At 49.4% G+C, this 70,723-nt stretch overlaps 3 protein-coding genes across 11 annotated transcripts; 2 read left to right on the forward strand and 1 right to left on the reverse strand.

The window, feature by feature from the left end:
* Nucleotides 1–5,536: 5,536 nt before the first annotated feature.
* LOC136473174 (phosphoglycerate mutase-like protein 4) lies at nt 5,537–8,916 on the forward strand. Its single transcript, XM_066470855.1, has 6 exons — nt 5,537–5,882; nt 7,091–7,141; nt 7,215–7,325; nt 7,477–7,608; nt 8,207–8,282; nt 8,461–8,916. The coding sequence occupies exons 1-6, from the start codon at nt 5,577–5,579 to the stop codon at nt 8,685–8,687; spliced, it is 903 nt and encodes a 300-aa protein (XP_066326952.1). The 5' UTR covers nt 5,537–5,576; the 3' UTR covers nt 8,688–8,916.
* Nucleotides 8,917–9,415: 499 nt separating this feature from the next.
* LOC136477125 (uncharacterized) lies at nt 9,416–43,408 on the reverse strand. 9 transcript variants are annotated; one of them, XR_010763865.1, is made up of 11 exons: nt 42,908–43,408; nt 42,167–42,298; nt 41,953–42,069; nt 41,389–41,838; nt 40,965–41,299; nt 40,715–40,814; nt 40,146–40,205; nt 39,939–40,022; nt 39,710–39,843; nt 31,513–31,581; nt 30,093–30,174 (listed from the first exon to the last, which is right to left on the reverse strand). XR_010763865.1 is itself a non-coding variant. In XM_066475161.1 (10 exons), the coding sequence occupies exons 1-9, from the start codon at nt 43,001–43,003 to the stop codon at nt 39,748–39,750; spliced, it is 1,470 nt and encodes a 489-aa protein (XP_066331258.1). In that variant the 5' UTR covers nt 43,004–43,408; the 3' UTR covers nt 9,416–9,782; nt 39,710–39,747. The 9 variants fall into 9 exon arrangements, 7 of the variants coding, with proteins under 7 accessions (XP_066331258.1, XP_066331261.1, XP_066331262.1 ...); XR_010763866.1 differs by having other exon boundaries at nt 30,096–30,174; nt 39,710–39,819; nt 42,908–43,407; XM_066475161.1 differs by lacking the exons at nt 30,093–30,174; nt 31,513–31,581 and adding an exon at nt 9,416–9,782.
* LOC136469688 (uncharacterized) lies at nt 11,184–13,000 on the forward strand. The gene is made up of 3 exons (XM_066467782.1): nt 11,184–11,343; nt 11,620–12,693; nt 12,777–13,000. The coding sequence occupies exons 1-3, from the start codon at nt 11,184–11,186 to the stop codon at nt 12,998–13,000; spliced, it is 1,458 nt and encodes a 485-aa protein (XP_066323879.1).
* Nucleotides 43,409–70,723: the final 27,315 nt, after the last annotated feature.

The following is a 70,723-nucleotide window of genomic DNA, read 5'->3' on the forward strand; positions in this document are numbered from 1 at the left end:
TCTTGAGGATGCCGAGCTGCTGCTCTCCCTCTCTGGCTGTTGGTCGCCGTGGCCGCGTCCACCATGGGAGCGGAGCAGAGCTTCGCCCGAAGGTGCTTCTCCCTATTCTCTACCTGAGCCACCTCCTCTATCCATCTCTCACGCGCTCGTGTCGCCTCAGCCTGCTCCCCGTGCCCCAACCACACCATGCACCCAAGGCTCACGCTTGCCACACGCCGAGCTCCACACCGTCGCTCTCTGCTGCTCCTCCGCATGTAGCACCGGCGCGGTTGCGCTCTCGCTGCCTCCGCACGCCGCAGCTCAACGACACCCGCGTGTGACTTCACCCCTGCTCCTCCGCCACTGCGCAGCCACCCGAGCCCTAGGAGCGCCGTCCCTGGGCCGCCGTCGCTGCGCCTTCCGCTCCCATTGTCGCTCAACCTCCATTGCCTAGTGCCCGAACCCCACTACACCCCCAGCGCCACAGCCGCAGTTGCCGCCTTGCCTTCATGCTACGAATGCCTTGGACACCATAGCCTCACCATCACATCGTCACCATTGCCAAGAGCCACCGCGGCCCCTTCTCGGGCCTTCGCCATGCTTTGCATGAGGCTAGGCCGCTGCGCCCTGCCCCAGCACATGTGGGGCCTAGCAGGGGGCACGCCATGTCCGCCCGGTGCTAAGGAGCCTACCCATGCCAGCCACCGCGCCCCACAGCAACACCACCACCTCTGCCGCCAATCGTCGGCCATCGCACCCGCCGCTATGCATGGCCGCATCTCTACGGGCCACAGTAGGGAGTGTTGTGGCCACACCCGAGTGCGTGCAGGTCCGCCGCTGCCCCATGGCCGGTCCTCCACCACCGCCGTGCCTTCCTCGACAGAAATCGGTCGCCGGGTGGATCCCCCTGTCCATGCTCTGCTTGTGTGGAGGACGAGAGGGACCGTGTGGTAAGAACGAAATTTTTCTAGGGTCCCCAATGTAATTTCCGTGACTCGGATAAATAGTGTTTATGTCCTGTGGGTTATTTTTAAGAAAACTCAGGGGTGTCTTTGCAATGTACCATCGTCGCTGGGTTTTCCACCGTGGGCCGGCTTGCTGGGCCGCTCATGCCCGCACGCTGGGCTGGCCTGTCGCCACCGCGCCTGGGCCGCTCACGCCCGCCCATGCCTGGACCGCGTGCGCACGCTGTGCGCCTGGGCCGCACGTCCACGTGGGCTGTTCGCGCCATTACCATCGTCGCTGGACCACGTCTGGCCAGCAGGCCGCGCGCGCTTATGGGTCAAGCCTGCTCGCCTGTTGTGGGCACGGTCTTCTCTTTTTTCCAATGAATTAGTGAAGATTTTCTAAAATAAATTTTGAGTTGATTTTGTTTTTAAATATAAAATCATTTAGGAGTCCAAAAATTATGGAACAAATTTCGTTGAGTTCTTAAAATCATGATCTATCTATTAGCGTAATTGGTTCATCTAGTTGATGATGTTTTTAGGGTTGCTATAATTAATTTAAATTGCTTAGTTTTAATAAGACCTAAGCTTGTAGAAATTTTCTTGATAAATCGGTGATAGTGTTGACTCTAAAAATTTTATCATAAATTATTAATATTATTAGCTGCTCACTGTAATTTTGTAACTCCAGAATAATTAGTTGCTAGATAGATAATGATGCCCTATTTCGAATGAAGATTAAATCGATAGAATAGAATAGAGAAACACCTTGGAACTTTATAACTAAAGCACTTGTTGCGAAATGACACCTTTCTTGACGATGATGATACGTAGATTAGTACGTTAGTCATTAGAGCTAGCTTGATAGTTCATAGTATATACTCTATTTTAAGAGTTGTGGTTGCCTTGTTAATTATCTGTTGCATCATTTGCATCAATGCATATCATATAGGTACGATGATGGAACAACGGATCAATTGAATGATGATTAGGAATCTGAAGATGGGGTAATGGTATTCTCTCCAGGAGATGATGCGAAAAGCTTTCTATTCAGATGATGGTGGATGATCTGAAGATGCAGATACTAACTTTTAGTATATATTTTACCCAGGCAAGCCCCGGTGCATAACCTCTACTTTTCTGCACTTTAAATTATATTTGTGCATTAAGTTTTAAGGAGTTGAATAAAACCCACTTGCATATATAAATCTTTATCCTATGAGTCTTACTAGTATGATAGGATCGTATAGATTGTTATGCTACAGGACTCCGATAGAAGTCGAGTGATTGTCTGTCACTCGCGAAAGATAGGAAATTTATTATTGTTGTTACTATATCATTATCACCCATGATAAAATGGTAAAAGGAAAATGGAGACCAGGCAGGGATATGGTTTGGGTATTGGTGGATGTAAGAGGTTATGTCCTACGGCCAATGGGGTATAGCTTGGTTACACTGTTTCCCTGTCTGTGTCGGTTAAGGACCGGCCATTGCATTGGGTTCTAGACAGGTCACAGACTTATTATCTTGAGCACATACTTGGGTATAGGCACATGAAAGACTTGTTACTCTCTTGTCATGGGTTTCGGCTCTTTTCGGACCAACTGTCAGGGTGGTTTTTGGGTGGAGGTCCTTGCACCGCACTGAGTCCGGGACTCAGGGGTGGGGGCTTGGAGTCCTAGTTTGGACGGGGACCTAGACCCCATGACAGGAGGGTAGTGGGTTGGTTCTGCTTATGCTTGGGTTACAAGCGGAGCGTGTGTTTCGGGGTACCCAGCTGGGCACATTGATTCGTGAATCGCTAGGCGATCCAGTATGGCTTGTCTACAGTCTAGCAACGTAGTAAGAACTGGAAGATGAAAGATGAAAAAATGAATCTGATTGCTTACCACCTGCTTCAAAGTAGCATAGGTGCTTACATAGAATGGTTAGTTAATGAACTAATTATGACTGCTAATAAAATCGAATATAAGGATGCACGTTTAGTGATGCTCCTATAGATGCAATAAACCCACATGCCAGATAGCCTTGCATATTCTTAGAGTCTTTTCTTTTCTCCTGTCGGGTAAGTCTTGCTGAGTACAATTGAGTACTCAGAGTTTTATTTTCCCCTGTTACAGATGACAGACGGATGCTAGAGCTGACCCTTGTATGTGGTTTTCTCATGGTGGGCTCAGAGAGAATTCCTTTACGCTGCGATCATAGTTTTTATTTCTAACTCCCCTAAATGTTTTTATAAATAGAAGTTTTATAATCTATTGTCATAGTTTATATATCATTGTTTTATCATGTCATGAATAGATGTTTATTTCCGCTGTAACTCTGATCACATGTTTATATTCCGCTGTTAAATTAAATTGTTCATAACTCTGATAACATGATCATATTATGCTATTATCAACAGTAAATAGTATACTCTGATGTTGCATAAAAAGTGATGTAAGAAATGGTTAAGAATGATGCAAGCTTTATTCTCTCATTTGTGATCCTGATGGAAAACTGTGAATTTTCGGGTTCTCCCCTAGGGTGTGCTCGATGGAACTGTGTAATTTAGTGTTATCCCTTGAGTGCTTAGTGTGTAATGGAAGACAAGCACTCCTAGGAGGCATTAGATTATGCAGTTCGGCCACATGGATAATGCAGGGTCCATGGTTTTTTCTCGAAGAAAGACATCGAGCCCTCGGACCGGTCGAACGGATCCAGGAACTATATGGATAGGCCACCAAGAATCTAGAGCCAGTCACCAGCCGATCTTGAACCAGGCCCCCGCGAAGGGGATGTCGGGGCTCCACTCGAACAAGCCCATTAACTCACCGAGCGTCGTGCTTCGTCCAGCGAGGAAAGCACGGCACGGCTCAGCCCCTCCGTCCTAGCGAATGGACGCATGAGGGATGGTGATCACAAGATGAATCGACCCCCCGACCGGACCCTTGCTACGCGCGGGGGGCTCGGGGGCTCGGCATCGTAAAGAGACCGAACACGCAATCACAGACAAACGACGAGTGTCATACACAGTTCGCCATCCTACAAAGCGATAATAACTAACAGTACTCCCGTGCGCCCTCAAGCAACGGATTGCAAAAAGCATTTGTAGGAGTGTCTCACTCCTCCAAAGGCTCGGGGGCTACTGTCGGATATCTATACCCGGGTATCCGAGCCAAAGGATTAATGAGCATCACGTCGCCTCATCCGATGGTTAAGGACGCAACTACGGCCTTGTCCGACCCCCAGGGGCCGGGCCACGTCTCGTCGAACTCCGAGGACGAGGTTTCCATCTCATCCGACCCCCAGGGGTTGGGCCACACCTTGTAAACTCCGAGGACGAGGTTTTCGCCTCGTCTGACCCCTAGGGCCAGGCCACGCCTCGTCCAAATCCAAGGACGAGGTTTCCGCCTCATCCGACCCCAAGGCGTGGGCTCCGACTCGTCCGGTCTCACGAGGAGGGCTCTGCCTCGTTCGACCCCTCGAGGGTCGGATTCCGTCTCGCCCGGCCCCCAGGGCGGGATTTCCGCCTTGCTCGTTCATCGGGGGTCGGATTTGCTACCGGACAAAAGCATTGGCCCTAGGGTAGGACCCGAACCGCTTCAACCACTACAGCGTGGAGGCGCACGCCCGGAAGCACGTTTCAGGCGCATCCTGATGCGACTGGCAGTCACATCAGGCCATGCTGGGAGACTCACGTCGCCCACCGCGTCAATAGGGCGGCACTGTGCTCCCAACTCCTTGTCTGACCACCGTCCAACGTCAGTCGACCGGCGTCAGTTGACTGGCACTGTACCACCAACCCCATGTATGGCCTTTGTCAGAGATCCTTTGACCATTCCGTCCGCTCAAATAGGATGGAAAACAAAAACGACGCATGACGCCCACACGTATGCTATAGTGGCCAACAAGACCCCGGTGCGACGCCGCTACCACCACGATCTATAGGGTCAGTGGGACCCACGTGAAGAGGAGGATGGCACACCTCTGGGAGCCTTATTTCTCCTTCTTTTTCCCTATTTTCTTTGGCTGTAACTCCTGCTTTCTCTTGGGCTATAAAAGAGAAAGCAGAGCGTCCCACTAAGAGGTATCGGTACATCGCACCGTATTAGATCAAAAACCTCTAGCATCGAGCAATCGAACCACAGGGACTTGGGAGCTCCTCCCTCTCTCATCAGTTTGTAACCCATACTACAAACTCAGTGCTAGTAACATGAGGCGTCCAAAACTGGACGTAGGGACATTCGGTTTGAACCAGTATAATCTTTGTATCCTCTTAGTACACCATCCAAGCCAGACACGTAATATACAAATTTATTTATTGATGTTTGTTCGAAACACCAACAATTATGGAACATAATACATGATCAGTGTGTCCGATCTGATTTTGTACTTTCATCCCTACGCGAAAGGAGGTGAGTGACCGCGTGGCCACTGGCCAGAGGCCTGGTGCCCAGGTAATATAAGGAGACTGAAACAAAACTGACGGCCGTCCAGTCCAAACCGAAGTCCTAATCTTGGGCCTTCCTTCCGTAAAACTTCCACATTATGGCCCATGCGCTAATTTTGGTCCGGCCTAACAATCCTGCCAGAAACCGGCCCATATGAACCTTATGATTACGCGACTCCCTGACTGCCACTCGTGGTCGGCGGTGCCGTGCGCCGGATATGCTCTGGCATCGCCTTCCTATAATCACGCTTCTGCCGCCGCCGTCCGCGCCGCCCGGCCCCTCCAACGCGTTCCTCGCCGCTTTCCTCCCCTCTCCACCCTCCGCCGTCAAAGCCGCGGCGTCCCTCCATACCGGACCCGCCGCAGCCCCCACGCCGCAGATCCGCTGGGTTGACGCTCCGGGAGCCGGTCGGGGGATGTCGTCGTCCGCTTCCAGCGCCGGGGGCGAGGCCGCCGGCGAGTTCACGGAGGTCGTCATCGTGCGGCACGGCGAGACTTCATGGAACGCCTCGCGCATCATACAGGTGCCGCTTGCTTCTCCTCCCCTGTCCTGCCGTCCATGGGATTGCTAACTTACGACTGGCCTTACACTGCTTGCTTAAACTGGGAAAATGCTGTGATGGAGGAAACCTGAGGGACCTAAGATGTGACGCACTAGTTTAATAGTTTTGAATGTTTGGATTAGTGCTTCGTCCTTGTAGGGACTACTCTACAGCTACTTTCTCAAGTGAAGGGACAAAATAAAACCTAGGAGTTTGTGTTGGCCACAATCAGCCTGATCGCTTGTTGGTTTCAGTCAGGGCTTATCAGCCATGGTATAGTATTTTCCTCTCACAACAAACCAGCACCAGCCGGGTTTATCGGCCCAGAAATCAACCAGCGAACAGGCTGAATGATTACACTGCAGTATATGTTGGACTGTTGTTAGTGTTGCGTTGAATAGTGGAATTTGATCTACTCATGCAGCCAACTAAGATGTTTTGTCATCTTGCTAAAAGGATGTTGGTTCATTCCCTGCTTGCACTGCATATAGAACAGTACAAGAATCTGCTTCTAGGGCTGTTAAGATTTGGTCATTTGGACCATTGTTTAATTTTCGTTTTCACTTTTCAGTCTGAAATCTAACACTATTGTTATTAAAGTGGTAGTCTTCTAAGTCTCGACTCTATCCATTGAAGAAAGTCTCATCTCTAGTGTAATCAAGTAATGCATTTGCTCATTGTGACATACTCCACTCATTCCAAATTATAAGACGTTTTGGCTTTTCAAGATACATTGCTTTTACTATTTATCTAGACATAGTGTATATCTAAGTGCATAGCAAAAACTATGTATCTAGAAAAGCCAAAACATCCTATAATTTGGAATGGAGGGAATATTAACATTCTTACTCATATAATGCACATGTACTTATCTCAGATAGTTCATGCCTCTTGTAATATGTATCTATGGAAATCGATAGCATTCACCCTTGTGTCCTTTACAAACACCTTTTTGCAAACAAAGGAAAGATAATATGCCTAGTCATTTTTCATAGCTCAAGTGTTTGCTTGATGGAAATTGGAAATACATTGTTTTACACCCTGGACTTAGCCAGCTGGTTATCACCATGAACTAATACCTGCCTTGACCGGGAAATTATTATTCACTGAGAAATCATGTATTGTTAAGCTCTTTGATTGTCAGCATAAGAGTGTTTTTTTAACTCCACACTGGTATCATACTGCACCAGGGACACTTGGATGCAGAGCTTAATGATATTGGGAGGCAGCAAGCTGTTGCGGTATGGTATGATTTATACTGGTTTTCACTAGGTATTTTTAGTAGCATTTCTTATGGGGAATTTTTTCTCAAAGGTTGCTCATCGCCTTTCTAAAGAAGCGAAACCAGTTGCCATATACTCTTCTGATCTGAAGCGAGCAGCAGAGACTGCGCAAACAATCGCAAGAATTTGCAATGTGCCAAATGTATGTCCATTATACTCATCCCCTCTTATGTTGTGTGGATATTTCTGCATGACGTGTTACTTCTGTGATTGGAAATATACTGATTGTACATGGTTCAGTTGCTTGTAAAATTCGTAATGGAGCTTAATGAATGCAATGCTTTATCGTTCAGGTCGTGTTTGATCCAGCACTGAGAGAAAGACACATTGGAGATCTGCAGGGCATGAAGCTTCAAGATGCTGCTACAGAGAAACCAAAGGCATACAAAGCTTTTATGTCCCACAAGAGATATCAACAAATTCCTGTAAGTGTTCTTATAACCTATTGACAAGTACTATGCTTAGCATTGCTGCACATGCTAAGATGTGTTGAAGCATCACATCAATAATGTTATGTTATGGATGATGAAGAAACTATGTGCATTAAATGGCTCATGGTCAACTATTACGTAGGTATCAGCAATTCAAACTGGAATATACAGTGATTTTGCACTTCCAAATTATGTGTGCCAAGTATAATATGCTACCAGTGAAATAAGATCAAGCTTATTGGGAGGAAGCTTTTTGCTACATCTATAGATAACTAACTCTTACGGGCTTATTTATATCTGTAGACAACTTGAACGGATAAAAGCTCAGTATTCCAATCAAGTCAGTACTCATTTAGTTATACAGTTCCTCAAGACAGTCGAACCATTACACAAGCAATAAAATTCTTATTGGCGGAACCTCTTACCCCTGACTCCCTGAGTTATGCTGTATCTGGAAAGAACAGCTTGGTTTTCGTGATTTTCCTATCTCCATAAAGCTTTCCTTTCACTAGATTTATTCTTAGCTGCACGCAGTAGATTCTCTTGTAGTCTTGTGCATTGTTTTCTAACTCTCTTTGACTTTATTTCTCAGGGTGGTGGAGAGAGTCTTGATCAACTGTTAGAGCGATGTGTGTCATGTCTGTACAACATCGTTGAGAAACACAAAGGTAAGCCATGAGCTTTATTCCTGGACTCCTTGTGATCTGATCCTTATTATAAGTAAATACGAGTTACTTATATTTCCATAGGCATGTGATTGCTTGGGTTGTATTATTTAGATATGTCAAAGAAATGTTACTTTGATGTTTACCTGCGATCTCATGAGCCGCTGTCTACTGATGACAGGGGAGCGAGTTATCCTGGTTTCACACGGCGGAACCATCAGGGAACTCTACAGGTACGCCAGCCCTACGAAGCCGCTCCACTGTAAAATACACAACACGTCAGTGAGTGTCATCCTCGTGTCGGATGCCACCGGTCGTTGCATCGTCAAGATGTGCGGGGACATCAGTCACCTTCAGGAGACGGGCGTCCTGGAGAATGCCTTTGGTGGCGATAAGACCTCCGCCTAAAAAATTCCAGATTTGGGAGCATCGTAGTACATGCAACATTTATCACGTGCATAGTATAGTACGCAAGCATTTATCACGTGCAGACATCGCTCGTTTCGGTCGGAATAATTAACTTTTTATCAGACTTATAGAGTTAAGATACCACGTCAGTGGTACATGTATCAGTGACACATGTTACGGTGTCATTCATAATAATGGTAAAAAATTAAATACCCCGTTTCGGTCAGAATTTACTGTACCAATCAATCCTGTTGCTATGAGTAGTGGTCTAGTGGAGAATGGTATACTTTCTCCCGTTGGGAACGCGCGAATTTTGCCGAAACAGTTGAAGGCCGAGCCGGGGCGAATCCTTATGGCCCCCCGGTCGTGGATTGCTCTGAAAACATCTGCCGCATGTGGAAGCTAAAACCATCTGCGTTTGCGCATGTTCGTGCACATCCGTGGATCATGGCCCCTATTCTATCTATCTTGCGCGCAGTGATGACGGTGCCGGATGCATGGCGTGCGATCGGGCACGGAGGCCTGCCTGCCCCCGGGTAGGGAGGGGGCGTAAAAGGGCCGAGGAAGTAGCGCGTCCCTTTCGGATGGCGCGCTCCGAAAACCATTTCCAGCTAACTGAGTGCCGACGACAGATCACCCCCGTCCCTTTCGTCCAAAAGGACACCATGATTGCAGTCCTGTACTGGCTAACCACTTGTTGTTGGCACAAATGCTCTGTGCTGCTTCTTTCACCTAAAAGGGCGGTTCGAATACTCTGCGCTGCCTAACAGCCGGTGCAGAGAGAAGCGACGTCAGCCAAGCATACGTATGCACGTACGTACCATGTCGACAGGGCACGACGTACACAACAACAAGACCGACTGGTTCTCACCTGCTATGCACCGTATACAGCGGCGGCTGCTGCTCGATTCCATCCATCCGGTCCGCCGGGCCGGGCGGGCTCGCCGCCGCTGGTGCTACATAAAGGACGGCGACCGGATGTCCATCTCGTGCGTCCACGCGCTCTTGTCCTGGGCGTGGACGTGCCAGTAGCTCTGCGCCACCGCGTCCGGGTCCGCGCCCGCCGTGTCGCCGGCCCTGCTGCTCCTCGGTGACCTGACCAAATGACAAGACGAGGAGTGAAGTGACTGTCAGTTGCACTGGTCACCTATCTAGCTAGGTGGCTGCTTCTACTACGTGGATCGTGGAGTACTTTCTACCCAAGAGTATGTACTACGAGTGACGACATCATCGATACTATTTTTTCTGCTCTATATGACCGGCCGGCTCCGTATACTGTACCTGTACGTGGACCGCCAGTGTCAACGGGTGGCAAAGCAGAAAGCCCGAAACTCACGCTTACGTCGTTGTTATGCACGGGGGACTGAATTTTTTACTATTTAACCCTTTTTTTTTAATAAAATTTACATTTAGCCCCTGAGAGACTTAAACTCATCTTTAGACCCTGGGTTCGACGCCATGAGTCCTGACGCCGAGGTAACACGTCTCGGCGCCACAGATCTTGACGTCGAGGTACCTAGCCGTGCACAGAAGGAAATCCTACGTGGCCGGTACCTCGGTGCACACTTTAGCGCGGCCAGTGCTACAGTGTTGCGCTGCTTTTTCCCCGCACAGTGTTTCGATGAGCAGTCGCAGGCTTGGGAATGGCAGGCTTGCTCGCCCACGCCCCTGAGCAGTAGCAGGCACAATGACGACGACCGCGGCGCACGTAATCTGCTGCGCTTGCTTGCTGCAGTGGCAAAGGTGAACGGCTCGAGATAGATGGAGTATACGCTGCGCTGCGCTACCTGCTCTTCTCTGCTCCCCTGCATCGAGACGATGGAGCAGTGCGGAACAGGCAGATGCAATACACCATCACCTGCCAAAAAATGCTCCTACGTGAGGTTCTTCGAAATGCGCCATAATCTGGTGGAAGGATTATTACTGTGTTGTTCACCAAACAAAGAAAATGTCAAACTAAAATATTACTGATTACTGAAAAACGGGAGCAAGTTCATCATCCTTAACAGTCAACAAAGTGCAAGATATGCTCATTCCCATATGCACATTCTCTCCCCAAGCACCTGCAAATCTGCAGTCGCTAGCGCACAAGCTGCTGCCGCACAATCAGTTCAGTAAAATCATGGAGTATTTTATAAAAATGCAAGCACGAGTATTTTATAGCATGGTCGTCGTCACTGTGCCTGCTAGGGACATGTGAAGTCAACATCAAGTCCTAGCCATTCAACACACCTAGCACATGAGCGGACCCCATGCATGCAGTTCACAGCCTCTCATACAGAAGCACTGTGTGCATGCGGACGAGCTGCCTCCTCCACTATTTTACTTTGGTATTTTCACTATTTTTTAAAAAAAATAATTGAATTTATGGAAATGATCTTTCCCAGTTTGGTTTAAATTTTTGGCACGCACAAACTGTATTTTGGATAGTGATGTGTCTTAACCACTAGCTAAAAACACTCAACCCGGCTGGGGTTTGAAGGGAGAAGAGGAGAGATGAGAGAACACGTGAGGTTCTTCTCGGTGTCGCGGGGCGGCGGCAGCCTCTCAACGCCGGCGGTGAGGCTGCCTGACTCTCCAATCAGGGAGCGCGGGACTCCTCGAGTCAAGCGTGTCGAGCGGGTCGTCCCTGGCCCGGTTGACAGGCTCTCTTCTGGTAGGAGGAGACGTGGCGTGTTGAGGGGAGAGCAGGTAGCGGGTCCGCTTCAATGGTGGTCGCGGTTTCGGGCGTCGTTGCCATCCAAACCGAAACCCAGGGACCCTTTTGAGGGAGATGAGATCCAGGATTTCTAGGGTCAGCTGTGGTTCGTCCCCAACTCCAACCCCCGGGTTAGGTTTCGAGAGGAGAGAGATAAGGACCTGGTGAGGATTCGTCGAGATTTGTGGCTCGCCAAATCCTTTGAGCCCACAGATTGCTTTCCGATTGGCGAAGGTGACAAGTGGGATCAGACTCCGACCAAGTTGAGCTTTGCAGAAGACATCTGGGGGGAAGGGAAGAGGCTGAGCTTCGTCAAGATCGTCAAGGGTTCCATGGCGGGTAGAGGAAAGGGACGGGGCCCCAGACCCCGTAGTCCGAAGGAGAAGTGGGGGGACTGGGGTGGAGGAAGTTGGTTCCAGCAGCAGCCACCTCCGCCCTTCTATGGTCACCCTACGCCGCCACCTCCCTTCGGCTTCTTCCCAAATCAAGGTCCGTTTCATCCTCATCCCCCTCCTCAACAAGGCTTCAGTCGTTCTTTTGATGTTACCCGACCTAGAGGAGGTGGCAACCTTGGTAGAGGGAGGGGAAGGGCGCAGCAACCGTCCAGACAGTATGGTGGGCAAGAACAGTATCTAGATATGAAGGTGAGGGAACAGCACAGGGATGGAGCTCCAAGGGTTGAGGGTAACATTCAGACTGAGGGTGTGCCTAAGAAATCAGAAGCTACTCTGAATAGGAATCTATATGTTGTCTGCTTTAACTGTGGAGAGATGGGGCATCTGAGCTCTAGCTGTAATCGACCCAAGGTCTGTTTCAACTGTTGGCTTACAGACCATGTTGTGGAGCAGTGTCCTGAATGGCTCAAACCACCAATGGCTGCTCAGTATTATGGAAGTGCTTGTGTAGGTCTAGGTTTTTATCATATTGATGTGGGAGCTAGGGACAATAGGTTTAGTCACTGGGATGGTATGGATAACTTTGGGGTGCTCAATATTGTGGAAGGGGAAATTGATGAGGCAGGGATTTTACAAAATCTGAGAGAGTTGTTTGATAAGGACTGGAATTGGCAGCTGAAGAAGACTGATGATACAAGCTATATTGTCAGGTTTCCTCCTAGTAGGAAGGTTGAGAATGTTGTGATTGGAAAGGCCTCTCTATTTCAGCTGAATAGGCCCAAAGTTGTTGCTTCGCTAAGTGTGTGGAATGGAGATGTGGAACCAGTTGGGAAGTTGGTTGATGTATGGGTTCAGATCAAGGGAATCCCTCCCAAGTGGGTTGATTGGAACACAGTGAGGGAGGTTGCTTCAAGTCTGGGTCTGATGATAGAGTTGGACTGGCATTCAGTGTTTGACAGTTTCTTTAGTCTGATTAGAGTCAAATCCTTTGTAAAGATCCTACAAGAATCCCCAGAGGAAGACTGTATGTGTTCAAGGCTGGGGTGTACAAAATCTCCTTCTATCCTGAGGGATATATCCAAGTTGATAATTCAACTGATGGTGATTCTGGAGATGTAGAGGAGTTAGAGGAGGATGATTTGTTGGATGATAATGATCCTAAGGACTTTGCAAAAGGGAATGATGATAACCCAAAGAAGGATAAGGAGCATGAACCATAGGAGAGGGAGATACCTGAACCATCAGATAAACCACAGGGAGGTGGTAGCTCTGCTGTGAGTAGCAAATCTGCTAAGAGAGCTCTGCTGTTTGAAGATGACAGTGTCACAACTCAGAAGGATGCCTTAGCTTTTGATTGTGCAAATCTGCTGGGAGCCATGGAATTAGAAGTAGAGGATGGTGATGATGAAGTTATAGAAGATGAAAGTTCCTTGGTGCTTCATGATGATAATGAGAGAATCCAATTACCAGATGAGTGGATATATGATCTGCAAGCAAAGAACACAAGTTTGCTAGACAAAAACATAGATAACAATAGCTCTAAGTTGGTTCAGCAGGATAAGCAAGTTTTCATGGTTGAAAAATATCAGATGGCGGGAAAAAACAATGATAGTGAGGAAGATTTGGTGTGGACACAACCTAGTGATGAAGTGGCTGAAAGGATTCTAGCTGATGCTAACAGGGACAAAGCAAAGCTATTTAACCAGAATCAAAAGTGGGGGCCTATGATGCCTTTAAGGAGGAGTAGCAGAAGGGTTGATGATGGCAAGAAGGTCATGGAATGTGCCCAGGAATTTAAGAGGAAATGGTATCTCGAAGACAATGCAGGTATAAGCAAAAAACCTCCTAAACCTCATCCTGTTTCTAAAAACTTGTTGCTTTCTGTGGCCAAGGATATTGGTATAGATATTGAGGATGGAGATCCTGTTTTAGACAAGATGGTACAATTAGATTTGGATAGAATGGGCGATACGTTTTCTAAGGGTAGTCATGCTGGTTGTTCTAGTAAAGCAGCTACATCTATTTTAGGTTCTCAGGTTAATAGCAATAACTTGGATGGTGATTTTAACACATCTGAGAAAAGTGATCAGGATGGAAATCCTGATCTGTCTAAGAAGGACTAGGAATTAGGTTGGTCCAAAGTAGGGCCTAGAAGGAAGAACAAGAAAAGATATAAATGATAGGTTTGCTTTGGAATATTAGAGGTTTGGGTAAGCTTGGAAGGGTTCCTGCCCTGGTTAGTAGAATCAAGGATTCTCATGCTGGTTTTGTAGGCATTAGGAGACCAAAAAAAGTTCTCTGTCAGTAGGTTTTCTGAAGGCCTTGTCTAGTAATGTTCTTTTTGCTTGGCATCATTTAGAAGCTAAAGGCTCAACAGGAGGAATCCTGGTTGGGGCCAACATGGATATCTTTAACATGGTAGTTGGGGATGTTTTAAAGTTTTCGGTTAGTGTAATGCTTACTAACAAAGCTAATGGTTTTGTTTGGAAACTTATTGTGGTTTATGGTCTAGCTTATGATGATCTTAAGCATGAGTTCTTAGAAGAGTTAGAATCTGTGATGGGCGCTTGGGATGGCCTAGTTTTGATTGGGGGTGACTTTAACCTTGTTAGGTTTGCCTCTAATAAAAGTAATGGAGTGTATAGTCATAGGTGGGCTGATGAGTTTAACAGCTGGGTTAACAAGTGGGCTTTGATTGAGTTGAATCCTAGTAATAAATTTTTTACCTGGACAAATAATCAAGAGCACCCTATTTTAGCTAAGATTGATAGGATCTTTGTCTCTGGTTTGTGGGATGCTGCTTTTCCTTTGTCCAGTGTCAAAGCTCTAGATAGGTTTCCAAGTGATCATAACCCTCTAGTTTTAGATTCTAGGATGAATAGTTGCTTTGGCAAAAAAGAGGTTTCGTTTTGAGAAATGGTGGCTGGAAAAGGAGTCCTTTTATAGTATAGTGGAGAAAGCTTGGGGAACCCCTTGCACCCTGTCTAACTGTATGGACAGATGGCAATTTAGACTGAGGACCTTAAGAAGGATGATTAGGGGGTGGGCAGCAAATGAGGTAGCTGTCCAGAATAGAGATAAAGTGGCTTTGTCTAAAGAGTTCACTAGACTGGAAAGTCTAGCTAAAATCAGAGAGTTGTCTAGTGTTGAGAGACAAGAGTTAGCGCACATTGAAGATAAGTTAGAAAAAATTTGGTCTTTAGAAGAGATTAGAGTTAGACAACGTTCTAGGGATAGAAACATTCTTGAGGGTGATAAGAATACGGCTTATTTTCAGGCGGTTGCTAACCAACGGAGTAGAAAAAAGAAAATAGAATGCCTTGAAAGCCCTACTAGTTTGGTTTATGATCAGAAAGGGATGATGAGAGTGGCAGTAGATTTTTACAAAGGTTTGTTTGCTAAGGACTCAGAGCCTGGCTTTAAGCTGGGACAAAATTTTTGGGAAGAGGAGGATAAGGTCTCGAGGAATGAAAATGAGTTACTCATAGCACCTTTTTCTGAGTTAGAGATCAAAAACGCCATTTTTAGCTGTTATGCAGAAGGTGCTCCTGGGCCGGATGGTTTATCCTTTCTCTTTTACCAAAAGTTTTGGAATCTCATTAAAAATGATGTGATGCATCTTTTTGATGCTTTTCATAGGGGGGATTTAGAACTTAAGAGACTTAATTTTGCCTTGGTTTCTCTAATTCCAAAAGTAGGGGAGGCAACAAATATGAAGCAATTCAGACCTATTAGTTTGTTAAATTGCAGCTTCAAAATGTTTTCTAAGTTGTTAACTCTTAGGTTGAGCTCTGTGGTTCAAAGGATAGTGGCTCCAACTCAATCAGCTTTTATAAAAGGAAGATTTATTTTAGAAAGTGTAGTAGTGGCTCATGAGTTGGTTCATAGTGTGCATCAAAGTGGTGAACCTGGGGTTATTCTTAAGCTGGATTATGAAAAAGCTTATGATAGAGTATCTTGGAGTTTTCTCTTTGATATGTTAGAAGCCAGAGGTTTCGATCCAGTTTGGATAAACTAGATTAGACAAGTTGTGGTGGGAGGATCTTTGGGTATTATGGTTAATGGGGAGGAAAGTTCCTATTTCAAGCCTGGCAAGGGCCTAAGACAGGGAGATCCGTTGTCCCCGTTCCTTTTCAACTTGGTGGGAGATGGTCTGTCTAGAATGTTGAAAAAAGCAGTTCATACAGGGATTGTGACAGGGCTCCTAGAGGGTTTTAGGCAAGGGGGTATTGTGGCTCTGCAGTATGCAGATGACACTATTTTATTTTCCAAAGCTGAGGAGGCTGTGTTAGAAAATCTTAAATGTATTCTTATGTGGTATGAACAAATTTCGGGTATGAGAATTAACTTTAACAAAAGTGAAATGATTCCAATCAACTTAGGAGAGCATGAAGTACATAGTTTAGCCCATATTCTCTCCTGCCCTGTTGGTAATTTCCCTTTTAAGTACCTAGGTATTCCGCTACATTTTGATGTTCTGACCAGAGATGACATACAGCCTTTAGTGGATAAAATGATGAATAAAATTGCAGGATGGAGAGGAAAGCTGATGTCCCTAGCTGCTAGGGTAGTTTTAATCAAATCTTGTCTTTCTAGTATACCTGTTTATCTTCTGTCTTTTATCAAGATCCCTAAATGGGCCATTAAAATGTTAAATACCCATATGGCTAATTTTCTTTGGGATGATTGTGAGAATAACCATAGATATCATTTAGCCAACTGGAAGTTAGTTTCTATGCATAAAGATTTTGGTGGTCTTGGGATCCCTAATCTGAGAGATCTAAATCTGTGTCTTTTGGCTTCGTGGCTTAAGAGATATAATGTAGATAGAGATAAACTCTGGAAAGAGTTAATAGACTTCAAGTATGATACTTTGAATCCTCATGTTCTGCTCACTAGATCTTCTTTTGCTTCTAGTTTTTTTAAGGGTTTTATGTGGGCAGCGTAGGCTGCTAAGATGGGGTTTCTGTGGAAGGTTGGGAATGGGAGGAAGGTTAGGTTTTGGGAAGATACTTGGTTAGGTTCGTCTAGTCTGGCCATACAGTTTTGGCCTCTTTACCGGATCATCAATGAACATGGGAAGACTGTTGTAGAATTGTGGGATGGTTTACATTTGAAATGTACCTTTAGGAGAACTGTAAGTGATGATCTTTATTAGTTATGGTTAGAAGTAGTTGAACTAGTTTCAACAGTTAATCTCTCGGATGAGGAAGATGAGATGATCTGGAAGTTTTCTTCTAAAGGATCTTACTCTTCTCAATCGCCGTACAAAGTTATTAATTTTAGAGGGATTAAGCAAGTGCATGTATCGGCTGTTTGAGGAATTAAAGTTCCTCCTAGAGTCCATATGTTTTTATGGCTGTTGATTAATAACAGAACTTTAACTAGGGATAATTTAGCCAAACGTAGAAAAGTAGATGATGCTTCTTGTCTTTTCTGTGTGGAGAATGAAAGCTGCCAGCATTTATTTTTTGGTTGTGTGGTTGCTAGGAGATGCTGGTCAGTTGTCGCTGAGTTGTTAGGAATACAAGTAGGTGGAGACATAGTTAGTGTAGGGCAGTTGTGGTTGAGTGAAAAAAAGTATAGTGTTATTAACATGACAACTTCTGCTGTGTTGTGGTCGATTTGGAAACTCAGGAATGAACTTTGTTTTCAGAGGACTGGGTGGAAAAGTATGGATGTATTGTTCTACAAGATCTTGGGGCTGCTATAGAACTGGATAGTTCTGTGCCCGGTGAACAAAAAGAAGTGGCTGGATGGTTTCCTGGAGGATTTGAAGACTGCAGCAAAGATGATTTACTGGCTTCCCGATTTCACCAGAAACACAATGCCAAGTTCTTCAGAAGCATGGCATCGGTGGCCGATGATGAAGGTGATCATTTACCTGGGAAGTGTTCAAGGATGCTGGTGTTGCTGAGTCTTACCTGATGAAGGAGCTGAAACCTTTCAGAGATGTAATAGGGTGTAGTTCTTTAGTGTTGGTCTAAGTGCCTGCTTCTGGAATTTGCTTTGTACTCTGTCTTTTTTGGTTGTTTGCCTGGTAATGGCTGGGTGAGTGTTCACCATCTGCCAGTTGGAGTTTGAAGGCTCTTTGAGCTAACTGCGCTGTGAACTTTGGTCTTTTGTTAATGTTGAAAGGCCGGGGCATTTTTGCCCTTGAACTCTAAAAAAACACTCAACCCAACCACCTTACTGTTTTGAGGATATAAATTAGCTAAGCCATGTAGTTTTGTCCTCTTCTACTAAACTTTTTTTGTTATAAATAGTTAATTTAATATTATAGGGGCAGTGCTTACTGTATTTTTGGCATGGCAGAGGCGTGGGCAACGGAGACGAGGCGGGACAGCGTGCGTAGCTGACACGCCTACAGTGCCGCTACAGTGCACCGCACAAGCCGCACACAGGCTGCCTGCCCGGCACTAGCTATAGCATCATCATGGCCTTTTGCTACAGTGCGTAGCATGGCCTCCTGCTACAGCACAGCAGCGGCCGTGCTCGTCACGTCCTATCGTGCTGCAGACGTTCATGTTTGGCACCACATATCTTGGCGCCGACCTCACGCCATGTATGGCGCCACATAGAATCTCGGCTAGGCACCTCGGCGCCAAGATCTGTGGCGCCGAGACGTGTTACCTCGACGCCAGGACTCATGGCGCCGATCCCAGGGTCCAAAGATGAGTTTAAGTCTTCCAGGGGCCAAATGTAAATTTTCTTTGAAAAAATGGTTAAATAGTAAAAAATACGGACATGGGGCTGCATCGGGACCACCGATCTTGGGCGTTAGGCTACAGCAACATCCAAAATATAAGATCTATTTGTCCTTTGGGTAGCGGTACAAACAAAAGGCTCAATACCTATTCGACATCTTCTCCAACAACAAGACTCAAAAGAGAATCTTTTCTGCAAATGGATTTTCAGGAGAGAGGATATCCATATTTAGACTGTGTCTCTCAGATAACCCAAAATAGGTCTCGCGTATAGGTACTCTATTGAAGACTAATTTTAGATCTCTGACTATCTATTTTGGATTTGGGTGCCTATGGGTCGTTGGTTGAAGACCGTCTTAGCAACGCCGAACTGTATAGCCCAACTGCCCTAGTACGCTGGCTGTTGGTGTTTTGGGTCCGGCGGATCCTCAACCAACTAGTGAAAGTATACTGTGTGTCCATAATCCCGGATGGTGATGCAAAGAGACACAAGGTTTATACTGGTTCAGACAATAGGTGAAATGACCCCGATTTCCGCGAAGGGAAATCCACAGCGTCGAAGTGTAACAAGATCATTGTAGATCATATTACCCAAATTCCAGTCGAATATCACATCCATAAAACAATAATATCAGAGTACAATAGTGCGGAATTACATAATTTATTACATCGCCGCATTGGCGGAATCAAAAGTAGCATTCATTCAGAACAGCTTGAAGATAAGATTGCCAAACTCGAGCATAGGCACGAACCCCTCATCCGTCAAACTCCTCGGAACTATACTCCTCAGCAGAACCTGTGTGCCCAAAATTTATCAGTACGATTTGTACTGGCCACTCTCATCCCTATGAGCATTGCTTTGTGGAAATTGGATGCAAGTTGGATATAAGCAAAATGAACCTATAAGGCTGGGGTTTCCTATGCAATAACATATCAAGTAAATAGTAATAGTTCGTCAAGTTTTAACACCATTCCCACACACATTCCACTCCATTCCCTTTTCCGAGCCAGGTTTTGATCCTGGGATCGATATACCACCATCTCCTCACTATCACCATACCATAACCATACCATCGCTCAGTCGACAGGCCAACTCCCTCTTGGCACTGTCTCAAGGCCCGTAGCCCCTGGCTATGACCGACACTCTCTCATGGAGGAAGAAGAGAAGGACTCATCTCACTATCTAGTTTAAGCGAAACCCAGGAAAGGTCCATAGCCGACGAGTCAGCACATGTATCAATCGATCAACCATACACTCTGTAGAGGTTTTACATAACCACAAGATCCGCCTTCCTCGCTGATCGTCGTCAACTAGGCTGATTCCGGCTGCTTGCTAGCCTAGGATAATGCCACTCTACCATTCAGCCCTGGTTCACCCCAAGTCAAGTCTGGGGTGGCTGAAACTGTGAGTCATGAGCCAGGTCCACAAGGTCTCCATGAAGTCTCGGAAGGGTGTGGGGGGAATCCTCCGCGCCCCGTACCTCCTTACACTGTCCGCTATCAACCTAGCAGTAGTGGCAATATCCTACCAAGTAGTCCAGCCATCCCGCACCATATAGGGCGAGTGGTACGTAAGGCTTCCTGGTGAATCTGAGTACTAGTAAGTCCTTAGGGATGACCAAGCCAGAATGTCTCCATCGGGGTTTCCATTCATCGTGCCACCACAGCACCTCCATCCCAGGCTCCACCCGTCACAGGTTCACACCCAGGTCCACCTCATATACCATTTTACCCACCACAGGTATCCATTCCAGGGGTGCCTAGGTAGCACCCCATGGCAAGACTTGCCCCAGGCTTGTCGTTTACTCCAACTTGGTCGACACAACCCTCACCCTCCACACACCCAAGTCACACACGCAGCACTCTCCCCATAGTCCAGGTAACACCAGTTCCCACCACGCACATAGTATAAGCATAGTAGAAGTATAAGTAATGAAATATATAGTAGCAAGCATGTGTCTAGCCTAATAGCAGGGTATGCAGGGGTAAGGTTGCGTCAAGGTAAAGGCTTTTAAGCAAGCATACTACCATGCAAGTCCTAGCATAATATGATTGTAGCAGTAAAGTAAAGCGATAGCAGTTCTATATTAGCCATGCATAATAGGTGCTACGAGATTTGGGTGGGATGTGGCACCTTCAGTGTAGTCGTCTCCGTACTCCTCACGGTACTTACGGTCCTTGTCCGTCAGGTTCTCCTCTGAGTCTGCAACATTTGCATTATAGTCGTGTTAGCGACGTCTATAGAGTAGCACAAAGAAGCAATGAAAATTCAAAAGAGTCAAATGCACTCAAACATGAGTTCATTGCGTAGAGCTTGATTTTAAATGAATTTTGGTCCTGGTCTCGTATTTTTCCGAGGTCGTATGAATTAGTTATGAATTTCCGAAGATTAAATCTATTTCTAAAAATGGAAAGGCTGAATTAATCCTGGGCTGACTCGTGTCACGGTGTCACTGGTCAACGTGGCATGCTAATGTTAGCATGACGTCAGCATGACGTCATCGTCTCGGTTCCAAGCTGATAGGTGGGTCCAGGGGCTCTTGGGTCGTAGACATGTGGGGCCAGGTCAACGGTCAATACGTGACGGGTCTCAAACGGGCCTTGGTGGGCTCGGGTCGGGCCGGTGTGGGCTGGGCCGGGCCGAACAGGTGGCGTGCTGTGGTGTAGCCACGTCATGGCCGTGGGCTCTTATTGGGCTTCGTCCGCAGCACGGCTCACACCGTGTGGCTCACGGTGGACCAGCGCTCCTGATCCATGGTCCTAAGGCAGGGTCCATGGTGGACCGAGCCCATCGTCATTTCTCCTCGGCTTGGCTCATGTGCACCGAGTACAGGGCTGTGCTGCTCACCTTGCCCCTTCTCCTCTGTTTCTTCCACGACGCGCTTCCACCGGCAACATGCTCACCGGCGAGCTCCCGCAATGGCTCAAGCATCCAATTGAGGTGGGGAAAAGTCTCCCTATGCCATGGCGACTGCAATGGTGGAGTCAGGGTGATGGATGGTGCATCCTAAGTCACTGGTCACGGCGAACGGTGGCTCGAGCACAACTGGCGTGCGGGAATGGCGTGGGTGCAGCGGCATTGGCCGGCTCTGTGGTGCGCATGGGCATCACAATGCTCCAGCGGGCATGTTGGTAGGTCGAGGGGTCCTCCAGGGCCTCCGGTGGCTTTGGCCACGGCGGACAGCCTTCCGATCACGTCGGCGGCGTCAGTGTGGGGGCTATGGCCTCGGAGGCATCACAGTGGGGCGTGTAGGCTCCTACGGATCCGTGTGGATGTGGTGAGGGCGTCCAGAGCTCCGGGCAGGACTTCTGGTCCCTAGGTGGCCGGTAGGGTCTTCCCGGTGGCCACAGCAACATGGTGACGACAGCGAGGCGCGCGGGTCACTACGGGCTCCTGCGGAGTGGTCACGGCGTGCGCGTGAGTTACCCGTGGCTTCAGCGAACGGAACGGGCGAGTCAAGGAGGCGCCAGGCACTCCCGTCGGTACTAGCCACGGCGGTCGGTGCTCGGACTAGTGGTCTGGTGCTCGGACTAGTGGTCGGGTGCTCGGACTGGTGGTCAGGTGCTCGGACCTATGGTCTGGTGCTCGGACTGGTGGTCAAGTGCTCGGACCTGTGGTCTGGTGCTCGGACTGGTGGTTAGGTGCTCAGACCTATGGTCTGGTGCTCGGACTAGTGGTCAGGTGCTCGGACCTGTGGTCTGGTGCTCGGACTGGTGGTCAGGTGCTCGGACCTGTGGTCTGGTGCTTGGACTAGTGGTGGCTGCGTCATGGCGGCGGCGTTGCGAGCGCGGCATGCGTGCTCGACTACGGTGTTCGGGGAACCTAGAGAGGCCTACAGTGTCCAAGGGCTCGGGGATGGTCATGGTCAACGTGAGTGTGCTGTGCTGGTGTGCCTAGAGGCCGGGGATGGCCTTGGCCTACGCGCTCACGGTATGGAGCGCCATGGCCGGAGTAGCAAGGTCTAGTGGCGAGCAGGGAATGAACCGGGGCTCACCGTGGGTGCTGTGGAAGAAAGGATGATGGTGCAGTGTCGAGTTGCGGCCGTGTAGCTCTAGAAGTAGTGCCGTGCAGTGCCGACCCGCGATCGTGATGATGACGATGGCGTTGCCTTCGGCTCCAGCGACTTCGGCAGTGTGCGGGGGCTCCGATCCTCCTCTCATGATCTCCTTCTCGCCCCCCTACTCTCGGTGTGGTGCGGCTGCTGGGCCACCAAGCGGCGGCGGAGGCTGAGGGAGAAGCTAGGGCGCCGGGCGTGAGCGATGTGCGGGCTGGCTTTATAGTCGAGCGCCATGCCTCCCAGGGCGGATGGCATCGTGCGGTGGAGGCGGATGCATCGCATCAGACGGTGGTGCGGGGTTGCGTGGGTGCAGCGCAAGGGGACAGGGTCATGCCCCAGGCGTGACCCCCTGGCTTGCCCCTGCCACAGCTGTCGGGCGCCGGTCGCATAGGCGGTTGAGGCGTGGGTGAGGAAGACGACACTGTAGACGGGGGGTGCGACTGACATGCGGGGTCCAGCGGCCAGTGGCTGCGAGCGAGGCAGACGGGTGCGCGAGCGTGGGCGACGCGCTGGGCCGGCTCATGGGCTGCGTACGAGCGCACCGATGCAAGGTGGGCGCAGTTGGGCTGGCTGGGCCACGAAGCCGAGCAGCCTGGGCTGCGAGGCCTTCTTCCTCGTTTTCTTTTTCCGTTTTTCATTTCATCTCTTTTGTTTGAATTCGAATTTGGTTCTAGAATCTGAATTCCAAATTGGTGCACCTAATTTATTAGAGTTGTTAAGCATATCATAACTCAAATGGAAATCCAAATCACAATTTAATGTATGTAACACTTATTTGTTAGAATTTAAATAAACGCAATTAACTAATGACATGCCATGCTTATGTGTTAACTTGGGTTGGGGTTAGACCTAATGCATTTCTTAGGTTGGGTTACTATACATGACACTCATCATCACATGAAAGTTTTTAAGAAAAAATTTGTAGTTGGTATTTTCAGTGTGTGGATTTTTGGGTTGTTACAGTCCTACCCCCTTAACAGAATCTTGTCCCCGAGATTAAAGCGTAACGTACTCTTCAAAAAGGTAGGGATATCATAGCCGGAGGTCAGACTCTTTCTCCCATGTTCCTTCTCTCTCAGTATGATTACTCCATTGAATCTTGCACATAGGAATAGTCTTGCTACGGGTCTCTTTGGTATCTCTACCCAGAATTCTGATAGGATGTTCTCTATACTCAAGTGTATCTTGAATGTCAAGTGTACCAGTTGGGACTGCTTCATCGGGTACTCTTAAACATTTGCGTAGCTGTGAGACATGGAATACGGAGTGTACACCCGTCAATTCCTTAGGTAACTCAAGTTTGTAGGCGAGCTTTCCAATTCTCTTGCAAATCTTGTATGGGCCAACAAATCTAGGGGCAAGCTTGCCTTTCACATGGAATCTGACCATTCCACATAGCGGGGATACCTTGAGATAGACAAAGTCTCCCACATTGAACTCAAGTTCTCTTCTCCTTTTGTCGGCATAGCTCTTGTATCGACTTTGAGCAATTTTCAAATTCTCCTTCACTTGTGCAACTCCTTCTTCTGCATCTTGAATCTTAGCGGAGTCAAAGAATGATCTTTCCCCCGGTTGGGACCACATCAAAGGTGTCTTACAAGGTCTACCATATAGAGCTTCAAATGGCGACATCTTGATACTAGCTTGGTAGCTGTTGTTGTAAGAGAACTCTGCATAAGGTAGGCATTTCTCCCAATCAGAGCCATAATTCAGTACACTAGCGCGAAGCAGGTCTTCTAAGATCTGATTTACTCATTCTGTCTGTCCATCTATCTGTGGGTGGTAAGCGGTACTGAAATCAAGTTTGGTTCCAATGGACTTGTGCAGAGCTTCCCAGAATCGAGACACAAACTGAGGGCCACGATCGGATACAATACTAGAGGGAGCTCCATGCAATCTGAGAATATGTTCAATGTATAGATCCGCTAATTTCTTGGCGCTGGTCTTAGTCTTTACTGGTACAAAGTGAGCAATCTTGGTCAAGCAATCAACAATCACCCAGATGGAATCATTGCCTTTCTGTGAACGGGGCAATCCAACTATGAAATCCATGGATATGTTTTCCCATTTCCACTCGGGAACGTCAAGAGGCTTTAGCAATCCTACAGGCCTTTGATGTTCAGCCTTGACTCTGTTGTAGGTGTCACAATGTGCCACATGTCCTGCAATGTCTGTCTTCATGCCTTTCCACCAGAAGTGTTTCTTCAGGTCTTGATACATCTTTGACCCTCTAGGGTGAATACAGTATTTGGAATTGTGAGCTTCCGACAGAATTTCCCCTCGTAGTACTAGGTCAGATGGAATGTAGATTCTGTTCTTGAACCAGATGGTTCCTTGTTCATCTTCTTGGTGGTTGGTCTTGTAGCCTAGTTTCATCAGACCACGGAGATACTCAATCTCTTCACAACTTTTCTGAGCTTGACGGATGCGATCTGTGAGATCATATTGTATGTGGAGCTCATTCAGCAAGCCATGCGGTAGTATCTCTAGTTGGAAATCATCAATCTCTCCCTTGAACTCAGGTGGTACTGATTCAGTGATCAAGGTGTGACAGTAACTCTTGCGACTAAGAGCATCTGCGACTACATTAGCTTTTCCCGGATGATAGTGAATTTCCAGGTCATAGTCCTTGATCAACTCAAGCCATCGGCGTTGCCTCATATTCAAATCTTCTTGAGTGAAAAAGTACTTCAAGCTCTTGTGATCGGTGTAGATGTCACACTTGTTGCCTATCAAGTAGTGCCTCTAGATCTTCAAGGCATGCACAACTGCTGCTAACTCCAGATCATGGGTTGGGTAATGGTTCTCGTGTTCTTTCAACTGTCGAGAAGCATAAGCTATCACTCTTCCATCTTGCATCAGCACACAACCAAGTCCTTGACGGGATGCATCACAATAGACCACGAAATCTTTGCTGATATCAGGCAATGATAGCATAGGAGTTGTGGTAAGCTTCTATTTCAATTCCTGGAAGCTTTGTTCGCACTCGGGCGTCCATTCAAACTCCTTGGTCTTCTTTAGTAGATTGGTCATCGGACGGGCTATCTTGGAGAAGTTTTCGATGAATCGGCGATAATATCCAGCCAATCCCAAGAAACTTCGGATTTCTGTCACATTACGGGGTTGATCCCATTCTTTCATGGCTTCAATCTTGGCTGGGTCAACTGCGACACCTTCAGCTGATAGTACATGGCCTAAGAAGGCAACTTCCTGTAGCCAAAACTCACATTTACTGAACTTTGCGTATAGCTGATGTTGGGCTAGTTTCTCAAGCACCGTTCTCAAATGATGTTCGTGTTCTTCAGCGGTGGATGAATAGACAAGGATGTCATCAATGAATACCACCACGAACTTATCCAGTTCATCCATGAAAACCTTATTCATCATATTCATGAAGTATGCGAGAGCATTCGTGAGTCCAAAGGACACCAAGGTGAATTCAAACTGACCATACCTAGTCACAAATGCTGTCTTCGAGATGTCACTCTCTCGAATCTTCATCTGATGATAGCCGGATCTGAGGTCAATCTTGGAGAAATACTTGGCACCTCGAAGCTGGTCAAGTAGATCATCAATTCTTGGCAGGGGGTACTTGTTCTTGATGGTGACTGCGTTCAAGTTCCGGTAATCAATGCACATTCTCATCGAGCCATCCTTCTTCTTAACAAACAGAATCAGGGATCCCCAGGGTGAAGCACTGGGCCTGATATATCCCTTCGAGATGAGCTCATCAAGCTGTTCCTTGAGCTCAGTCAGTTCATCAACTGAGATGCGATAGGGTCTCTTGGCAATGGGTCCCATTCCCGGTAACAGATCAATGATGAACTCGACATCACGGTCTAGTGGCATACCCGGTAATTCTTCAGGGAATACATCGGGATAGTCTCTGACTACTGGCACATCATGAATTGTCTTCTCCTCTTTTCGTGATTCTGAACTTGCTTTAAGGGCACATAGGATAGAGGTGGACTTTCCAGACTGAGGTTCACATCTAACGACTTGGCCTGATGGGTGGGTCGCTTGGACATATCTAGGTGAACATGAGATGATACCTCGGTGAATGGTTAACCAATCCATACCTAAGATGACATCTAGGTTAGTGGAAGGTAGTAGGGTTAGGTCAGCTCTAAAGATAAGACCCTCAATGGTAAGACTCACTCCCTTACAGGTGTGGGTGCACTTTAGGTCTCCTAAAGGTGAGCTGGTGATGATAGGATCTTCATGTGGGGTTACAGATAGGTCATGTTCTCATGCAAACTTGGATGATATGTAAGAACAAGTTGCTCCAGAGTCAAATAGAACTGATGCAGTATTGCCATTAACTAAAAACATACCGTACACAATGTCAGGGGCAGCTTGTGCTTCCTCGGCGTCCAGATGGTTGAGACGTCCACGAGTAGCTGATCCCTTGAACTGAGACTTCTGTGCAGCTGAGTTCTGAGGGCATTCAGCGGCTTTGTGACCTGGTTGGCCACAAGCAAAGCAGGTGAAAGGCACACTGCCTGTAGGGGTTTGCGCGGGTGCCTTCCAGTTTCCAGTGCTTGGTGCGGAGCGGTTCTGTGCTGGGCGTTCATTCGCTGTGTGGGGACGGTTGAAACGGTCCAAACTATTGCGGTCCTGAGCATAACGGTCCCTGGTGTAACGATCCTGAGCAGGGCGAGAGTATTTGGCGGTGTAGCCTCCACTCCCCTTACTCGATCCAGTGTTGTCATCCCTGTTGTGGCGTGAGTGTTCCCTGGATGGTGCATCTCTACGGAACCTCTTGCGATCACGGCCACAGAAGGACTCCTCAGGCTTACGCTTTCTCTCCCTGTACTCTTCTCCAGCTTCAGCATGGTCTTTCTCAATCTGGATGCAGCGATCCACCAGAGCACGCAGTGTGTTACTCTCAATACCGCCAAACTTTAGCTTGATGTGTGGGTTAAGTCCCTTACGGTAATAGTATAGCTTCTCCTTCTCAGAGTTCACAACATAAGAAGGTGCATAGCACAGAAGGTTGGTGAAACGAGTAGTGTACTTAGTCACCCTATCTTTTCCCATCTTGATGTTGCGAAACTCCTCGGCTTTGGCCTCCATGATACCCTTGGGAATGTGATACTCAGTGAATGCTTTAGCGAACTCATTCCATGAGATGTGGGCAGGGTCCTCATGGGAGTCACTGAAACTATCCCACCAGGCGCGTGCTGCACCTGTGAGCTGGTGTGTGGCTGCTCCAACACACTCATCATCCATGAAAGTAGTGAGGTCAAGCTTCTTCTCCATTTCCTTGAGCCAGTCATCGGCTACAAGCGGGTCAGGGTTGGTGCCATCATAGGTAGGTGGCCTTAGCTTCAGGAATCCTTCTAGCTTCCTTTGGAAGTTATACTGCTGACCTCCCTGGCGACGGTTTGCTCCTTCAACAAGAGCTGAAAGAAGCTGGGTCTGTTGTGCCATCACTTCTGTCAGGTGCAGTGGTGGTGGTGGAGGGATGTTCTCCTCAGGCGGCGGAGTATTCTCTAGGAGGAAAGGTATCCCTCCATGTCCACGGCCACGGCCACGACCACGGTTGTTGCCACCACGTCCCCCATTGGGTTCAACTGATTCAGGGGTGGGCACACGTCCTCGATTCATTAGGCGATTTGAACGGCGGTTCGGCATCTGCAACGTGTATCATAGAGAGTTTAGTGCTTGTGCCATAAGTGCTTATAATTCAATATGATTACATGATTTAGATGATTTAAAGAAAACATTTACACTATCCAACACTCATTACAAAGAAGCAATAAGATCCATAAGATGCAATAAGATCCAAAACATTCATTACATGGGTTTTATTACATAGCATCATCTCCAGTAGCTACACTTGAAGACGTGCGAGAATCGTTCTACTCATAGTGTCTCATAATACATCTCATAAGGGGTACATCATGAGGTACAACTTATGGAAGCTACTGACATGACTCATGACCACGCAGGGTCATCTAATCTAACTCGTACACCGCGGCTGGGATACGACTGTTCTCGATCTCGATCTCCTCGTTGGACTTGTGAAGTCGGGACATGTACTTCAAAGCCTCGGCGAGCTCCTCAGTAGGCTTTGCTCCAGGTAGGGTAGGGCAGGCGTCTAGGTTGAGGCGAGTCGGGGCTAACTCAAACTCCTCTATCCTAGGCTTTGTCTTGCTACGAACCTCCTTGGGTAGCTGATCCCACATACCCTTCATCTCCCTGAGGTGCTTCCTGTCAGACTTCTGCCAAGCCTGCCAGGTCCTCTCACACTTGTCCTATAGGTACTCGGTCTGCCTGAGTGCCTCGATCAGGTGACCCTGGTTGCGAACGGCCTTCTTCCTGAACTCTTCCAGCTCCTGAGTCAGGGTCTTATTCCGAGATTGGATCTTCAACATATCAATCCCCTTGGATCTCTCTCTATCTCCTCTGCGGTTGAACTCAGCCTTCTTGTCGTCCAACTCACTCTACAACTCTAAGACCTTGCTGTCGAGGTAGCAGTTCTTGTTGCCTAGGTCGGCTGCTTTGTCCTGTAAGTCAGCGACCTTGGCTCTATGGTCCTCCTCACGATGGTTGAGCTCGTCCTGTAGCTTGGCAACTGTCTCCAGTAGACTAGCTCGCTCCCGTGCTCCCTACGAGTCTCGCTCCTAGTACTCCCACCGGAGGGCTTGGTCCTGACGTCTCCTCTGCTCCAGCTGGGTCATGTACCTGTCCTGCTCTAGTAGGTGAATGGCTAAGACACGAAGGCATCTATCCTCCTCGGTAAGGATAACTCTGCCTGCTGCGAAACTCTACTCACTGAGGGTAAGGCTGAGGTCGAGGGCCTAGGGAAGTAGACGGAACTCTGTCGTCTTCAGGTGCTCATAGTGGTCCCTCATCACTCTACAAAGTGCCTTATGTGAGATAGCTCGCAGTCCCTCCTCGACTGTGTCCTCTATAGTCAACTCGGTGAAAGCTGGGACAGAAGGTAAGGTAGTGCTAGCTGGGAACTCCACTGAGGTGACAATTGGTCCTTCGATTCCTCCTTCCTTAGCTGGCTTCCCGGTGCAGGTGACCTTGACAAGCTCGTCGGGGACACCTAACGTGACGAGAACTCGGCAGAGGGTCTGTGCAAAACCCCCGAGCTCACGTAGGTCAAAGGTAAGCTTGGCGTGGTCTAGAGGTAGCGATCCTAGTGGTGGCCAGTCATCGTTCGTTGCCATCTGCATGTTTCAAGGGGACAGGTGTTAGCAGGTCCATAATAGATAAGCCTTGCATAAAAGTAAATGTAGGGTCGGTATATAACCAAAAGAAGGGCTATTTATGTCCTATTCTATCGTCCATTTCTAAGAGTTTCGTCCTATGGTCAAGTATGTCTCTGATACCAACTGAAACGACCCCGATTTCCGCGAAGGGAAATCCACAGCGTCGAAGTGTAACAAGATTGTTGTAGATCATATTACCCAAATTCCAGTCGAATATCACATCCATACAACGATAATATCAGAGTACAATAGTGCGGAATTACATAATTTATTACATCGCCGCATTGGCGGAATCAAAAGTAGCATTCATTCAGAACAGCTTAAAGATAAGATCGCTAAACTCGAGCGTAGGCACGAACCCCTCATCCGTCAAACTCCTCAGAACTATACTCCTCAGCAGAACCTGTGTGCCCAAAATTTATCAGTACGATTTGTACTGGCCACTCCCATCCCTATGAGCATTGCTTTGTGGAAATTGGATGCAAATTGGATATAAGCAAAATGAACCTATAAGGCTGGGGTTTCCTATGCAATAGCATATCAAGTAAATAGTAATAGTTCGTCAAGTTTTAACACTATTCCCACACACATTCCACTCCATTCCCTTTTCCGAGCCAGGTTTTGATCCTGGGATCGATATACCACCATCTCCTCACTATCACCATACCATAACCATACCATCGCTCAGTCGACAGGCCAACTCCCTCTCGACACTGTCTCAAGGCCCATAGCCCCTGGCTACGACCGACACTCTCTCACGGGGGAAGAAGAGAAGGACTCATCTCACTATCTACTTTAAGCGAAACCTAGGAAAGGTCCATAGCCGATGAGTCGGCACATATATCGATCGATCAACCATACACTCTGCAGAGGTTTTACATAACCACAAGATCCGCCTTCCTCGCTGACCGTCGTCAACTAGGCTGATTCCGGCTGCTTGCTAGCCTAGGATAATGCCACTCTACCATTCAGCCCTGGTTCACCCCAAGTCAAGTCTAGGGTGGCTAAAACTGCGAGTCATGAGCCGGGTCCACAAGGTCTCCATGAAGTCTTGGAAGGGTGTGGGGGGAATCCTCTGCGCCCCGTACCTCCTTACACTGTCCGCTATCAACCTAGCAGTAGTGGCAATATCCTACCAAGTAGTCTAGCCGTCCCGCACCATATAGGGCGAGTGGTACGTAAGGCTTCCTGGTGAATCTGAGTACTAGTAAGTCCTTTAGGATGACCAAGCCAAAATGTCTCCATCGGGGTTTCCATTCATCGTGCCACCACAGCACCTCCATCCCGGGCTCCACCCGTCACAGGTTCACACCCAGGTCCACCTCATATACCATTTTACCCACCACAGGTATCCATTCCAGGGGTGTCCAGGTAGCACCCCATGGAAAGACTTGCCCCAGGCTTGTCGTTTACTCCAACTTGGTCGACACAACCCTCACCCTCCACACACCCAAGTCACACACGCATCACTCTCCCCATAGTCCAGGTAACACCAGTTCCCACCACGCACATAGTATAAGCGTAGTAGAAGTATAAGTAATGAAATATATAGTCGCAAACGTGTGTCTAGCCTAATAGCAGGGTATGCAGGGGTAAGGTTGCGTCAAGGTAAAGGCTTTTAAGCAAGCATACTACCATGCAAGTCCTAGCATAATATGATTGTAGCAGTAAAGTAAAGCGATAGCAGTTCTATATTAGCCATGCGTAATAGGTGCTACGAGATTTGGGTGGGATGTGGCACCTTCAGTGTAGTCATCTCCGTACTCCTCACAGTACTTACGGTCCTCGTCCGTCAGGTTCTCCTCTGAGTCTGCAATGTTTGCATTATAGTCGCGTTAGCGACGTCTATAGAGTAGCACAAAGAAGCAATGAAAATTCAAAAGAGTCAAATGCACTCAAACATGAGTTCATTGCGTAGAGCTTGATTTTAAATGAATTTTGGTCCTGGTCTCGTATTTTTCCGAGGTCGTATGAATTAGTTATGAATTTCCAAAGATTAAATCTATTTCTGAAAATGGAAAAGGCTGAATTAATCCTGGGCTGACTCGTGTCACGGTGTCACTAGTCAACGTGGCATGCTAATGTTAGCATGATGTCAGCATGACGTTAGCATGACATCATCGTCTCAGTTCCGAGCTGACAGGTGGGTCCAGGGGCTCTTGGGTCACAGACATGTGGGGCCAGGTCAACGGTCAATACATGCCGGGTCTCAAACGGGCCTTGGTGGGCTCAGGTCGGGCCGGGCCGAACAGGTGGCGTGCTGTGGCGCAGCCACATCATGGCCGTGGGCTCTTATTGGGCTTCGTCCGCAGCACGGCTCACACCGTGTGGCTCACGGTGGACCAGCGCTCCTGATCCATGGTCCTAAGGCAGGGTCCATGGTGGACCGAGCCCATCGTCATTTCTCCTCGGCTTGGCTCATGTGCACCGGGTGCAGGGCTGCGCTGCTCACCTTGCCCCTTCTCCTCTGTTTCTTCCACAGCACGCTTCCGCCGGCGACATGCTCACTGGCGAGCTCCCGCAACGGCTCAGGCATCCAATTGAGTTGGGGGAAAAGCCTCCCTATGCCATGGCGACTGCAATGGTGGAGTTAGGGTGACAGATGGTGCATCCTAAGTCACTGGTCACGGTGAACGGCGGCTCGAGCACAACCAGCGTGCGGGAATGGCGCGGGTGCAGCGGCATTGGTCGTCTTTGTGGTGCGCATGGGCGTCACAATGCTCCAGCGGGCATGTTGGTAGGTCGAGGGGTCCTCCAGGGCCTCCGGTGGCTTTGGCCACAGCGGACGGCCTTCCGATCACGTCGACGGCGTTGGTGTGGGAGCTATGGCCTCGGAGGCGTCACAGTGGGGCGTGTAGGCTCCTACGGATCCGTGTGGACGCGGTGAGGGCGTCTAGAGCTCCGGGCAGGACTTCCGGTCCCTAGGTGGCCGGTAGGGTCTTCCCAGTGGCCACGGCAACATGGTGACGACGGCGAGGCGCACGGGTCACTACGGGCTCCTGTGGAGTGGTCACGGCGTGCGCGTGAGTTACCCGTGGCTTCAGTGAACGGAATGGGCGAGTCAAGGAGGCGCCAGGCGCTCCCGTCGATACTGGCCATGGCGGTCGGTGCTCGGACCGGTGGTCTGGTGCTCGGACTAGTGGTCGGGTGCTCAGACTGGTGGTCAGGTGCTCGGACCTATGGTCTGGTGCTCGGACTGGTGGTCAGGTGCTCGGACCTGTGGTCTGGTGCTCGGACTGGTGGTCAGGTGCTCGGACGTGTGGTCTGGTGCTCGGACTGGTGGTCAGGTGCTCGGACCTGTGGTCTAGTGCTTGGACTGGTGGTCAGGTGCTCGGACCTGTGGTCTGGTGCTCGGACTGGTGGTGGCTGCGTCATGGCGGCGGCGTTGCGAGCGCGGCATGCGTGCTCGGCTATGGCGTCCGGGGAACCTAGAGAGGCCTACAACGTCCAAGGGCTCGGGGATGGTCACGGTCAACATGAGTGTGCTGTGCTGGTGTGCCTAGAGGCCGGGGATGGCCTTGGCCTACGCGCTCACGGTATGGAGCGCCATGGCCGGAGTAGCAAGGTCTAGTGGCGAGTAGGTAATGAACCGGGGCTCACCGTGGGTGCTGTGGAAGAAAGGATGACGGTGCAGTGTCGAGTTGCAGCCGTGTAGCTCCGGAAGCAGTGCCGTGCAGTGCCGACCCACGATCGTGATGACGACGACGGCGTTGCCTTCGGCTCTGGCGACTTCGGCAGCGTGCGGGGGCTCCGATCCTCCTCTCACGATCTCCTTCTCGGCCCCTACTCTCGGTGTGGTGTGGCTGCTGGGCCACCAAGCGGCGGCGGAGGCTGAGGGAGAAGCTAGGGCGCCGGGTGTGAGCGGTGTGCGGGCTGGCTTTATAGCCGAGCGCCATGCCTCCCAGGGTGGATGGCATCGTGCGGTGGAGGCGGATGCATCGCATCAGACGGTGGTGCGGGGTTGCGTGGGCGCGGCACAAGGGGACAGGGTCATGCCCCGGGCGTGACCCCCTGGCCCGCCCCTGCCACAGCTATCGGGCGTCGGTCGCGTAGGCGGTTGAGGCATGGGTGAGGAAGATGACACTGTAGACGGGGGGTGCGGCTGACATGCGGGGTCCAGCGGCCAGTGGCTGTGAGCGAGGTAGACGGGTGCGCGAGCGTGGGCGACGCGCTGGGCCAGCTCGTGGGCTGCGTACGGGCGCGCCGGTGCAAGGTGGGCGCAGTTGGGCTGGCTAGGCCGCGAAGCCGAGCAGCCTGGGCTGCGAGGCCTTCTTCCTCGTTTTCTTTTTCTGTTTTTCATTTCATCTCTTTTGTTTGAATTTGAATTTGGTTCTAGAATCTGAATTCCAAATTGGTGCACCTAATTTATTGGAGTTGTTAAGCATATCATAACTCAAATGGAAATCCAAATCACAATTTAATGTATGTAACACTTATTTGTTAGAATTTAAATAAACGCAATTAACTAATGACATGCCATGCTTATGTGTTAACTTGGGTTGGGGTTAGACCTAATGCATTTCTTAGGTTGGGTTACTATACATGACACTCATCATCACATGAAAGTTTTTAAGAAAAATTTTGTAGTTGGTATTTTCAGTGTGTGGATTTTTGGGTTGTTACAATAGGTGCCCTACGTCCAGTCTGAGAGAGCGATCTTGTATTCCTTACACCGAGGTGCTTATAGTAGGGGTTTACAAGCTGGGCGAGAGAGGGAGCTAGTCCCAGGTCTCTGCATGGAGCGGCATGGATTGCTTAAGATGTTGATCTCTTACGGTGAGGAAGTGAATGTGTGTTACAGAGCGTAATGCGTTGCTTGGCGTGTGTGTGTCCGTGTCTCTGTCTGTGCGTGCCTAGAAACGGCCCCGGTCACTCCCATTTATAGTCGAAGGGGGGACAGGGGCAATACATGTGTTCGCTACGTGGCGTTTTGTGAGCGGAGGCGGTGTGTCCGAGCCCTGTAGCTTGTCACTATGGCGGCATGGTCAGTGGAGCGGCCTTGTCCTCGGTGCATTGGAGCGACGCGCCGGTCACACCTGATCCTGTGCGACGTGGGAGCTCTTGCGACTTGGCGCAGGGTATGGTGCGTACTGCGGACGACGTGTCGGTCGCTGTATATTGACAACGTAGAGAGCCAAGGCACAATCAGTGCCGAGATTGAACCATCGTGGGGGGCTCGGCGGGCGCGAGTCCCGAGGCTACAGGGACCCCGAAATGGGTAGCCGAGGCTTCGGAGGGAGCAGTTGGTCTTGTGCGCTGATTCCGAGGCTACAGGGACCCGGACATGACTCTCCATGCCGCGCTGTCCTCGGAGCAGGGGTTAGGTAGCACAGTACAGTATGAGTGTCAGTCGTGGGCACAGCGCCGAGCACAGCGGCCGGTAGCCCCTGCCCCGTCCTGTCCGGAAGGCATGGCTTTGATGTGACTCACGTCTCGTCGGCCACTCCGCTGTATCGAGCCGTCGCTCGGCTGACGTCGCGGGAGTGGTTGAACGTGTTAGTTGGACGTGACGTTCTGTTAGAGAAATTGGTCAAGGCGGAAGCGACGGGGTTGTTGCCGAGTCGGCCTCGAGCGAAGCAGAGAATCGGCACCTCGTCCGAGGCCTTACGTGCGGGGTCTCGAGCGAGGCGGAGAATCGGTACCTCGTCCGAGGCCTTGCGTGCGGGGTCTCGAGTGAGGCGGAGAATCGGTACCTCGTCCGAGGCCTTACGTGCAGGTCTCGAGCGAGGCGGAGAATCAGTACCTCGTCCGAGGCCTTACGTGTGGGGTCTCGAGCGAGGCGGAGAATCGGTACCTCGTCCGAGGCCCTACGGTTTCATTTTGGGCCGAGCCCGCTTCGGTTGAGCCCGGATATTGTTCGAGGTGGGCCAGGCAGTCCAGCCGAGCCTCGGATAAGGTGGGGTTTTGCCGGCGGTTGTCTCTTAGCTTCGATTTTTATAAAGTCTAAGCGATTTTTTCGGTTCTTGCTTAGGGGACCTCTTTTTATGGTATCCGACACTGGCCACCACCTGTGGCTGTCTGATCTGATCTCGACCGGATTGTACATATGGTATTCCGTTTCTGGCTGCCCTGGCACCGCTGGATGGACCCATCTCTAGCGCCTGTCGGTACGGGCTTTCCTTTTCTCGGACAGGTGAGCGGATACCCATGCCACATCATGTCCGAATGTGAGTTTTTCTGCCCTAGACAAGGGCCTGTTATTGATCCACAGGTTAAATTTAGCTACTACGGATCTAAACGGCCCAACTAACCACCGCGTGTTTGGTTAAACGGCCAGCTAATAGCGTGTTTGGTTTGCCGATTCATTCCATCTAGCATCAGGTGAACCCACTGACAATAGAATGGGTTCATCTGACATTCTTTGCGGAATGAGTTGGTCCTCTACGATTATTTGCAATTTAAATCTACGGGAAATCAACTGATGACGGACAGACAGTTCCATGCCGGGTACCAAACAGCATTGGCAGCTTCAGTACTAGGTTCGGATCATTCTGGATCGCCTCACACCGCAAACCAAACATGCCATAAAAAGACCGGTTAAAATTTAGCTACTTCAACCTAGGTAAAGCCAACTAAAATTTAGTTGAGTCTATTAGCCAAAGAATTTAAACACCCCAGCTAAAGTTTAGCTAGGAAAAATTTTAGCTGGTTAAAGTTTTTTTTAAAAATTTTAGCTAACTAAATTTTAGTTGGGTGATCTAAACAGGCTCTACACAGACGTATAAAAAATACAGTCCTAGGTGGCTGCGTTCATTTGGAGAACTCAACGAGACGGGGAAAGGTTTCCAAAAAAAAAAGAACGAGACGGGGAAAGGAAATAAGAAAAGCAATAGCGAGGGGAAACAAAAGATTGCCGTAGCGTGGTGGGCTAGTGGCGTACAGGCCCACTCTAGGTGCCGTGGGCTCGTAGCGGTCACTTGGATTTATCGCAGTCACTAATGGTCCTTCCCGGTGAACTTCAGTCATCACTAGCCCAGTAGGAAGTTAACGGGCCCGAGTCCAGAGCTTCCCTGCCAGGGCCCTTTAAAAACAGAGGCCTAACGCATTGGGCCTACGTGGGCCTATCCTACCTCTGTAGTCCAAAGCTGCGTGTTGGACCTTGACCATTTTTTTCGAGCAAACAACAAATCACGGTTGAAATGAAACAACAAAAAGAATCACGGCCCAACCAAACCTGTGTACGTATACAATACAAAGTTCTACGACGCCAGGGCCAGCAGGTACCGGAACCTAAACTCGTACGGCAGGACACGCACGGGCCGCCGCCGCGGCGACGCGGCGGCGGCGCTGGCGTGCCCCCGGCTGGCCGCCTCGACCGCTCGGACGGCGTCGCGCTGGAGGTCGCGGACCCAGTCCACGAGGGAGCCCACGTCCTTGGCGAAGTCAGGCCGCTACCAGTGCAGGAGCTTCGGATCGCCAGCCCTGCCCCGCCCGCCGGCGACGGCGAGACGCCCACCGCGGCCTGCAGGTACTCCCGCTTCGCCGCCTCCAGCTCCTCCTCGACTCGGGCCGCCGTGTACACCCTCACCTTCAGAGACAAGCAGCAGTGGTGACGACGCTGTCAGTAACAGGAATCATTATGCCTGCCGGTCGCCTCGCCATGTCTGGTCAGTGATCAGTGCCAGCCAACTGTGCCGCGGTTAAAATCATTTGCGTTCAGGAGACAGCTCGGAGGACAGGCTGCACGTCGGGCGTCCAGAGCACCTTGTGTCACCTGCTTTCTGCGTGATTGCCTACTGTATGTGGCTATGTCATGTCTATGGACAGGAGCTCCCAAGGGAGGGAGAATTACAGCTGACTATACTGATATACTAGATGAACACTGATGCTTATGTACTTCGAAACACTAATTTGAGAGGCTATAATAAAACAACTTTTAGCTGTTCATTTCGTCGTAAACGATTGAGGATTATTTACTGCTGGCTGGTTTGGTGTGAGAGAAAAATATTATTCCAACTTATAATCCACGATCGTATACGAGCAAGCGAACAGGCGGTTTGTTTTAGCTGGAGCTGCCAGATTGTACAACGGACTACATTCACCCTGTTCGCTTATCGTTTATGTGGTTTATAAGCTGGCTGATGTTGTTTTGCTGTGAGAGAAAAACACTGTATCATGACTAATAAGCATGGCTGATATGATCAAGTGAACAGGGTGATGTCAGATCGTAACTAACTTAACTTCACTACCGGAAACGTCAAATTTATCAAGTGTTTTTATGTTTGCCGAGTGTATTCTCTCGGGCATTCGGCAAACAAGTTCTTTGTCGAGTGCTGCGCTAAAAACACTAAAAAAACACTCGGTAAAGAGGAGGTTTGCCGAGTGTCAAAAAACACACTCGACAAAGATGGGGTTGGCCGAGTGTTTTTTTTTTACACTTGGTAAAGAAGTAAAATCTTTTTTTCTGGGAAAGAATGAGAAGAAAAAAAAATGAAAAAAAAACTTTACCGAGTGCCCAGATCTAGGACCCTCGGTAAAGAAAAAAAATATTTTTTCTAGGAAAGAAGGAGAAGAAAAAAAATAAAAAAAACTTTGCCGAGTGTCGAGATCCAGGACACTCGGCAAAGAAAAAAAAAATCTTTTTTTAACCGGCCCCAGTGGACGCGCCCTACCCTTCTCCCCGCACGGCCCCCTCCCCTTCTCCCCGCGCCGCGTCCGCACGCCCCCTCCCCTTCTCCGCGCACGCGCACGCGCCGCCCCCTCCTCCTTCTCGGCGTCGGCGCGGCCCCGCCCTCCCCTCCTCCCTCTCTGGCGCCGACGCGGCCTGCCCTCCCCTCCTCCCTCACCGGAGTGGCCCGCCCTCCCTCACTAGATCCGACACCTTCCTCTCCCGGCCCTCCTCCCTTTCCCGGATCCGGCGGCGGCGCCCCCTCCCGGCCCTCCCTCTCCAAATTCGGCGGGGACGGGCGTGGTGGTGGTGGCGGAGGGAGGAGCGGCGGATCCGGTGGCGTGCTCGTCGGCGTTCGCAGCTCCATGAGGAAGGAGCGGGCGACGCGCGACGCAGGCGAGGACGGGCTTGGGCGAGGCTCGTCGAGGTGGATGGCACGGCGGTGGAGGCTTGACACCGCGGCTTCCTGATGACGACGAGCAGAGGTGCCCGCGGCGAGGGCGTCGCAACTCAGCGGCGTGGCGGAGTAGGAGCCCACGATGGTCGCGGATGACAGCGTCGCTGTGGCGAGCGGCTCGAGGAGGCGGCTTTGCTGGTGGCGCGTGCGGCGTGGTGGGGCCCTCCCTTGTTCCCCGGCGTGGTGGCGGCGGAGTGGATGGTGGTGGTGCGGCCCTCCCTTCTTCCCCCGCGTGGTGGTGGCGGCGTGGATGGTGGTGGTGGCGCGGAGGCGGTGCTAGTGGTGCGGGCGTGGTGGCGGAGTGCCTTTTTTATTTTTTTCCCCCGCGTGGTGGTGGCGGCGTGGATGGTGGTGGTGGCGCGGAGGCGGTGCTAGTGGTGCGGGCGTGGTGGCGGAGTGCCTTTTTTATTTTTTTTGCAAAAAAAAGTTTGTCGAGTGTTTTTTGGGCACTCGACAACTTCTTTGCCGAGTGCTTGACGGAAAACAGTCGGCAAATTAGCGTTTGCCGTTAACAAGTTTGTCTTGCGAGTGTTTTTAGTCTTCAGCTCCGGTATCCGGTAGTGCTTCCAGTAGGTTCGAGTAACAGTTTCGGTTGTAACTTATTTAAACTGAGCGGTACTAAAATGCGACTTGCTCAACAATGGCACATGCTTTGACCGGTAGCCATCACGTCCCGGCCTGTCCTTTGTGAGACGATAAATAGGGTTTCCGGAAATTTTCACACTGTAGCAGTTGAAAGGGTGCAGCAAGGACAGCACCTTTTCCTTCTGTCAGTCCTGGATCGGGGCATAGCTAGAGCTCTACAGTGCGAGGCTCCGAGCGAGCAAAAGAAATTGCAGTACATAGCACGGAGCACAGAGCCAAGAAACTCACCGCCGGCGACGACCAGCTGCCGCAGGAGAGCGCGAACGTCACCAGCGGCTCCGGCCACTGTCCAGCCCGAATACGGCCGGGCCGTCGCCTTTCACCTCTTCAGTGTTCACCTGCCCAGGCATGCCAAACGTCCACTGTCAAAACGCATTCGTAGACGACGGTTCAGAGACTTTAGCCTTTTTTCAGTGGAGGACACGGCAGCGATGATGCGGCTAGCCAGCGGCCTTACATGCTTTGCGTCGTAGGGCAGCCTGAGGATGAAGTGCTCGATCGTCATGGCGCTCAGCACGCTCCCGCCCACGTTGATGGTCGCCTGCGGGGAAGAAATGAAGACCGCCAGCTCACTCTTGTCAGCGATTTATTTGTCATGCAGTATCTCCTGCAAACGCTACATTTATATGATATCTAGAGAGGTGAAGTGAACAAGGGATGGGACCTTGGGCATCATGGCCACCAACATATGGGGGTTGGTAGGTGCTCCGTGCTCAAGAAATGCCTGGAGTTGCAGAGCAAATAAACAAGCATCAGTGCCAGAACAGGGACATGCCACCGGAGCCTATTAATGTATCCAGTATTCCAGTTAGGCTGTAAGTACTGTACTGCGGAGGGCGTGCTATGGTCAAAGGCTAATGCTGCCAAGATCGCAATTATTTAGGTCTTTGCTCATGATTAAGGAGACAGGAAGCATTTCAGCACTGAAGTTTAATAACTGGTACGAACATGCTGGGCACAGACATACCCTGTCTTAGAGCAGTTTTCAAAACACAAGTGGTTCAAAAATTTGAACCTAAACATCATCGGAGCCACCTCTAGTTCCACCCTCATGTACAACATGAACATACTTATGAGTTCCAATTTCAAATCAAATGGTCCCACAAATTGTAACTAAAGTTCCTACCAACGTGAATCTCCCATCGACAAGGAAGAACATGAGGTATAAAGCTATGAATCATGGATGCTGCGGGGAGAAGCAAGAGGAGACTTCAATTATGCGGGACAGCTTACGTTCATCATGCAGGAGTTGTAGGTGTCGATCCAGAACGCCAGCCGCTGCTGGTGGGAGAGGCCCGCCAGGTCAACCAAGGAGAGCTTCCGGAGCAGTGCCCTGATTTTTTTTTTGACAGGTAGCAACGATCATTCCATCATCAGTATGCCAAGTCAAACAGGCAACCACTCACCACACCACAACGAAATCTAGCTTGCACCAACTGACCAACAGATTAGTAGTAGTAGTTACCGATCAAGGGAAACTCACTTCAATCTCCGCCCAAGTGCGGAGGCGTCGCCGGCAGAAATGTTTGTGCCGAACGTAGTGGCGTCGACTGATCGGAACTGCTTGTACCGGCCAATGTCTCGCCACCCGAATTCTAGGACACCGTAGGGGTCTGAGCTGCTCTCGCAGGAACCGGAGACTGACGGCGGCGACACCCGCTCATCGTCTTGGCTGCTGGAGGTGCTCTTCTGCGAGAAGATGGCCAGGAGGCACGTCAGTAGCTCCTCCGAGACTTTGTTCGCCGCCGTTGAGGCCTTGTCTGGATCAATGCCCTTGCCGCCGTCAATAGCTTTGTGGTCTTCCATTGTACTGGTTGTCTGAAACGGAAGATGAACATGCAAGAACGTTAGCGCCCGAATGCCGAATTCAATGCCAATTTCTGCTCAAAGTTACAGCATCGTCGTACCTGAAAACCTGCGCATGTCTCCGCTACTTGTTGTACCCTGCATCCTGGCACGTTACTCAAAGGCGCCAGGCCGGAATCTCTGCACGAGTTAGTGCCACTGCCAAACGACTGGTTCTCCTTCCCCGGACAGTCACCTTGGCTCAGGGAACGGCCGGGCCTTCTTGGTGTCTGCTTCACATTGGTGGCTCGCTTCAAAGATGTCCAATCAGCAGCATCTTGATTGGAGGAGGCTCGACGCGTCGAGGTGGACAGCTCTGAACTCTGAACTTGGGCCGGCGACGGCTTGTGCCGTGCCGGCGTGCACCGGTCACTGTCCGGGAAGTACGCGTTCTTGGCCATGGAGGTGATGATGGCCTCCCGGTACAGTCCTTGCAGGAAATTGACGACCTGCTCCTCGAGCCGGACCACCTCCTCCTCCAGGACCGCGACTTCGGCCAGAAGCTCCAATGTCTGGGCACAATTCAGAAGAAGGCGGAAATCAGAAGAGGATTGCTTCGAAACTGCAACGAATTATAGGTTGGGTTGCTCTGTGAAATTGATAGAAAAGCAATGAAGGGCACTGGCTTGAGACGGCAGGAAAGGGGGGAGGCGAGGCAGAGCGCCCAGCGGCCTCGTGAACGCCCGCTCCAGAGCTCGGTGGACGTTCTCCTCGTGCCGCAGCTTCTTCCTCAGCTTGTCCACCTGCAACTCGAAATCGAAATGGATGCATGTCCTCAGCAAAAATGCAATGGCTTGGCCTCACAGTTAAAACGCCAGGTAGAACGACAGAGATCAATACATCTTGCTGCAGTGCAATTTTCCTGTCCCTCCGAGACTGGATTCTGTTCTTCATGCCCTGCGGCGTCGCATTTGCAGAGAAAACCGGCGCCGTCTTCGAGCCAGGTGGCCTCCTCTGCTCCTTCTCCATCGCCTTGAACAGAGAAAACAACAGGAAAGGAAATTTGAGTCGAAGAGCGAGCACGACTAAGAAGACGTCGGCAGCAATCGGAGGACGGAGTACCAAATTCGAGCTGCTCTCTACGGCGACGGATCCTACCGAGCCCATTTCAAACGATTGCTAGAACAAACAAAGGCCGCCGCCACATTTGGCTTAGAAAAGCAGGAAGGAACAGAGTGCCGAGCACACAACCGTACTACTAATACTACCACTAAACAATCCGTGGTCACAGAAAACTTGATACTCTAGGGGGGAAAAAATCACTCCCCCCAAGAACAGGAGTACTAGAGTGCAAAGTTCATCTCTCATTCTCTCGAAGACACCAAAAGAGCAGGGTAAAAGACGAAGACGCAAAGAATTCAAGGACCCGTCAGCATGGGGCTCCATTCTTGAAAGCCGCCAGCTTTTCCGATCGGAGGAGCACGCAGTCGCAGGCCGACGAGAAACTGAAAATAACATCTCGGAAACCGCACCCAAACCGCAGAGAATATAATCATCACCTGGGTGCACGAAAGGCGCAAACTTTCCGACGGCGGAGCCCAAGAAAGAGAGGGACGGCAGGGCAGCGCAAGGCTTACTCACTTTCTCGTTCCTCGGTGCGGCGCCCCTGACGGCGCCGCGCGCCGCCGCCGCCGGCCTCCGCGCCCTCCCGTTCATGACCTCCAACGGCGCGTGCATCAGCTGACGACGCGCGACGGAAACGGAACCGCACCGAGCCGCGGGGAGCAGAGAGGAGAAGAGGGCTAGCTAGATGGCGGGAGGAGGAGCCTTAATGGATGGCATTTATGGCGGCGTTGTGGCGAGCGCCAGGCACCGCCTGGAGCTGCTCGGGGGGCGGTTTCTCTAGCAAGCGCGGCGCCTGGAGCAGGACGACCGGAGACAAGGCCTCGGGGCTGGCAGACGCCAGAATTCCGCAGCGCGGATAGGGTTGGGACAGCAGCGCGCGCGAGGCTGCGGCGGGAAGCGTGTTGGCGGTGGCGGTGGCGATGGCGATGGCGACGGTGGCTGGCGTCGTCGTCGTCTCGTTTAAGCGTGGCGTGGTGGTGGGTTTACGAAGCCTTTTTGATCTGGACCGCGTGCGTGCGTGCGGGCGGGCGGTGTTCCTTGTTTTTTTTAACCGTGCCGACCTGCGGTGCGCCGGGCGGGCGGAGCGACGCGACGCGATGGCGCGACGGGGGTGAGGCGGCGGGCCGGCGCTGGGCACGCGTCTGCCAGCGTGGTGGAGCCTGTCGCGGGCGGCTTGGATTGGCTGCTCGAGCCAGCGGCCAGCGCTTGTTGCAGTGGTGGGGTGGCGCCGCGGCGTGGGGCGGACGAGGGACGGGTCAAAGCTGCCGCTGCGCACCAGGGGCTAATCATGAGCGCAGCGTGCGCTCGCCGTAGCCAGCCGCGGCTCCCAGGTCCAGGGCCAGGGATCATCCGCCTGGACTGGAGTGGCGGGCTGGCGGCAGCTCTTCGATTTTACTGTTGGCAGTGCCCCCTTCGCGGGCTTTTTCACCGTTTGTTCGTTTGGTGGAGTGGCAGCTCTTCGGTTTGACTGTTGGCACGCTGTAAAAAAAAAAAAAAAATGGGGGTGCTCCGCGCACGGTCTTGGAAAAAGCTGACACAAAGGATTGGCTGAGTCAGTCACTCGTGCATTTGGTCCCGACGACTGTCTCACGGTGTATCGGTGTACAGTTTTTTCTCTCACAACAAAACAGCTATAGTCGACTTTAATGTCAGCCAAACAGATATGCTAATATATACTCCATAGTTCTCAATTATATGACGATTTGATTTTTCTAAAATATATTTTTATTCTACATATACTTATATATATATAATATGTCTAGATATATAATAAAAATAATATGTCTAGTCAAATCAAAATATCTTATAATTTAGAATGGAGAAAGTACAACATCGTTAAAGGAGTCATCAAGTTTGCAAAGGGTCTACACAATTAATTAAAAAAAATATCGTCCTGTTCGTTTGGGCTTTGGTTTATAAGCCATGGCTGAAAGTACTGTTGTCTGGTTTGATGTGAGAGAAAAAATATTGTTCGCTGGCTGATAAGTCATGACCTATAAGCCAAATACGACCAAGCGAACAGGTAGCCAACAATGCATTGGCATGTCCATAACAATTATTAAAGCACTTCAAGTTCCCCTTCCCCGTCGTGCTCTAAGCCTTGCCATGTGAAATAGTCCATTTGTTGTAGCCCTAAGATCAATGATTTGCTCTTTCTCTATGCTTTCCATTCGAAAGTTTTAGCATCACCACCGACATCATCGAAAGGGAACAACTAAATACAATGTATCGATTACAATGATCATGATCAAATTTAACATCTTTCACATGGATGGCCAAGGAGCGGAATACATGTTCAGTTGGCCAAGATTATGACAAAAATATGAAAAATAAATCCTATTTTGATATCTTATAGGATATTGGTCAATCGATTCCTTATTGGACATGTGTAAGAAGCTCAAAAGCAACAAAAATTACATAATTTGGATTTTTTCTGAACACAAGTGGAAACAAATATGATCATAACATGGTCACAACAATGCAGTAGAGTAGCATAAGTAACAGGTCAAAGATAAGCAGCTCATTGGTGCCAGTGATGGTTCCATGGTTTTGTTTTGGAATGCTTATGCCAATGGATGTTGGTGTGATGATGGGGCCAACTAGTTGCTGCTTGAGGTAATAGTGGCTCAAGCAGATATTGGCAGCATTGCGATGAATCCAAAATTATTTTAGAGCAAAAACAACTATGGATTTGTGAGTAAGATGATTATTCATTTTAGCATCATGATGATTGATCATTCTCGGCCACTAAACTAGCTGCCAATCTTTTTTGACATGCAGTAGAAAAATAAAGGAAAACCCCCTACAAGCGTGAATGTAGAAATTATATATAGTATAGGTGGTAGAAAATAAGGGGGCTTCAAAGTTACATTGAAAAGGACCCAATGGTCTAAGAGGGGATTGAATTGGGTTAAAAATTGAAGCAACAATCTTAGCCTATCAAAAACTACTCACCCTTTTGTATGGTAAAACCCTAGGAGAAAAAGATCACACTAAGAATAAATCCTTAAAGCCATCACACTAACCATGTCCTTAAAAGGTTTGTAACAAAGAAACTATTTACAGAGAGAGATGCTAAACAAGTATACCAGGAGTTTCACACAATGATTAACACAAGCAACCGGATAAACAACTAGTGGGATGCTCGTGGTCACACTAAGATTAGGTCTTTAACTTGCGAAAATTAAACAATATGACTAAGCACACTCTGACATCGGAAAACGATTCCAATTGCCACACAAGATTCTCGCACCTAAGCAAAAAGCAAAGCTCAAATTTGAACAAGAATGAAAATGTAAGAATTGAATAGATGGACAAGAGACAACCGTTTTTTTCTATGGTATCAGGTCTAGGACGTATTAAGCCTCTAGGACACATTAAGGTCAAATTGAAGTACACTGTACACCCTATAGTGCTCGAGGACTTCAATGTGACCTCAATGTAACTAATTCAAAGTGATTTGATTCTGGAAAAACACATTAGTCATAATATTTCTGTTCGTCAATCGTCATAACTCTACAATGGAATTGAGACATAGAGATGTGTTATGAGGCAGTTGGAGGATTGACCCCTGCTGGATCCACCTCGGGTTGGAGGTACACCAGTAGCGTCACGTGTGTGTTGTATCAGCCATCCTAATTTCATACTAAGTGGACAAATAAAAAGCTCTAAGTTAAGTAGCGTGACATCTAATGGTACCTACCTAAAGGCTCGGAGCTTAGTTGCAGAATGGAGACATCTGCGTACCAGACAGTTTGGCCTTCGCAACCATCTATACATGCAGAGACACCATCAGGCGATCGATGCACCATGCATGTGAAATAAGGACGCACTTGTCGCCGGCCGGCCGGCCGCCGCTGCACGCCAGGCTCGCGGCCACTTGAGATATTAAACCTTTTGGTGGTGTTCATGCGACCGTTGAGCTTGAGCCGGCCACCACACTGCGGGAACCTTTACCAAAGGTGGCGTCCGTGGCCAAGTGTGCTCCACGTCTTCTGCCTGCTGCAGGATTACAAGCGGACAGGAACGCAGTGGCTGGTGAAAAGCGTCGGGTTTTTGCATTATATCGCTGATGGCAAAAATGATCCATCAAGATTATCTGCTGCTGCAGTGCTGCTGAATAAAATCTGAACAGGAAAAGAAATTGAAACACGCATGCTAGACAGTGCTCCATACTAGTATATGTTTAGATGATGGTATAGGATAAGATTTGAATCAAGATAAGCTGCCGTACGTTCAAAATCGCTGCTCCACGTTTTGTGTGTGTGTGTGTGTGTGTGTGTGGGGTTGATCATTTGCTTTTCGCGAGGCATTTAACTTGGATTGGTAGTGCTCATTAAGTCAGATTAGACAATTCTCACCTCTGAAGAGGGAGGCACACGCCGGTCGCGGAGGTAGCAAGTAATCCCAAATTTTTGTCGACAAAATTTCGTTACATCCTGACAGTGCCCATGTGACATGGTCCACACGGACAGTGGCACATATCCTAGTAGCCAGAATCATATAGACTGCAACACTGAGAAAAGGGTGTCGCATTTGGAAGCATGCATGCATGACTACAAGTTTTTCTTCTTTGTTGAAGATTGGTTGGGTCAAGGATACTTCCAGCAATTAGAATCCAAAGACAACCATCTGTAGAAAATAACATCTTCTTTCACCCAATTTAATTTGTAGGTGTAATGCTGCATTACAGTAGAATTGTTTCGGTCATAGCCGTTGGATTTAAACGAGATTCATGGCACCGCACTGCAGTCTCAGCCTATCCTTCTGCGCGGTCAAAAGGGCAAGAGGTATCAGCATGTTCGGGAGACCGTAAACGATCGTGGATTATTTACTGCTGACGGGTTTGGTGTGAGAAAAAAACACTATTCCCTGCACTACTGCCATCAGATTAAACAATGTCAGCACTGCCGATTAAAATGATACACACTGCTCGTCGTCTTCTGAAACCGTCCAAGCAGATTCAAACTTGGGACCGTCCAAGCTTTTGCAGCTGAAAAGTCGGCGGCTGGGCGGCTGGCTTGACAGTAGAATCAGAGAGATTCAGAGGCAGGGGAAGCAGACAAGAATCCTTCTCCTAAGGGCGTATTTGGTTCTCCTTCTAAACTTTAGTCGCTGTCATTGGATGTTTGGACACATGCATAGAGTATTAAATATAGACTAATTACGAAACTAATTGCATAGTTTACGACTCATTTACGAGACAAATCTTTTAAGCCTAATTAGTTCATGATTTGATAAGGTTTTGCTACAGTAAACATATACTAACGATGGATTAATTAGGCTTAAAAAATTCGTCTCGTGGAGTACTAACGGATTATGTAATTTGTTTTTTTTATTAGTATCCGAATACCCCATGCGACACTCGCATTTGACACCTCCTAAATTTTAGTCACCGGATTCAAACACCCTCTAAAGTCCTAACTAACCCCTGGAATCCAAAGCAAAAAAACCTCCTTTCAGCTCAGCTAGTGGCAACGCACCAATGCCACAAGGCGGGACCAGCAGCTACTGAACAAGAGAAAGGCATTCACATGACCGCATCGCAGTGTTGAGCTTGTTCTGAAGAGCAGGAAGAGGACCGTACGTACGCGCTAAGACTGCTGCTTGTCGCGCCTAATGACATTTACAAACGTGTGGGTCTCCACCGATTGGACGGCAGAGAGACCGTGTTTTTGGAACCGGCTAGCCGTTCTCATGTGACCTCGCTTTGCTGAGCCCAATGAGCACATATGCTGTTATACTACTGCTGAATCCTCAGCTGTCTGGAAGTAACTGCTCTGCATTTGAACGAAAGCTGTCGATTAGTATAAACTACTAGTACTGTATAAATTCACTCATAAAAAGAGCATAAAATAATCATCACTCCCGGCTGTGCCACCCTGACTAAATGATGTGCTAGCACCTTTGCAAGAAAAGCTTTGTTTGCTTCATCAAAAAAGAAAAGGAAGAAAAGCTTGTGTGTGTGTTTTCAACTCTAAGACTCACAATTGAAGGCAGCCGTTTCTTGTTGTATTACCCAGTCTAAATTTATTTTTCGTTTAAAAATATAAGTCGGTAGCTCTTCTGTCTGATTCATTTTAAAAAGACAAAATGCAGCTGTAGCTACTGACTTCATTTGGCGCAACAGAGTGACTGTTTTGTAAAGGACAGGATGTCTCGTGCTCATGAAATTATTGCTGGACTTTGGAGGCCTGTTTCCAGGTCACAAAATTGGGTTTTTGTTTGTTGGGGTGTCCTCACCCGAAAACTGAAACTGTTGATGGAGAAGGAGGTGACAGTGGACCAGTAGTGGTAGAGACAGATGCCTCACTGCAAAGATTTATTCATTGAGGAATTATGGTTTCCTTTCCTTGCAGCTCTCTGCCTGTAGGAAAAAGACACTAGTGTTAGACATCGAAAAAAACAAATCGCAGCACGAGCTGCGGAATTGTATCGCTAACATCTGCTTTACATGCTGGCAAATTCAGAATTCCGCACCTGTCTGTCAACGACTGTTTTCGCAGGAAGAAGAAAGCTGAGCACAGCAGCAGCCTGCCTGACCAAAGTTTTGTCCGGAAAACAGTTATGCCAACAGTTTTCAAGAATCACCCTCAAATCCACCACATTGTCCCTCAAATCACTCTTGTTTTTTTCGTCAACGAATCATTGTTCATCTTGCAGCCTGGCTCATGCCCTCAGCCGATCCCTTTCCATCAGTAGCATGAGGCAGTGAAAGGATCAAAGGAAGGAGGTGATAGCAATGCAGCAAAAAACACATCAGAGCTGCAAGGACATGTCTAATCGCCTACTCACTCATCTGCTAGCCCAGCTCGTCCCCAACACATGCCGAAATATCTAAGGATTGTTCATGGTCCACCAAACCAAGCGCCTTTGCCGACCTGCTTCCGCAGCAGAAAGTTGCATGTATCTGGCACAGAAGGTTTATAGCCAATGGCGGCCACAGCGCAGCGCAGCACACAGCAGAGCAAGCGCTGAAGCCTGAAGAAACGGAAGCGGGCAGCCAGAGTCAGTCAGTCTCAGTCATGTGCCAAAAAGCTGTCAGCTCGCCGGGCTGCCTTTGCCTGCATGCCTCTGCTGCCTTGCTGACACCTTCGAGTGGCAGCTGAAATTTCGCACCTAAAAGCTTGCAATGTCTCTCCTACTCTACCATTGATTCATCGTTGCTCATTTGTGTACTGCTGCGCTGTGTTTAGCATGGCCACAGCCCTCAAGAGTCCAGGACGACAATCATATCGGGATCCAAAGGCGAAACGTGGCTTGCTCTCTGGATTCTTCCGTTTGTCTTGGTTGGTTCACTGTCAGCCATCAGCATGCTGGTGCAATCCATTTTGCTGCTTAAAATCTTCTCAAATCATTGTGTGTTGCCTTACGCTACAGACCTGATTGGAGGCGCATCTAATCTGCCCGGGAAAAGGCGAGGAACCGCCACAAGATCAGATAAACGTTGTACAAATGCCAGGTGAGAGTTTTTTTTTTTCCAAAAAAAATGTCAGGCGAGGAACCGCGGATTTTATGTAAAGTCGGTTTGAATACTGTTGGAATAATCCCTGCCAAATAGCGAGCTACTTTCGACAATAAAAGTGCGACACCACTATTTCTGTCTTTCAGGCCCATAACCTCATGCGAACTCAACAACAAGAGTCCACGAGAGGTACGATGCGGCCCAATAACCCATTAAAGTCTGGACCGTCGAAAACGGAGTCCGAATATGTCCTGAACGTCCGTTTTACTGCACGCTGGTTCTAAAGGCCGAGGTAGACTCAAACTCGAGTTGGATTGGGTCTCTGGCTTGTCTTGCACGCCCTTGCTGGCCTCGAGGAGGTGGCCAAGGAGGAGTGTCTGTATTTTGGAGAGCCAGACGACTTGTCCAACAAAAAATATTGTTTGAGGTTGTCTGGAAATTTGATAAAATTTTCCTAGCTAGAAAAATTCGAAGTCGATCTATGTAGTTGGAAGCATGTGCATAAGAAGGGTAATAAAAACATATAGCTAATTTCTTCTTGTCTAATGAAGATATAATTGGTTGGTTTCTATAGCACCCCACTTCAAATTTTGTAGTTTTTGGTAGTGCATCGGAACTCCGAAGTACCTCTGCATAGTACTATTTGGCTTCTCCAAAATAAATCGCTTTTTGTTCAAAAAAACACAAAGGAGTAACTTCATATTCTTAGCCTGCTCAAAATCACATTAAAATGATTGTATCATTCGTATATTGGCCCCGTTCGCTGGTCTGAAACTTGGCTGAAACTGACTGAAAAGCACTGTTCTGGCTGAATTATTGTGAGAGAAAAACACTGTTCCCGCTGAAAAAAGAAGCCGAACAAGCCGAATATGAGGTAAGCCGAACATCATCTTTTGCTCTCTTAAATAATATCAAGAGCTATCTCAAAAAATAATAATATCAAGAGCATGTAAGCTGCGATATCCAACAGTATAGGTGTCGGGTTCATAAACCCGGGATCCCTCACGGACCGGCTTCCCAATAAAGGCTCGGTTCAGCAGACAACGTTGCAAACAACGCGCAACTCCTGGGCCGGTCCAAATACCTAAACAACAGGCTAGAAGAGCGATCCAATCTCCGACCGAAAGGCCTGGCCGAGGAGGAACGACGCCCACTTCCGACTCCGGCCCGCCTCTCCGACCGGAATACCTCGCTTCCGACTCCGGCCCGCCTCCGGACGGACTCTCTGAACGGAAGGTCTAGCCAAAACACCACTTCCGGCTCTGACCTGCTTCTCTGACCGGGAATGCGCCGAACCCCTGCTTACAGCTCATCTCCGACTCGCACAATCAGAGCCGACTGGGACCAACCGACCGGGGACGCCCGCTCGGTAAGGACTAGGAAACGGACGGAGAAGATAAGACAAGGCACTCAAGTCAACCACAAGACTAGGGGTCATACCCTGTACACCTACAGGACAGTACCGACATGATATGTCAGGGGATTGCCCTGACATAACTTCCAGGCATGTCAAAACAGTGTTGTTGGCGCCAACATTTGACCTACAATGTTGTGGGTGCCCGCAACAACTGCCATACCGAACGAGCATGGTAAAACCCCTTGCGTGCCTCTGGGCATCAACAGTATGGCAGGCATCGACGTCTGTCATACCAGAAGAAGACGACGCAACCTCCCACGTGCATCTGACACTAACCAGTATTGTGGGCACCTACCATCATCTTGTACCCGCCGGCGTGGGCAGCAAGACTTAGTAGCATACGCACTCTCTCCCTCTCACTTGTAAGGCCAAACCCTTCATCTATAAAAGGGGATGCGCTCTCTCCTAACAGATAGGTTCATTCAGATCGATCAGTTCACCTACCTTGATTCACCCTCTATAACTTTAGACACTCTAAGGTTATACCGAGCACACGCTCGAACACTTAGCACATAGCGGAGCTCCCGTCATTCTCGGCCCTTCAAATTAGAGTCCGACCGGACCTCTTGTACCTCACCTTTTTTCTTCTCGTTTGTAACCCCATTGCAAACTTTGAGCACCTGGGCTCAGGAATAATGTCACCGACCGACTCAAACTTGACGTAGGGCACGTTGCCTGAACCAGTATAAACCCTATGTCATTGAGTGCTAGGCCACCTCTGATCACAACATACAGCAAAACTACAAATATTTACGTGTTGGTCACTTTCTGCACCAACAGTTGGCGCCGTCTGTGGGAAAGATGCTGTACGTTCACACTTTTGGTCATCGGATGGCCCACTTTTCCGCCATCTCCGCCATGGCAGGCTCAAGCGATACGACTCGCTTCGGTTCATTGGAGTTTCCTACACTCCCACCTGTTGGGATGTGGGTTCCACCCATCTTCGAGCCATCCTAGGCCTTTCTCTTCAGAAGCCTAGACTTCGTCGCCGACTGGCTCGGCATACTACACCTCCATGAGGAGGCACTCGTTCCGGTGCCCGTCGGAGGGGCACCCTCCATCGGCTCCGGGACACACGACAACTTTAACGACGAGGCATCTGCACTTCATTCTGAGCAAACTCTCTGCTCAAACCCCATTGTGAGTAATGTACATACTATTATTTACTCTCAATTTACTATCTCCCGCCGATTATCCGGAGGGACTGTTTTGTCCGCACCGCAAACACTATACGGTCGGTTCCCCCGTAGCCTCACGTCCCCTGTGGACGCGTATGCTCGAGGGCTCCGAAGCACGCTGACACCGCCCCCTCTCACATCCAAATTCGTGGGAATGGCGAGCTATGCTCCCACCACTTTCCACAAACTCCTCGATGACGAGGTTGAGAGCAACGGCTCCAGCATCAGCAACATGGCACCTAGACACCATCCGTCCTGAGAGTGCGCTATGGTGGACTCTACGGGACAGCCGCCCTTGGTTGCAGAGTCTATACAGACTCACACCCCTCTGGATCCACGTGTAGGGGCCCTCGTGCTCGCACAAGGGCATGCTGAGGAGCTATGGCAACGGCGACAGAACCAGCCACCACCTGCACTGACATGCTCGGTACAATACGTTGTGCCTCGCGCATGAGACCTGGCGAGCGGCGCTCGGGGTCGCGCCCGCCAGGTCCAGCACGACATCATGAACGAGGGGAACGACCCTCCACAGTTCACTCGGGCTATCAAGAACATCACCGCTACAACAATGCTTCTGTGCGGCGTTCCTGAGCCCGTTGACCCCCAGGAGTGGGCGGTCTACCAAAACCTCTGGGTGTTGGTAGAAGCCACCGCCGTTCAACAGGTGGAAAGCTCCACATCATGACTTCGACACGTGCCCTCTCTCCCCATTGAGGGAGTGGGGACGCACCAGATGGATCGCTCCATCCGCTCACTGCTCCATCCGCCAAGCGCGGCTCAGGACGCAGCGGCTGTGCCATGGTCTGACCAGGCACCTGCTCCACACTGACCCCCGGTACGTGAACGGCCCGGTCTACACTAAGACGCTCACAGCGTCATCAGCAGTCGACATCAGGCTCGGCATGATGATGATGTCCACCGAGCGTCGATGAGGGCAGGCGACATGGGTCTCGTCCAAACCATCGAGGGGAGCGGTGAAACGCGCCCTAGGCATAATTGTCGGCCAGACGACCGGAGTCCTAGCCCTAAGGGCCTAGGACCATAGGCCTTTGGCCGATGTATCTGGAGAGCGCCATTCCCACAACACTTCCGACCGTCCACCAACATTGCCAAGTACACTGGGGAGACGAACCCCGGTATTTGGCTCGAAGATTTCTGGCTCGCCTACCGAGCCAGAGGGGTGGATGATGACCTTTTCACCATTCAATATCTCCCCATCTACATGGGGGAACATGTTCAGGTGTGGCTCGAATTCCTCTAGCACGATAGCATCCGTGACTGGGCGGACCTCAAGAGGGTCTTCATCAGAAATTTCCTGGGGACGTATGTCTACCCTAGTAACTCCTAGAACATCAAGAGCTGCCAGTAGGAGCCAGCGAGTCCCTACGGGATTACATCCGTAGGTTCTCCCAACGATGCAACTCCCTCCCTAATGTCATCGATGCGGACATCATCAGCGCATTCCTCTCTAGGATGACCTGCGAGTCCCTGATCCACAAGCTTGGCTGCCTGAAGCCCCATACCACCCGTGATCTGCTCGATGTCGCCACTAACCATGCCTCCGGCAAGGAGGTGGTCAGAGCGGTCTTCAAAGGAGGCTGGGACAAAGGCAAGGCCAAGCACACGGACCAAGATGAGGGCACCTCCACACAGAGGGGCAAGAAGAACAAAAAGGATCGGCGCTGACTAGACAACACTGCGTTGGTCGCCGTAGCTGATCGCATGGGCAAGCAGCCCTAGCAGGGTCTACCTAACCACTTCAACAAGCTCATGGACAACATGTGCACCAACCATGCCTACCTCGTCAAACACCTCTATAAGGACTGTGAGCTCCTCAAACGTTTCCTCCGACAGGCCGGCAGGCCGAAAGAGGGAGACGACAAAGACGCGGTAGCCAAGAAAGGAGGCGCGGTGGGCAAGGACGAAGACGGCTTCCCCGACCCTAAGGAATGCATGATGATCTTTGATGGATCCAACGCCATCTGGTCCAAGCGCCAGCACAAGGTGTGCTATAGGGCATGCGCCGCTGAGACAGTCATCCCCTTCTTCCTTAGCTGGTCGGAATCTCCGATCACCTTCGATCAGAGGGACCATCCCTCCCACATCGTGAGACTAGGACGCTACCCGCTTATCGTCGACCCCATCGTTCGCAAGAAGCGCCTCACCAAGGTGCTGATGGACGAAGGCAGTAGCCTCAACATCCTCTATGTCGACACCCTCGACGCCATGCACATTCCCCGGTCAGAACTCTGCCTAGTGGGCTCTCCCTTCCATGGGGTGATCCCGAGAGTGCAGGCATACCCACTCGGGCAGATCGTCCTACCCATCATGTTTGGCAACTGAGCCAACTTCCGCTTGGAGGTTCTCACCTTTGAAGTGGTGGACTTCCCAGGGTCCTACCACGCCATCTTGGGGCGGCCATGCTACACAAAATTTATGGCAATCCCCAACTACACCTACCTCAAGCTGAAGGTGCTGGGACCAAGCGGCGTCATCACCATGAGCAGCGCCTTCTCGCATGCCTTCACATGCGACCATAAGCATTTTAAGCTCGCCACCACGGTCATCAACTCGACCGAGCTCCCGTAGCTCAGGGAGTCATCGACCCCAGTAGTCCCATACTGCAACAAACCAACCTTGATGGCCTTCTGCCCACTCGAGGAAACCAAGGCGGTAGGGATCGACCCCATCGACCCAACCAAGATGGTGCGGATCGAGACCCAGCTCCTGGCCAAATAGGAATGCGAGCTTGTCGACTTCCTACACGCCAATTGTGATGTATTCGCATGGAAGCCATCTGACATGCTAGGCATACCACGGGACATCACCGAGCATGAACTGCGCTTCATCCTAGGCTCAAAGCCTGCTAAGCAAGGCCTATGCCGCTTCAATGACAAGAGGCGCAGGGCCATAGGTGAAGAGATCATGAAACTCCTAGCCGTCGTGTTCATCAGAGAGGTATTCCACTCTGACTGGCTTGCTAATCCCATTCTTGTTAAAAATAAGACCGGGAAATGGAGAATATGCGTTGATTATACTAGCCTCAACAAAGCGTGTCCAAAGGATCACTTTCCTTTGCCATGCATAGACTCCACCTCGGGTTGCGAGATCCTCTCCTTTCTAGATGCCTACTCGGGCTATCACCAGATCACGATGAAAGAGTCTGATCCGCTTACAACCACATTTATCACCCTGTATGGTTCGTACTGCTACGTAACCATGCTTTTCGGCCTAAAGAACGCTAGTGCCACCTATCAAAGGTGCATGCAGCAATGCTTCATCGACTAAATCGACCCGCTCGATCAGCCTAATCAAGTCGAGTGGCCGAAACCAACAATCGCCATCTATGTTGATGACATAGTGGTTAAAACAGCTCAAGCTTGCGACCGGATCGCAAACTTGGCCGCAACGTTCGTGAACCTCCAAAGGTTCAACATCAGGTTGAATCCTGAGAAATGTGTTTTTGGGGTTCTAAAGGAGAAGCTGCTAGGATACATCGTGTCCAAGCGTGGCATCGAGGCCAACCCCAAAAAAATCATGGCCATCTCCAACATGGGCCCTATACGCAACGTCAAAGGCGTGTAGAGGCTCACCGGCTGTCTGGCTGCCCTGAGTCGATTCATCTCCCGGCTCAATGAATGGGTGATGCCACTCTACAAGCTCCTAAAAAAGATGGACGCCTTCATCTAGACTAAGGAAGCTTAGCAGGCTCTAGAGAGCCTCAAAGCATCCCTGACGTCGGCCCCGATCCTCATCGCTCCCAAACAGAGAGAACCCCTCCTCCTCTATGTCGTGGCCAGCAACCACATGGTAAGCACCGCCCTGGTCGTCGAAAGGGAGGAGCCAGGACACCACCTTAAGGTCCTATGGCCCATATACTTCATCGGGGAGGTACTCACCGACCCCAAGGTCTGGTACCCCCAGGTGCAGAAACTTCTATACGTCGTGCTGATGGCTACCCGAAAGCTCCTGCACTACTTCACCGACTACGAAGTCGCAGTCATCACTTCATACCCACTCGAGGACATCATCCGCAACCGTGATGCTGCTGGACAGATCTCTAAGTGGGTACTCAAACTCATGGGCCACGGCATTAGGTATATCGCTCGTACCATGATAAAATCTTAGGCGCTCGCAGATTTTGTCGTTGAATGGATGGAGGTGCAGCTACCGACCTCGGATGTCACCCATGAGTGCTGGACAATGTACTTCAATAGGTCCATAATGGCGCCTGGCTCAGGGGCTGGAGTGGTTTTGATCTCCCTGGACGGGAGTTGGCTCCGCTACGCCATCCGCCTCCATTTCTCGGCCTCAAACAATGCCATAGAATATGAGGCCCTCATCAACGGGTTGGGCATCACCATAGAGGTCGACGCAATGCGACTCTATGTCCATGGCGACTCAGAGTTGGTCATTGACTAGGTCATGAAGGAGTCCTCCTACAAAAGCCCCCTCATGACAGTATACTGCCAGGAGGTGCGCAAGCTCGAGGACAAATTCTAGGGGATTGAGCTACATCACACCCCCCAAAAGGACAATGATGCCACCAATTTTCTCGCAAAACTGGCCGCTAGGCGGGATCCGTCCCCGAGCGGGATCTTCATCAACGATCTCCATGAGGCGTCCGCCCGTGTCCTAGAAGGTCTGATCCTGACACACCCCGACGCCGAGCCGGCGCTCAGGGGCTCCGACCCCAGTGCCTCCATGATGATGTCACCCGCTGATGTCGTCGTGTTGGCACTTGATCAAACCGACTGGCGAGCGCCGCTACTCGCCTACCTCCTCGAGGAGATTCTCCCATCCAAAAGGACCAAAGCGTGATGAATCACCCGATGCGCCAAGGCCTTCGTCGAGATTGGAAACAAACTCTACATATGAAGTCCGTCAGGAGTACTCATGAAGTGCATCTCGACCAACCGAGGGAAGCAGGTCCTCCTCGAGGTCTATGCCAAAATCTGTGGACATCACGTGGCCCCGAGGTCACTAGTCAGAAAATCCTTTCAACAAAGTTTTACTGGCCCACCGCACTACGAGATGCAGAGGAGGTCATCCACAGGTGTGAGGGATGCTAATTCTATGCTCGGCAAACGCATTTACCGGCACATGAGCTTCAAACCATCCCCATCACTTGACCATTCACGGTCTAGGGCCTCGACATGGTAGGACCCCTCAAAAAAGGCCTGGGCGGCTTCAGTCACCTACTCGTAGCAGTCGACAAGTTAACCAAGTGGATAGAGACCAAGCCCATCACCAACATCCGCTCGGAAGAGGCGGTCAAATTCTTCCTTGACATCATCTACTGGTTCGGCGTTCCTAACTGCATCATCAATGATCATGGGACTAACTTCACCAGAAAGAAGTTCCTAGACTTTAGTGATGGATATGGCATCAGGATCGACTGGGTCTCGGTCGGACACCCACGTACTAATGATCAGGTCAAGCGTGCCAATGGCATGGTCCTCTAAGGACTTAAGCCACGCATCTTCGATCGACTCAACAAGTACGTTGAGCGATGGGTTGTAGAGGTCCTAGCGATCCTGTAGAGCCTGAGAATGACCCCGAACCAATCCACAGGGTTCACACCCTTCTTCCTGACCTACGGAGCTAAAGCAGTGTTGCCCTCTGACCTCGACCATGGCGCCCCAAGAGTGGAGGCTTTTGACCATGATCGTGGAGGTTCAGCAAGACATAGTTGACCTGCTCGAGGAGGCCCGCGAGACAACCGTCATCCACTCCGCTCGCTACCAGCAAACTCTCCACAGATACCACGAAAGGGAGATCAGGGGAAGGATCCTTGAAGTCAGTGATCTCGTACTCAGGAGGACCCAATCAATGAAGAAGAAGCACAAACTCTCTCCACCATGGGAAAGACCCTATACGGTGAGCGAAGTGATCCGACCAGGTGCCTATCGACTGAAGGACGACAACAACAACGTTCTCACCAACACTTGGAACATTGAACAGCTACGTCGTTTTCCCCCTAAATTTAGTGTTACCGCTTTTTAGTCAACACTTGCTCTTGTAAAGCACCCCAGCCTGAACACTTTCAGCCCAGGTCGCTCGGGGGCTCCATGAGGGTACAATACTAAATACTACCTCTCTTTTTACTATCACATGATAAAAACTTTGTCCCCGAACAAAAGCGCATTCCATTCCTTTGATTACCCTACGTGACTTTGTTCTTACTCCCAACCGAATGCACCCCACCATGACCTATGGTTACTAGCAGCCGAGCCCCACAGGCCATGCCCTGATTCTTAAAAACTGCAGCCTATGGAACGAACGTGTAGGTGCAAAAAAGAAAGGATAAAAACAAAGCTATGCTAGGATAAAAACAAGGAACGGATAATGATTCTATCACAAAAACAGAACTGATGTATTCATTGATACAAAAACTGTTCACACGGGGGCTGACCCATGAACTCAACGATTACATTTTCTAACTACTTCTACTCCAAATACTACTGTGGCTGCTCGACGGCATCGACTAACACCAAAGGAGAGGCCACGACACACGTCGCTGTAAGAGCCCCGCCCGGCTCCGATCCCTCAACTTCGGCGTGCGCAACAGGTACCTCAAGGGCGTCGCACCCATAGATGCTCAACAGAAGAGCATGGAGCTCTTGACCTTCTCATGCAGTCGAGGTAGCTCCTAGGCAAGGACGCTACCCACCAAGGTATGGCCGCCGTGGCTAGAAGATATCTCATCAAACTTTATGAACTGGCCAACCTGAGCAGCTGCAAGGGTGAAACCTCCCACCGACATAGTCCCGAGCATCTTCCTCTCTGACAAGGCTTGCCCGGAGAAGACTCGCTGAAAGGAGTCCACGAGCGGCTCCATCCCGACGAAAGCCACACAGACGGTGACAAAGCCGGCGACGTACGACACCCTCCAGTACGCCACTTCCTTCGGTGGAACCAACCCTTTCTCGGCGAAGGCGGCCAGCACCATCTCATCTACATTGGGGGAACTCCAACTCGACATCGCACTCTAGAATCATGAATGGATCTATGAGTTCTCCTTTCCTGCTCCCTTCCCCTATTTAAAGAAGAGGCAGAGCAGGCAAGGAAAGGCGAAAGGATTAGGGCGAGAAACCTTCTCCCTTCCCCCATTCAATGCGGATGGGAAACAATAGGACGCACACTGACCGATGGAACGATGCCTGGTCAAACAGGACATGGCCTAGGTATGGCCCACCACTACCGCATGATCGGGCATGAGAAACAAAGCGCCTGCACGCGTGGGCGGCTCTCCGCCTTCCTAGGCGGCACTTAGAAAAAACCCAAACAACAGGTTCTCCGCTAGGAGAGACCATCGGGCTCCCTAAGTCAATCGAATGACTTAGGTGAACCCTGAGAGATAGGTAAGGAGCAAAGGGATGCCCCAAGTGGGCCATGCCAACTCTGTCACGAATGACGAGCATGGATCCTGGTCGGACATTTCTGATTGAAGCTCTTCAAACCCTGTCACTCGAGTCATCAAGGTAACATTACCAAACCCCCACTATTTCTTTATAATCATTCATACATCCATACACGCATTCATTCCATATGCCCACGCCCCTTGGACGATTCGGGCCCAAATCACCCAGGGCTCAAGAACTAAGGCATCGCACATGCGGCTAAATGCATCACAATGCTCCGTGTTGCATCACAAAGCGGCAGTTGCCTCATTGAAACACGAGCAATGACCGACCAGGGTTCGAAGGCTGGCCCACGAAGGGCTCGAGTCCACCTCGTGTCAAATAGAGCCAGGGAAGAAAACACAGATGAGCCCCATGTGGCCCTCACCCAGTCTACCCCGAAGTGGACAGAGTCATCTCAACCTTCTCGTTCGATCCTAATCCTCCACCAAACCCACAGAATCTCCATCGAGGGGAGGCCAGCAGGCCACCTAGGTCGGTCTCCGGAACGACCCAGGCATCTACCGGGTTGCAGGTTAAGGAGTAGTGAAATGTCACAAGAGGGCTATGCTGACCCTATCACAAATGACGGACCTAGATTCCACTCAATCATACCTGTTAGCAAGCTCGCCAAGCGCGTCACTCGAGCCCAAGCGATCGAGGCAAGCGACAAAGCTCAGCCCCTCTAGTTGTGAGAAACTGAGGATGGGGTAATGCACAAAACTCAAATCGACCCCTACCAAGCCCAACGGGGCTCAGGGGCTCAAGACACCCAAAACTAACTGCCTTGACTACGTGGGCTGCACTGACTCCAGGATCCGTAAGCTCTGACTCGCCCAATCACAAAACTAACTGCCTCGGCTGCGCGGGTTGCACCGACGCCAGGATCCACGAGCTTTGACTTGCCTGATCCCAAAACTAACTGCCTCGGCTACGTAGGCTGCACCGACGCCTGGCACTGTTCGCCTAAACGGCCGTTTAGCCCATTTACACACCGTTTAAACGCTACACTGTGGTACACCATTTCCGTTTAATCGGTTGTTTTGACTGTTTAAATGGCCGTTTTTCTCGTTTAAACACCCATTTTGCCCGAATAATGGGCTAAACGGTAGGTAACTGACTGTTTACCGTTTAGCGTTTAGGATAATACTGACGCCTGGATCTGCAAGCTCTGGCTCGCCTGATCCCAAAACTAACTACATCGACTGTGTGGGCTGCACCAACACCAGGATCCACGAGCTCCGTCTCGTCCGATCCCAAAACTAACTGCCTCGGCTGCGCAGGCTGCATCGATGCCAGGATCCGCAAGCTCTAGCTCGCCCGATCCCAAAACTAACTACATCGGCTGTGTGAGCTGCACCGACACCAGGATCCATGAGCTCTGACTTGCTCGATCCCAAAACTAACTACCTCAGCTACGTGGGCTACACCGACGCTAGGATCCATGAGCTCTGTCTTGCCTGATCCCAAAACTAACTGCCTCGGCTGTGCGGGCTGCACCGACACCAGGATGCATGAGCTCCGTCTCGCCTGATCCCAAAACTAACTGTCTCGGCTGCGCGGGCTGCACCAATGCTAGGATCCACGAGCTCTGGCTCGCCTGATCATCTCGGCTGCGCATGACACCTTGGCTGACAACTCTGTCTCAACTAAAATGCACGCACACACACCCGCTGACAAAACCCCCCAGGCGATCTTGATCAAATCGCCGGGGGGCTCGGGGGCAACACCCATGGGTGAGCTCGCGTGCACCCGCAGATGAAACAAAACCTCCTCCGCTGGCAACATGAAACCCCCCAGATAATTCTACCTGAATCGCCCGAGGCTCGAGGGCTACACCCACGGGTGCGCTCGTGCGCACCCGCCATCAAAACAAAAATCCCTAGACGATTCTACCCGAATCACCCGGGGGGCTCCTATCGGGTTCATAAACCTGGGGTCCCTTATGGATCGGCTTTCCAACAAAGGCTCAGTCCAGCAGACAACATTGCAAACAACGCGCAACTCCTGGGCCGGCCCAAATACCTAAACAACAGGCCATAAGGGTGATCCAATCTCCGATCAAAAGGACTGGCCGAGGAGGAACGACGCCCGCTTCCGACTCCGGCCCACCTCTCTGACCGAAATACCTCGCTTTCGACTCCGGCCCGCCTCCGGAGGGACTCTCCAAACAGAAGGCCTAGCCAAAACACTACTTCCGGCTCCGACCTGCTTCTCCGACAAGGAATGCACCGAACCCCTGCTTACAGCTCCTCTCCGACTGGCGCAATCAGAGCCGACTAGGACCAACCAACCGGGGACGCCCGCTCGGTAAGGACCAGGAAACGAACAGAGAAGGTAAGGCAAGGCACTCAAGTCAACCACAAGACTAGGGGCCATATCCTGTACACCTATAGGACAGTACCGACAGGATATGTCAGGGGATTGCCCTGACATAACTTCTAGGCATGTCAGAACAGTGTTGTAGGCGCCGAGATTTGACCTACAGTGTTGTGGGCGCCCGCAACAACTGCCATACCAAATGAGCATGGTAAAATCCCTTGCGTGCCTCTGGGCATCAACAGTATGGCGGGCACCGACGTCTGCCATACCAGAAGAAGACGACGCAACCTCCCACGTGCATCTGACACTAAACAATATTGTGGGCGTCTACCATCATCTTGTTCCCACCGACGTGGGCAACAAGACTTAGTAGCATACGGAATCTCTCTCTCTCACTTGTAAGGCCACCCCCTTCATCTATAAAAAGGGATGTGCTCTCTCCCAATAGATAGGTTCATTCAGATCGATCAGTTCACCTACCTTGATTCACCCTCTATAACTTTAGACACTCTAAGGTTATACCGAGCACACGCTCGAACACTTAGCACATAGCGGAGCTCCCGTCACTCTTGGCCCTTCAGACCAGAGTTTGACCAGACCTCTTATACCCTCCACCTTTCTCCTTCTCGTTTGTAACCCCACTGCAAACTTCGAGCACCTAGGCTCAGGAATAAAGTCACCGATCGACTCAAACCAGACGTAGGGCACGTTGCTTGAACCAGTATAAACCCTGTGTCATTGAGTGCTAGGCCACCTCCGATCATAACATACATCAAAACTATAAATATTTACGTGTTGGTCACTTTCTGCACTAACAATAGGTGACATATGATTACATTGTATTTGTTTTTTTAGTGGAATTACAATGTATTTAGTAGTTTATTTACAACAGTGTATTCGAATCTTATCTAAATGGGCTGACTGCTTTGGATGATACCCATGGCTGGGCTATGCCTTGATGGGCCAACAGGCCTTGAGGAATTTATATCACCCAGGGGAGGCCCACTTTCAAGTAATGGTCTCCGGCCCTGCCTAGAACTCTAGAAGGCACAAGGTATATGCCACCTTCACTAACCGCCTCAAGCTAGATTTGAGATAAAAAAAACGAATTGAGTTTAGTTACGGTGTATTTGGTTTGAGGAATGAGGTGATCCATCATCTTTTTACTTCTCACTTTTTGTATTTGATTTATGGAATTGAATGAGTTGTCACTTCATTCCTCATAAGCTAATAATGAGTATATGTATGAGGAATAGGTTGATTCAAGCAAAATTCATGGGATGAACTCATGATGCATCATCACATTAAGCATAGGGTGACTTCACAAACTAAACACATGATTAGTTAACTGAAACGTACCACCATCTAAAGTCCACTTTGTTCGTTTCGATAGTTCGCGAGGCCTTGTTTTACATATATTATGTAAAGAAGTATATACGATTCGTGTAGTATGCATGCCTAACAAGTAACAACACACCAATTGCGCCTTGATTTTAACCATTCATATACATGTGAAAAAGATTCAAGATTGTGCTAAACAATATTGAGAAAAAAAGTTCTAATACTGTTTCGGTCCTCCACTCCTATCTCACTGTGATGCTACCTAGATTGAACTAGGAGGATTCCATCGGCATTGGCATATCCTCCCCTTGAGGAGCATATCGATCCATACGTACCAGTGGTCAACTCCCTTCTTTCTTTGGCAGTTGGGCACCTGACTACTCCGTCAATCAAAAAAGAATAAAATCTTACTTCATGAGTAGATTAGATTAGACTAAGAAAATATATTTCATAGAATCTAATCATACTTATAAATATTTTCTTAATAAATCAATTTGAAGGTATAAACATTGATACAATTTTATATAATCTCATTAAACTTAGGGAGTGTTTTAGACCGCGATGTGGTATCGGTACCGCGGTCTCCACCCCACAGTATGGAAAACACGAGCACTCGTTGTGTCTCCGGTGGTGGAAAGAATCATTGATTCCGGTAAGGTGTCTGACGGGATTTTCTCGATTTTTATAGTGTGGCGAACCTAGACCCATCCAATTTTAAGCGGCCCCAAACATGTTCTTGAGATTTTTTGACTTCTTAGAAGTGAGATTTTAATTCTTTTTAATCAAAGTAACTTATAAAATTTAGAAAAAAACAGAACAACTTAAAATTTAGAAAGGATGAAGTAGCGCTTTAAGAGAACTCAATAGACACAATGGCATAGCTCTATGAGCTCCAGATTCGCCAAAAACAACTTCACTCCACAAAAAGGTACCCAAACACTCTAGCTCCACAAAATTCGGATTCACCAAAACAGGAATTTGGGAGCCAGATTCACCATTTTGGTGGAGCTCCTCAAGGGGTCGTCTGAATAGCTATGGGGAAAAAAATCCGCGCATCCTCTACGCCACAGGTTCTGGCTCGGGAAGAAGCTCGTGGCCGGGGGCCCTGGTAGCCGGTGGCCTCGTCCGGGGCGGCGTGCACTACTACATAAAACTTAACCGTGGTGGACGTTTTGGATTAACGGAGGAGCAAACCATCTGCCTCCATCCAAAGGTCATGGTTAATCTAGACCTATGGGGACAGTTGGTTAGCCCGTCAAGTTAATAGATTAACCGAGGCAGCCGACTTAAGGCAACCACCTCGGTTAATATACCCGTCTCCGTTAATGTTCTTCAGAAAACCAAAAAAACCTCAAGTTTGGAGAGTAGAACTCTACCACTACACAACACACTCATTCATGCTATATATAATATGCTATCTTTTTATATTAATATTTCGTAATCTTATATTGGATATATTTTGGCTAATAAATAAACTCAAATGAAAAAACTTTTAACTACAAAGTTTTAAATCTTGTTAGGTCCTATAACTTTGGTATAGGATGTATCTCCATCAGACATAGTTTGAAAAATTCAAAAAAATGAGTCTCAAAACATTTGAATTTCAAAGACATATTTGACACTCTAAATGACTTTAAATCAGAAACTTGTTAATATCAAACATGTAGATCAGGTCAGCCACTAGAACTTTGGTATTAACTATGTAAACATTTGAGATCGTTTAGGAATTCTAAATTTTAAATTTCAAAATCTATAACCTTCGAACACATATTTTGGACTCTAAACATCTTCAAATTAAAAACTTTTCAACTACAAAGTTGTAGATTTTATTAGGAACTATAACTTTTGTATGTACAATGTCAATATCCAAGATCATTTGATAATTTTACATTTTAAATTTTAAAATGTGTGCACTTCTAACAATATTTTGGGACCCTGAATTGTTTCAATTCAAAAACTTTTTAACTACAAAGTAATATATCTTGTCAAGAGTTACAATTTTGATATAAAGTTTGCCTTCATTCGAGTTCATATAAAAAAGTTATGAATTATTTTTCGTTGCAATCATTAACCGAGGCAGACATCTTATGACGACCGCTGTCGGTGTTTTAAGCTACCACCGATGAATAAATTTCTAATATTACGTGTCTAGCTCGTATGGTGTGCTTAGAGGACACGATGTTTATACTGGTTCGGGCAGAATGTCCCTATGTCTAGTTCGTCGCTGCTGCTCGTGTTACTAGCACCGAAAGTTTGTAGTAGGGGTTACAAACGGGCGAGAGAGGGACATGTCCCATGTCTATGGTGGAAAGAATGAACGGGTGCTGGGAGCTCGGTCGCTGCTCAGCCGTGCGCTCGTGTGTTTATTATCTCGTGGTTCAGGGTTCGATGGGTTCGTTGGTCAGATCGGATCAGTCCTCGATGGGTCGATCCCCTCCATGGGACGTCCCGCTTTCCCTTTTATAGGCCAAGGGGAAGCACATGTTACATTGGAGAGAAAGAGAAGAACGAGAGAGAGCCGAAGGCCTTCAGGATCGCCGGGCCCTTTTTCTCCATGCGGGTCCAGCCGACCCAGTAGATGTCAATAAGGGCGGTGCCATGTTGCGGCCTTGTCCGTCACTAGTGCCATGCTCAGGCGTCGTCTGCCGGTCATGGCGCTCCACTTCGCCTGGCGGACGTCGTGGTGAACTGACGCGCTTGTCAGTGTTTGTACGAGGGTTAGGCAGAACAGTACCAGTACGTCCGATGCTGTTCTTGATGTGAATCCTCAGGTATGGCCCGTCGCGGCCGTGGGTTACATCGAGGCGTGCTAGTATCTTCCCTAATGTCAGAGTTTTGACCGAGGCCCATACGCCTAGACCTAGAGTGGTTGGCTACGGTATGGGACCCCGTTGGGCAAGGCGGAGCCTGCAGCCTGGTGGTCGGGCGAGGTGGAGCCTGTGGCCTTGGTGTTGGGCGAGGCGGAGCCCGCCCCTAGAGGTTGGGTGAGGCGGAGCCCATGGCCTCAGGGTCAGGCGAGGCGGAGCCCTCCCCCTAGAGGTCGGGCGAGGTGGAGCCCGTGGCTTCGGTGTCGAACGAGGTGGAGCCTGCGGCCTCGGGGTCGGGCGAGGCAGAGCCTGCGGACTCAGTGTCGGGCGAGGCAGAGTCCGCCTCCAGAGGTCGGGCGAGGCGGAGCCTGCGACCTCGGTGTCGGACGAGGCGGAGCCCGTCCCTTGAGGTCGGGCGAGGCGGAGCCCGCGGCCTCGGGGTCGGGCGAGGCGGAGCCCGTGGCTTCGGTGTCGGGCGAGGTGGTGCCCGCCCCCAGGGTCTCCCCAGAGGTCGGTCGAGGCGGAGCCCGCGCACCTGGGGTCCGGTTGGACCCGTAGTCGCGCTCTTGACTGCTCGGATGAATTAATGTTGATGACCATTAGCCTCTTCTCTTCGGGTACCCTAGTATTGGTCCCCGACAACGACCTCCGAAAATAATCGATTAACCGAGGCGGTTGGCTTACCCGCCTCGGTTAATCCATTAACAGAGACAACCGCCTAGATTAACCGTATGCAGCCTGCCTCTGTTAATGATTAACCGAGGCGGGCGCTTGACCTGCGACCCAGCCACCGATTAATGGAGGCGGCCGCCCAGCTCGACCGTCTCGGAGCTTAAAATCCAAACGTCGCTTAAAAGTTTTTGTGTAGTAGTGGTGGGGAGGAGCTCGCGGCCCTCGCGGCTGGCGGCCTCGTCCGGGGGCGGCGCCGGGAGGCAATCGCGTAACACCGGCGCCGCCCAAGGCGGCCACCGCGAGACTGGGAAGAAGTTTTTTTTGAAATATTTTAATGGATCACAAACATTGACATGTGGGGCCTATCCCAAAGCCTCATTTCGTGAATCTGGAGCTACTGTGTAGCCAAACAATTCTTTGGTAGATTCATGGTGGATCTCATGTCCACTAGTGAAGCTGCTCCATGGTGGTTCAAGTTCATTTTTCCAGTGGTATCCACTAGTGAAGCTGCTCCATGGTGGTTCAAAGTTCATTTTTCCTGTGGTGGAGCTCTGCCGAACATGCTAAAAGTTTGCAAACTCCTTGTCGAGATAAGGACCAGGGCAAGCACATGCACCGTCGCTTGCCCGCCAGCAGGCAGGCTGCTGCACCACTAGCTCCCTGGCCGCATTCAAGCCCAGTGCCCTCCTATAATGGAGACCTTCGCTTGGCTTGTGCGCCCAATCATGCCGCGGACTAGGTTGTACAGTATTGCACGCAACACACCAACAGTTAAGGTTGTAGCCAGGGGCGGCGGCCGGCGGGGCTCTTTTTACCTGCCTTTTCGGCGGAGGCGCAGACCTCGCCACGAGCGCCGGCTGGACGCTCTGGGCTCTGGCCAGCCACTGAATCTGAATGTTGTCGACGGCCGGCTAGGACAATCAGAGACGACGACCATGGCGCTAGAATATTCCCAGGGACACTGCGAACTTGCCAGGAATCTTGGGCGATCTGGTACATCACATGGAACGGGAAAGCAGCAGTGAGTGCGGAGTGGAGAGGAGGTTGGGTTCTCTGGACAAGCTACTGCGACTGCGAGAGATCTTATCGCGAGGATCGGATGGATCAGAGGATCGCCATGCGTGTCAGGAGAGGTACGTGCATTATTGTGCATGCGCGCGCCTTGCGGCTTGCCAGATTGATCGATGTGCAGTCCACGCCGTCCAACGAGCAGTAGGCATGTGCAAGCATGGCATTCCTGGCGCGGTTCTCTTCGTTCTAAAGATCTGGTGTGTTATACTGATCCTTTCTTTGCGAAGTGGTCTTGTGCAAATGACAGGACACAATAGCACAGATCATATGAAGTTGAAATACTATTTAGCACCTCAACCCTCCAATTTATCTAATCTTACCTTTTGGGGATCGTAGGAAATTTTCCTATTTTCTATGTTTTTATGTGAAAATAAACCGATCCCTATGAAGTTATTGTAGTATAATTCCGTAGTTTGGGTACCTCAAATTTTTGTTTCTTTTTATTTTTGTACCAAAGCCTGCTCAAAACAATTAAATGCCTCAAAATTTAAACAAAAATACTAGAGGTATTTTCGGATGTAAGAAATCCTGCAAAAATATCTAGAGCTTGTTTACTGCATGCAATTAAATGAGTTTTACAAGCTTAATCTAAATAACACATTCAAATAATTCAATAAATATATAGCAAATAAAAGGAGATGTCTACTGCATGGACATTTCAGCTACAATACAAATTTCGATGGTCACAGTCATCACAGATGAATTGTCCACTAGCACAATAAGTATTTGCAGAGTCAGTCAAAAAGGGTTAACAGAGGCGGGCTAGTCACTCGTCTCTGATTCAACGGATGTGTTAATCACTGTTTCCAAAGATAGTGATCTATGCTAATAAAAAAGTAGACAAGCTCGCCGATGAGGCCTGATGAGCCCACCAAAGCACGACCATCGACCAAGCACTGCACCATTGCACAACTCGCCACTGAGAACCCGACCGACCTTGCCACTGCAGCTCATATCGCCACCGTTTTGCAACCTTAATCATGCTCCCAGATCATGCCATGGAGCTTGACAGATACTCCCTCCATCCCAAATTGTAAGTCATTCCAAGAATCTGGAAGAGTCAAAGTTTTTCAAGTTTGACCAAATTTATATAACAAAATAATAATATTTATCATACCAAGTAAGTATCATTAGATTCTTCATTAGTTATATTTTCATATTATACCTATTTGATGTCATCAATCTTTGTGTTTCTCTCTATAATTTTAGTCAAACTTGAAAAAGTTTGACTCTCCAAGATTCTTGAAATGACTTACAATTTGGGATGGAGGGAGTACACCTCACCGCTGCCTGATTTGCTATGCCCGCGATCAAATCGGCCTCTCGAGGCCCACCCGCACCTAGTTTCGTTCTTGTCGCTAGAGGTGGAGGGGGGAGTGCAGGAGCCCACCCTAGGTTGAATCTAGGGGCTCTGCCGCTGGTCACTTTAGGCTTTGCTACCGCTCTCAGGTCCCCTCCTCGTGGGATCCTTGTATTCCGCTGAGCCATGGGCCCCTTGGCCCAAGGTGCCACCTGAGAGGCTTGAGAGAAAGATAGGGGAGATTGAGAGTTAGAGAGGGTGCTCAGATAGAGAAGTACCTTTGAGGGTGAGGGTAAGAAGAGAAGATAGGTTAGGTTTTTATGGGCCAACCGAGTCTTGACCTCATTTATCGAGGTGGACCTCTTAAGAGGTTCGCCTTTGAAAATAGGCTCTATTTTCATAGGTCCTCTAAGAGGCTCGTCTCTGTTTATCGATTTAGTAAGAAGAGAAGATATGTTAGGTATATATGGGCCAACTGAGTCTTACCTCATTCATTGAGGTGGATCTCTTGAGAGGTTCGCCTTTAAAATAGGCTCTATTTTCATAGGACCTTTTAAGAGGCTCGTCTATGTTTATCAATTTATGGATGCATATGTTTTGAAAATGCATGGGCTCTTTTTTTCGACCACCTCTATAAATAAAGTGGGTTGCCTTCTAAAATCCTTTTTGTAGTAGTGGTCGTCACAGAAGATAGGATATATATTTTTTATTTTCTAAAGCTTTCTTTAATTTTTTTAGATTTGTTGGCTCTTTTTTTAAGCTTCTAGAACTTTTGATTTATGGGCTATAATCATTTTTGTGTGATTTGTTGTGTCGCATAACATCTCTAAGGGTTTGTTTGGAATGCAAAATTTTTATTGAAACCGTACAAGTACAACAAGTTTATAGGAATCAATTCATTTTTATAGGAAAAACACATTATAAACAAGAAAAAAATCCCCCATTGTGAAGAAGGCCTAAACTTTTCAAAATTTCCGAGGTGTTGCGCATTTTCTTCCCCATTTAAATTCAAAAAACAATGCCATCAACCCTAAGCCGCTCACAGGGATGAAAATCAAATGGAACTGAAAGTTGGCTTACCCAAACCAAATGGTATTAAGTTTGAGGTGGCAGATCAAAATTGTACAAATTAGAGAGTTGAGGGGCAAATGTGGACTTATTAATCTTTTTTCTCGACAGGACTTAGACACTGTTTGTGACGGTGTCTGCGTCGATTATACATGAGAAATCAAAAAAATCTTGCCAAACATCCTGCGTTTAGTCTGCTTCTTTTCGCCGCACTGGTGAAAAAAATTCGAAGTTTACACTGCAAGCACAGAATCGGAAAACACGGCACGAGAGTAGTGGCCGCGTATA

This window comes from Miscanthus floridulus, chromosome 8 (genome assembly GCF_019320115.1).
Source record: "Miscanthus floridulus cultivar M001 chromosome 8, ASM1932011v1, whole genome shotgun sequence".
NCBI classification, from domain to species: domain Eukaryota; kingdom Viridiplantae; phylum Streptophyta; class Magnoliopsida; order Poales; family Poaceae; genus Miscanthus; species Miscanthus floridulus.

Excerpts from the sequence above, each read along its gene's own strand:
- LOC136473174 (XM_066470855.1), top strand. The coding sequence starts at position 5,577 with ATGCTCTGGCATCGCCTTCCTATAATCACGCTTCTGCCGCCGCCGTCC. Across the intron at positions 7,326-7,476 it reads GAATTTGCAATGTGCCAAAT|GTCGTGTTTGATCCAGCACT; the intron begins GTATGTCCATTA and ends TTTATCGTTCAG. Across the intron at positions 8,283-8,460 it reads CATCGTTGAGAAACACAAAG|GGGAGCGAGTTATCCTGGTT; the intron begins GTAAGCCATGAG and ends TACTGATGACAG.
- LOC136469688 (XM_066467782.1), top strand. The coding sequence starts at position 11,184 with ATGAGAGAACACGTGAGGTTCTTCTCGGTGTCGCGGGGCGGCGGCAGC. Across the intron at positions 11,344-11,619 it reads GGTTGACAGGCTCTCTTCTG|GTGACAAGTGGGATCAGACT; the intron begins GTAGGAGGAGAC and ends CGATTGGCGAAG. Across the intron at positions 12,694-12,776 it reads AGTGAGGGAGGTTGCTTCAA|ATCCTACAAGAATCCCCAGA; the intron begins GTCTGGGTCTGA and ends TCCTTTGTAAAG.
- LOC136477125 (XM_066475161.1), bottom strand. The coding sequence starts at position 43,003 with ATGCACGCGCCGTTGGAGGTCATGAACGGGAGGGCGCGGAGGCCGGCG. Across the intron at positions 40,206-40,714 it reads ACAACTCCTGCATGATGAAC|GCATTTCTTGAGCACGGAGC; the intron begins GTAAGCTGTCCC and ends CTGCAACTCCAG. Across the intron at positions 39,844-39,938 it reads TGCCCTACGACGCAAAGCAT|TGGACGTTTGGCATGCCTGG; the intron begins GTAAGGCCGCTG and ends GCGTTTTGACAG.